Source organism: Panicum virgatum, chromosome 6K (assembly GCF_016808335.1).
Source record: "Panicum virgatum strain AP13 chromosome 6K, P.virgatum_v5, whole genome shotgun sequence".
In the NCBI taxonomy this organism is placed as follows: Eukaryota; Viridiplantae; Streptophyta; class Magnoliopsida; order Poales; family Poaceae; genus Panicum; species Panicum virgatum.
The window spans coordinates 25,255,570-25,327,417 of NC_053141.1; the positions used below are offsets into that span (position 1 = coordinate 25,255,570).

The window sequence follows — 71,848 nt, forward strand, 5'->3', positions numbered from 1 at the left end:
TATGCTTGGCGAGCGTGCTTTTGTCTTTCACCTTCGAGTCTGGTGATGGCCGATGGGATCTGTGCAAGGTCATGATCTGTAGTATCTATTGCCTGGTTTACTTTGCTAAGCTCCTGTAGAAGGTGGTCACGCTTGGCTTCCAGTTCGGCCTTGTTTCTTCGGATGGCAGCCTGAGTGTCATTCAGAGACTTGATTTCATCACAGGCTGATTCCACAAGAGCCTTTGATTTGTCTCTTTGATTGGCAATTTCCTCTTGCTGAAGGCAATCAGTGAGTTGCTTCTGAGCCTTGAGGACTTGCACGCGGTGGCTCTCAATAAAGGCTGCAGGAGTTAGCGCCTCTTCAATTGATTCCGAAAGCTTACCTTCCAGATCCTCCAGGATGGCACGAATCGGCTTGGCATTTTTAACTAGTTGGCCGATGTCTTGATGCAAGAATGGTAGTACTTCTTGAAGCTTGGCTTTAACATCATCCGATAATGCCACCGACTCAGCCGATGTTGCTTCTTCTTCTTCTTCTTCTTCTTCTTCTTCTTCTTCTTCTTCTTCTTCTTCTTCTTCTTCTTCTTCTTCTTCTTCTTCTTCTTCTTCTTCTTCTTCTTCTTCTTCTTCTTCTTCTTCTTCTTCTTCTTCTTCTTGAGGAGTAGCTCTGATCTGGAAGGAGAACATGTTGTCTGGAGATTCTTGAGCCTAGAAAGAGAACAAGAATTAGGGTAGCCGATAAAAGCAATATATGTTGTGAGATCGGCTGAGAAGAAGGATGTTTACTTGCTTTAGGTTTATTTCGTCAAAATTGGAGCCAGCAGGAGCAAGAGGCAGAGATGTGGAAGCCGGAATCGTGATGTTCGGCTGGTCAGATGATCCGGTTAATGCATGATCGGCAAGCTGGAAAGTAATTGTTAGTAATGTGCAAAATGCGTTTGTGGATGAATTCTGAAATCATACCTGGATCAATGGGGAGTCTGCTCTGGATTTCCTGGGAGCCTAAGGTGAGTGCAGCACCTGATGGAGTCAAAGAGGTGTCAGACTTGAGGTCATGAAAGGATTTAAGCATTTACTGAATGGGTTGATACCTGAATAATTGATGATTGGTGCAGAGGTGTGCTCTAGGGATCTTCTTCTTCTCCTTCAGATTGATCCTCGGGGATATCTCGACGACAAATTGGAAATATGTTCAGTATTCAGGTAAAATGAAATTACAAGGAAATTCAGGAAGATACCTTCTGAGGAAGAAGAAGAGGGATTTGCTAGGACATCTATCTGAGATGTTAATGCTGCTGTCGAAGATTGACCTGGGAATTTCTTCTTCTTGTGAGTGGTTGCCTTGGTAATAGGTAACTTGCGCTTTTTCTCAGTGGCCACATCTGTAAGAGGTGGAGCACCATGGCCGATATTGGGTTTATCGGCTAGCAGAGCGTAGTTGATCGGCTGGCCACTTCTGCTGATGGTTGGAGGATTGGTGCCATCATCCTGTTAAGATGGTTGTCAGTAAACACAGATGGAGAATGTTCTAATGCAGCATGAAAAGATGAGTTCAATTTCATACCTCACTATTGGTTGCCCGATAGTTCTCTTTCAAGGTGATGCAGTAAAGATCAGCAGATTTGCAGAATATATGCTCTTGCCATTCAGACCACCATTGAGTGAAAGGAATGGTGACAAAAGGTATAATCTGCCAATCGGCCAGAAGTGTCATATCGATATCAGGTTCCAAGTTCTTCTGCCGATCATAGGAGAGGGCATTGCTAATAGCCCCTCTGAATTGAACATTGCCTACAAAGAAAGGAAGAGGTGGCAGTTGGCCAAATCCTAATTGTCTGGCTGTTACTGACGGGTTCTAGAACTCAAAACTGGGAACATCATTGCCAGATGTGAAATTGGTTGGCAGGATTCTTGGGGAGATTATTTCCTTCATGATTTTTGTGGCATCTTCATCAGCTTTCTAAGAATCAAGCTGGAATTTGAAGGGGTTCTCATAACTGGCCTTTTCATCATGATATGCAAACCAAATGGCAGAGATTTCAGGAAAGCCATTGTAAAAGCACATGAAAAAATCAGTTATACCGAGGATCTTGGGATCATTGGCGATCATTATAGTAGCTTCGCCGAAGGACGTGCATCGGCGGGTGGTTGTTTCCTCTTCTTCAGAAAATTTTTCTGATAGAAACTTCATTTCTGACAAATCAACTACCATGGTTTTGGCATATACATATGCAGCCACAACTGAATGAACCACCAGGGGCCTCCAAGATTGGTAATCGGCTGATTGTTTCTAAGTCTGGTCGATACTTGATGAAGCAGATGATAAACTGATCCCAGGAGATGCTTACCAAGAGGGACATAATTTCCATTGGCCAAAGTTTCTGCCAGATTAAAATTATTGTTTGTTGGGCCAATAGCTTTGCCACAGAAAATGAATTTCTCAAGCCACATGTTGAGAAAGTCAGTGTGCTCTCTGACAGATACTGATCGGGTCTTCATATTTTTACCAATGTACCCTTTCCATCTACCAATGCTCTTTGTTTCGATCTTGAAGGAAGCTTTTTCTAGAAGGTGGAAGGGCCTATCGGAGGCATGAATATTCAGACCAGTAAGCATCATGACATCTAACAGAGTAGGTGTCATTGGTCCATGGCCAAACATAAATGCATTGAGAGCATCAGACCAAAAGAAAGAAGCCGATATGAGCATCGGCTCGTTTCTGATCATCTTGGACAAAGATAAGTTCAGGCACTGACTAATGTCGTATTGCTCCCAATTGGTTCTCTGAACATTGGCTATCCTACGGAACCAGTTCCTTCATCCAGGGGTGACATTCGGCAAAGACCTAAAGGCCTGAGACCAATCCAAACTCATGGTAGATGATTTGAGGGGTATTCTACTAGTCTCTAGATTGATCATGCAGCTGGGATCTGGATTGCCCATAGGACCTAGGCAAATCATGCTGGGTTGATTTTCCAAAGGAATGATTACGCTACTCCTAAGATTCCGGAAGCAGAGGCGGAAATAAGAGATGCGAATGAGGAAATCGAAGGGAAGATTGAAAGTAAAAGCGGGGGCGAAAGAGTTGAGTGTACCTCTGGGATCTCAGAGATGGACGCCATTGCTGGAGCAGGTGATTCTCGCACTTGAATCTTCAAACCCTAGGGGAGTGCTTCGGTTGCGCAGATGGCAGCGGAGCCGATTTGTTTGGAGCAAGAGAGGAGGCAAGAAGATGCTACAGGAAAAGTGCCGACTGGGAGGAATGCAGAGATATTTATAATCTTGGTTCGAAGGGCAGAATGAGAATTTGATGTACCATTTGTTTGGAGGACAGAGATCTATTCGAACGTAGGCTATCATGATTGAAGTTAATTTCGGAGTAACAAATAGATTACTCCGAAACTAGGGGGCATGTGTTGACACCGTTTTTGACACATGTTAAGGAGGGTGATTTGGTGAAGGAGAGGTTGCTGATTTGAAAGAAATCAAAAGGTGTACAGGATAAGTGCTGATCGATGGAGTGCAGCCGATGGGCCATAAGGATATTCCATGAAGATGCTGATCCGCGTAGTTTGGTGATCGGCCGATGAGAGTTGCCGATGAATCAGAAAAAAGGGAAAGGAACCCAGACTCTACGAGGATTCTGATGATTCGGTTGTAATTTTTAGTATAGTTTAAATTAGGAAGTTTTTATCTTTTAGGTCAAGTAATGTGTTCGCCGTAAACGGCTAGGACATGTTAGCGTAGACTATAAATATCAGTTGTACGGGACAGAAAAATATTGATACACATCCAATACAACAAACACTTTACAATTCATTTACACTTTTTCGGCAACTTCGCCACTTTTCTTTTCTTTTTCGGCGAGTTCTTTCAAGTTGATCAAGGACGTCTCACATTCGAGCGACTTGATTTGCTAGTGAGTTTTTGTTTTACCGAGTATATTTGAGTTTTAGCTACCGGGCGTATCGTTGTGGCTTCGTTCAAATCTATTCAAAAGTTATCGAGTTTATCTAGGCTTTGATCTCGGACGCATCGCTGTTTTCTCATCTAGATTTATTCACAAATTATCGATATCGGCTAGATCTGTAGGTTTTTCCTATGTTTTTTTGCCATTATCACATCTATCCGCTTAGAAGCATATTAGATCGGCTACAGAATTTGAAGTAACACTTTGTTATCTTAAAAGCCGGTTTAGATCCGTTTCGAGCTGCATCATCTGAGTTACACATTCGTAACTTAGATTTTGTTACATACTTGCAATCGGCTATTCTAAGCTACTTTTGTTGTTTTCCGCATTGGCTGAACCTGCCGACGCGCTCGTTTACTACGCACCCGTATTTAATATTTTTTTGTCGTTTTCTCTATCGGCAGAGCTTGCCGATACACCTGTGTGAGAGATATTCAGAATTACAGTCGATACGCTCTCGAATTTGACTTTGTTTTATCCCTTGCCAATTATAGGTGAAATTGACTGACACGCTTGGTTGACATTCTGGAGCTTGGCGAACACTTGCCCTCGGATTCCAGTGTGTTGATTTTAGCGTCAACAGCCTCCAATGGATCACGTTTTGGGATTGAAGAAGATGCTCCTCCACTAGACCCAAGAGATGAGAGTCGATACACTTACTCGACTTCCACCCATGGATTTTCGCTTCATCTCCGGCAGCTTCGCTCACCTTTCCCTTCACAACAGACCTCTTCGGCGCCATGGGAACGTGGAGACGAGGACTCTCTCTTGCTTCACGCTCAGGGACTAGCGGTGGCTAGTTTCTCGTGGCACTCAGAGGCGAAAGCAGATGAATCTGAGGCGGCAGAAGCAATCTAAGCCTGGAAATGTGCTAAACCTAGGTTTACTCGAGCAGTTAAATAAGCAGAGCCAGTGACAGTACGGTAAATAACAAGAAGCTCAAAGGTCGTGCACCAGTTTTCAGAGTTATTTCAGCCACCAATTTCGGGATTCACTTCAAAGGAAGCAGAATCAACGCAGAGACAAAAAATTTTATTCAAGAATTACATTCCAAATGGAGGAAAATAAATAGATCTGAGCAACTTCACTACTCGAAACCACTCGATCTCAACTACAAAGAAGTCAGTCCCAGGGCTGATACAGAGATACAAATCTTGTTACTCCCAAAGGGGAGTAACTCAGAAACGTTCAGGGAGGAAAGGCTTGTTAGCAAGAAGAGATGCATGATCAGAAACATCACAAATCCTCTTCTTGCATCTGCTCTTCTGTCTAATATGTTTTGCAACAAAAACAATACCATCTATCCAGAAGCCATCGAGGGGGGAACCACTGAAACTTCCACCCAGACAATGGCTCCAACAGACTGCAAACGCTTCTGACACGGCTTCCACCATCAGCCCACCAGGTACAAGACGGCCAGAGTGGATAAGCCTAGAGAAGCAAGGCCGGCGTCCATGGAGATAGCAAGTGTTTTTGCTGCTCGCAAATACTCTTCTACCACCTACCTAGACGAATCGACTATTTCCATCAGGAGGCTGAGTACTCTCCAGCGAAGAACTCCACTTGGAACCCATAACTACAACTGCAAGATTGAAGAAACAAGTGCCACAGACCCTGCTTAAATAGAAGAACCAGCGGAGTCGCAGTACAGCCCGTGACACCCGAGGACAGAAAAGGTCACGAGTGAAATAGAAATGATTCTACAAACAGTACTCGCCATGTGAACCCACGGGTACATAGTACACCGTAGAGTCACCTTTTTAGAAGATTCGCCGCAGTACTGCTGACTTCAGAAAGATTACAGAGGATATGATACGATCTCCTGGACCTTTAACCCTAAATCATGGATTTGAATTCAAGGCTCAGGGGTTGCGGGATACGTGTCATAAAAGGCAACTTTTTCGAAAATATTGCGAGATCCAAACAAAAAACTGGAGGACCTCAGGACTGAGTTGATCCTCAGCCCGATTTGTCAAATCAAACTAAAGCTCGGGTGCTACTCCAAATGGAGCGCGAGTAAGTCACGCACCATATATCAAGAAAAGATTCGGGGCTTGAGCACCTCATAGTCTCGATATAGCCGAAAAAAGCACTCAGAAGACTACTCGAAGCACTCGATGGACTCCAAAGATGGACAACCGGATCCAGAAGCACTCAAAGCACTCGTTGTTCGGAAGATGGATTCCAAAAGCCTTCGAAGCACTCGACAAACGCCTTCGGAAGCACTCGGCGCCTGTAGGACTCGACTATGAAGAGCTCGGGGGCTTGTCAGACCCGGGACGACGGGACTGCTCACAGGCGCGGAATATTCTGGAGTAGGGAGTAGCACATGGATATGCACTACCTCTGCTGTATCTACCCGAATAGGAGTAGAACTAGTCGATGTACACGGAAACTAGCCGAACTCCTCGAATTAGAGTCCAAACAGAAATCGACTAGGATTTTCCATGTAACCTTGTTCTCCCAGATTATATAAGGGCGAGCAGGGACCCCTCCAAAGGGGAGAGACACATCGAACAACACCTAAGAAAATACAAACCACCACACAGGACGTAGGGTATTACGGTCCGGTGGCCTGAACCTGTCTAAATCCTTGTGTTCTTTGCACCATCGCGTTCTGATTCCGGCGAGTCCCTACTCATAACCACTCTCCTCGGGATACCCCTCAGAGAACCCGACGGTAAAACACCAACAACCTCTACATGGACGCCGGCCTCGTCGCCGTGGTCACCGCGCTCTGGACCTGCGACGACTCCGGGCACCTCGCGCAAGTCCTGCTCCAGTTCCGCCTCTCCTACGTCTCCCCGGAGTCCCTCATTGTCGGCTGCGGCAAGTTCGTCTAGGACTGCCGCACTATAGCCGCGCACTACGCCCGCTCCGCCAAAGGGCCTTGTTCTTCTTGTGAACATAGAAGGGTACAACCGTCTTTTCCCATCTCCATTAACCACCGTTAGTGCTCATTTCATCCAAAAGGATACACGGGTAAACAAAACTTGGCGGCAGGACATACATGTGCGACTTAATTTTTTAGGGGTACAGAGGTCAAGTGCACTTTACATAAGGATATACAGGTTAAAGTCTCCAATGTTTTTAAGATTTCTCCTCCATTGAATAGCTTCAGGGCTTGTTCGGTTGCACACGGTTTCATTCCGGGCCGGAAATGATAGAAACAATAAGAAATATAATAAGAGGCCCAGATTTATTCCGGATCGGAAACTACTTGCAATAAAATAAACTCACAATACATACAACAAGAGACCCGGATTCATTCCATGTGGATTGATTTCGGGTCTCTTGTTGTATCTATTATGAGCTTATTTTGTTGCAAGTAGTTTCCGATCCGAAATAAATCCGAGTCTCTTGTTATATCTCTTATTGTTTCTATCATTCCGGGCCAAGAATAAAACCGTGTGCAACCGAACAAGCCCTCGTAGAGTGGATAATTCGGGGCTGTGTCCGTGGTGCTGATCTGCTTTCATCTATTTGGCAGGACTCCGGCTGCGTTTGGAGCCGCCTTTTAAGCCCTGCCAAAGAGGCTCTCCGTGTGAAGCGACTCGGGGAGCCGCCGAGAAGCGCTTCGTGTGAAGCGGCTCGAGGAGCCGCCCAAAAGCCCTTCCAACGAGGCGGGCCTTCGTGGGCCGCGGGATTGGTGGGGCAAACCTGGCATGTCGAAGGTCCCCACGGCAGGCGACACAGCGCGGCGTACTCTCACCAGGAGACATATCTGGTGCAATCACGGAACTGGTGAAATCACTGTGCAATCAAACTAAAAAGGTCTTCAAAAAATTCTGAAAAAAATCATGAATGTACATCTCGGTCTACCCCATCTACATATAAATTTCCACGATCAAATTCATCTTACACTTGCAGTTACAAAAAAGACAAATTTTCTGACAATCATTAACGTTCAAATGCAGCCCAAATTTGTCTTTTTTGTAACTGCAAGTGTAAAATTTGATCGTGGAAATTTATATGTAGATAGGGTAGACCGAGATGTACATTCATGATTTTTTTCAGAATTTTTTGAAGACTTTTTTAGTTTGATTGCATGCTGATTTCACCAGTTCCATGTTTGCACCAGAAGTCTTCACCAGTCACCGCCTTGCCCCGCGACTGCGACGGCGGCGAGCGAGCCACGGCAGGAAACTCCCCGCCCCGGCTTCTGTAGGGTGAGTTCGATCCCTGCGATTTCGACCTCGGATTAAGCTCGATCCCCCTCCGCGTGCTGTCCTCGCACCTCCTCATTACCTGGGGATTTTTGGTGGGTTTCGTTGCGCGTTTTGGGGCGGATAAACTTCGGTTTGTCGCTCCGGGAAATTCGGGCCCTCTGATAGTTGCTAGTTTCTTGCGGATTTCCTCGATTGATTTTGGTGACTGTGATTTCGCGTCGCACTCCGCTTGGCGGGTTGCTCCTGCCGAATTCCCCTTGTGTTCGAGGGAATTTATCCGAATCGCGGTTCGAGATCCAGTCTGCCATCTATCACCCCGTTCCTGCGCGCCTAATATTTCCCATTTCCAGATTGGGGAGGCCACGGCTGCGGCGGCGCCATGATGTCCTCGGACGACGACGACGTGGAGCCCCGGCTGAGGGCGGTGCAGAGCTACTACTTCGTCGACGACGACGACGCGCCCGTCTCCTTCGATGTGCTGCCGTTTCAGTTCGACGCGGCCGAGGAGGTCCCCTCCTTCAAGAAGGACGTGTACCTGCGCGGCCTGGCTGACGGCGGCCTCCAGAATGTCTACAAGCAGGTGGTGGCGTGGAAGCTCGGCCTCGATGGTGACTCGCCTATGATCACTGTGCTCTGCACGGAGGGCAGCTGGATTGCGCTGCTGAAGCCGAGGCCGAGCTATGAGGAGACTGTCCGCCCCGTGCTGGTCACTGTGGAGATGCTTCACTTTGTTCGGAGGAGCCCCACGGTCTCTGAGGAGAATATGTGGGGTCACCTTGGTCGAGTTTTCGAGTATGTGCTACTAGATCTTTTTTTTTTATTGTCATGGTGATTATGAAGCAGATTAAGATTCTGAGGGTGTTCCTTTTTGTGTCACAGTAAATATGATGTTAAACCCTCCGAGGATGACGTTAGGAATCATGTAAGGCTAATAAAACTATTTTTTGACAGAGACCCTGCTATAGCGAAATCACAGGTATGTAGTTCTTCTTTTTCTTGTTATATAATCTAGACTTCTAGTTCATTTTAGTGGGCTTGTCTTTAGCTTTCAGTTCTTGTAGTCCTTAATATTTACTGGTAAATTCTTGTGCACGTGTATAAAGGAAAATTCTGGTACAAATGCAAAGTACTGTCATCTTGAATAGTATGAATTTAATTTTGTGGGTCTGAGGCATTCTGTTGGATTTGTTTTCACCTTTCTTTACCATCATGAAGGTCTTATCTTGAGATCACTATCACCTCCACTTTGCACTCATTAGGCATGCTGTTGTATTTTATCACCTCCTTCCCTCCCCTCATGATTCACAAATCTGTTTTAGGTTACAATTGTGATACTAGAAAGCTAACTTTATTTTTGTGGATTAATGATTTAGTTGTTATATGAAAAGGAATAGTATCAGACATGATCTTAACTTCTGCTTATGATTAAAAAAAGGGCGTACCCAGTGCCGTAGGCTTCCCGCACTATGCGGGGTCTGGGGAAGGGTTGTTTTTAAGCCCCAAACCTTACCCACACAAATGTGCGGGGTCTGGGGAAGGGTTGTTTTTAACTTCTGCTTATGATTATCAAAGGTTAAATATTTGATTTTGTAAAAGGAGCATGTGTTGATTGCAACATTTACCAACTTATAACCTTAACATCATGTATGTCTTCGCTATCGGTATGATTACCTACTTTTGATTCCTACTGCTTACAATACGCCGACTTAAATTTTGATGAACTTTGGCAGACTTTGCAACTATTCATTAAAGAGGAATCTATGGAAAAGATTGATGAGGTAACCCAGATTATGTCCATATTGATAGTTCTAAGTATGGAGACCATGCATCTAAATCTAACCTTTGTTTCTTTTTCTTTGAATTTCATTTAGGCTGGTTCAAATGATCTAGACATTAAACAACCATTCATTGCTGATTATAAGGAAAGAGAGGAGGTGGTTGAAGATGACAATAAGCAAGAGTCTAGTAACGATGATGATGATGAAGAGGATGAAGATGATGGAGATTTATTTGATTCAGTTTGTGCTATCTGTGATAATGGAGGGGAGCTCTTATGGTAAGCACTTTCCTATTTTAGTAGAAGTATTTATATTCTCTAAAGAGAGAATTGTGTGGATGTTTGGGTTAATCAGGTGCTGACTGTTTCAAACATACTAGTTGAAAGTTCCAAGTTGTATTGGAAGCATCTTGTGTATAACTTTTAACAGCTCAATGCATTTCATGATCTTTGAGGCTTCTGTTAGAGGGACATAGGGTTGTTGCTCAAAGTTTATGTTTGCCTAGACACAATGCCTGCATAAATAAGCTATTTGATGTTTCTAGTCATATTCATTATTTTAGAACTTCATTGCTACTAGCAGTTTCTAATATTGCTCGGTTCTGCTTAGACCCAACATGAATGATTGTAACTAAATTCTCCATCGTGATCTAATAGTTCACAGTTTCCATAGACATTCAGATTCAAATGGGTTGTGTAGGAAGAGTCCTCCTATCTTATAAAGTGAAAAGGTTCAGTTTATCACTATCAAGTGGGCACTGCAAATTCATAGCATTAGCGTTATAGGTGACAAATAGGGCATCTACATTCTGTTCAGGATCTGTTATGATTAGTGGTAGAAAAAACTATATTAGAACATTGTCTATGGGTTTCTATGTTAAATTTATCCTGGGACTGTAGATATAACACTTCAAACAACGAGTTAAAACTTAAAAGGAATAAAGAAAAGCTTCTTTGTCTATTACCAAAACATGGTATTTTGTGGGAGCTACATAGAGACGAAGACCGTTATCAGCTATATGCTCATTTTAACTGAATAAGGTTGCGCCGTTGAGTTTATTTCATCTCTAGCATTTTCTGGCCTCCCAATTTGCGAATATCACATTTTAAAGAGTATTTTTTTAAAAAAAACCCCACTATTTTGACACATGTTGTAGAAAACCACAACTTTTGATGCCCATTGCACAAACCTACAGCTATTTTAACACTTACTCCACGAAACTACACTATTCACACTAAGCTACAGGTTGACATCACGGCCCTACCTTATGCATGCCATAGAGGCTGATGAGTTGGCCCATGTTGAGAAAGTCGTAGCTTTTTTTTATTATTGTTAACCAACATGCTGATTTTTTGGTTTCTCCTGATATTTTAATATGACTTTTCTTCTTTCTGTAGCAACCTTGCCTACATAATTGCATCTGTGTTCCTATTTAATGTTTATTTGCCCTATGCTTTGTATTGATCAGGATGCTCATGGGTTTTCAGTGATTCTGTCTTATGTTTGTGGTAGCACTGAATCCTCCATTGTACAGCACTTCTGGGTTTAGTACTCCTGGCGTTCTGTGTTGGCTATTCACATGCTTACCAGCAAGCTTTGATCTTCACCTCAGCTTCAATTATCTTCTACATCTTGATGGTGTTGTAGACTCATAGGAGAGTAGTTGTTTGTGTAATGGGTGTGTTACAGGCTCTCAATTCTGTAACACTGGGATCTCTTCCCCTTTTTTCTTAATATATTGATACGCAACTCTCCTGTGTATTTGAGAAAAAAAAAGAACTCACTGGAGCTGACCCACAAGAACTCACACACACCAACTTGATACATGCATGCACCCACATGTACTTTTGCCCTATCTTCTAACATAAGTACCGACTTGAACTAAAATGCATACTATTTATTGTAGTATCATAGTACTCATTCATGGCCATGATGTGATGCTGCTGTTTGTGTACCTGTGGCATCATTGAGCACAATCAGGTTCCCAGACATATTGTAGACATCTTGTACAGCTGGATCACCAAGGTCTCCTTTTCCTTTATTCACTAGTATTATAGCTGCACCTGGCTTGCCTCTTCTTACGGTACCTTTGATGATCCCATGCCAGCCTTTGTGGGCACCGCTGCTGCCTTGCTTGCCTAGCATCTTCGACACCAGTGTTGTCGATTTGTAACCTGGCGCGGCATCACTAATATGATCATGGCATGCTGCCAGTATTGCTGCTCCCGGACGTAGCACTATCCTCCCGATTGCATCATCTTCTGCATCTTGATTTACTCTGATGCCAACTTTTGGCTGTTAAACATGAGAACAAGAGAAGTAGAGAACACATGTTTGCTTTATGCTGTGATTGCTTAGTTCCATCTCCTTTTTGTCACGTTATATAGAACACGAGCTGTGTTGTTTCATTAAGAAGGGGAAGTGACCAAGCACAACCCCAACCCACCCAAAATACATTTGCAACATATATGCCACAGATAATCAAAAAGAGCCACCAAAAACACAAATGCACATTTGCTTATCTAAGCCAGACCCATCCTACTGTGCACACATGATGGACTCAGACTCCCAACATTTTCTAGCATGTGGACTCATGCAACATTTCAAGTATGAACCCATGACTAACAAAGTTAACATACTAAACAAAACAACTTGATATCTTACGGAACCACCGAACCAGTCATGTGAGGACTCCATACATGTAGCTCCTGCCACACTGGACACCTTACCATACTAGCTACAAATCCTTCTTGCATCGCACTGTTGGTTGATAGTGGTTGACTGTAGTTCATTTGATCCAGCTGTCGTGATATTTGATTGACATGACAATGGAATTTAAAAAGATAAATCTAAATGATGTGTGCGTATAAAATGTTATTTACGGGATTCTGTTCCGGTGGTACACATTGTCATGCAAAACATGAATTATTGTTTCTATGTATTTCACCAGTAACATGCAAATCACCTTTCTTGAGGGATAAACCATGCATACTTAACATACTTTTCCAATATTCTAATTACACCACGATTTTACTTGTTATAGCTGTGAAGGTTCATGCATGAGATCGTTTCATGCAAAACTAGGAGACGGTGAAGATTCTTACTGTGCAACATTGGGGTACACAAAGGCAGAAGTTAAGGTAATTTTTAACTTTGGCGGATAAAGAGCACTCGGATTCCATTGCTGCCCCCCACCCATTTTCAGATACTCAACTGTAATTGTTTGTAGGCTATAAAAAATTTCCTGTGCAAGAATTGTGAGTATAAGCAGCATCAGTGTTTTGTCTGTGGAGAGTTGGAGGCTTCAGATGGAACAAATGCGAAGGTATATGGCATAATGAAACAAAAGGCATTATAAGCGCACTACAATTATTTAAGCCTTGCTGAAACAGTGCATACATTGAGTCATCTTTTGGAAGCAAAATGGTTGTCATCGTAGAAGCAGGAATATAATGAGCTTGTTCGATCTTTTATGAAAGTTACTGCATCATTAAAAGGTTTATACTGTCATCAATCGTAGCACTTATTTTGAGCATTTCCATACCCTTAAATACGGTTATGGCCTGTGTCGTTTAGTTACATGTTCACATCCATAAGTCAGTTCGTCATAGCATCTATTGCTATTCACTACTCATCTTCTTGAACTCCTTCACTATCTGAATGGAAGCATATTCCCATCTGTTCTTTCCTTGCTCTAGTTTGCTGCAGTTTTAGGCATCTTGTGATGTGATGTGATCTATCTTCTTCCGGTCTGTTCACTGTTTGGACCAAATGTTTTCCTTGGTTCCTTTCTTGTTGTTTTGAAGCCTAAGAAGCAGAGAGATGGCTGTATCCCAGTACTGCTCAGGCTAAGTTGATATTGCATGGGCTGTGGCTCCTTGCTGTTCATAGTGTTAATATTTAGAGTCCAAATACCCTTTTGTAACACAACAATTTCTATCAGCAATCCAGCATTGCTTTTGATGGTGAGTCATGATCTCACCAGGCATTGTCTTGATGCTTCTGGCACCTGTTATCAGAGACAGGAGTGTATATGTCTATTTAGTAGTTATCTTTATCTTTACATTTATTGTGGATTTATTATCTAAGTGAACTAGGGCATTATACCTTTACATTACATTTTATAAAGTGAGGAGCACCTACTTGAAATTTTAGAAGTTTCACTTGCTAAAGTGTCACTTCCAGGAACTCTTCTAGCTTGTAGATGAATGTGCAAGCTGAAGAGATGCCAATATTTTTCTTGATAAATCCTTTATTCTTTGTATCTTCTTGTTTCAAATTCTTTTTAAAATCTTCTGACACTTCCATTATTCTTTAGGTGTTTCTTTGCAATAACGCAACATGTGGGCACTTTTACCACCCCAAGTGTGTTGCACAACTACTTCATCCTAACAGCAGGAATGAAGCCTTGGAATTGGAGAAAAATATTTTGGCTGGGATTTCATTCACATGCCCTGTGCATTGGTGCTTTCAATGTAAAGGCTTAGAAGACAGAACTCAAGAGCCGCTGCAATTTGCTGTTTGCAGACGTTGCCCAAAATCTTACCACAGAAAATGTTTGCCAAGGTGTAATTTATATTGTTTGTTCCCTGGACCAATTTATTCTTAACTTAATAGAAACATGAGATGATTTTATCCAACTGAACGTTGAAATTGTTTCATAGGGAAATTTCATTTGAAGATATTGATGCTGAGGGCATCATAACACGAGCTTGGGAACTTTCAAAGAGAATTCTGATCTACTGCTTGTATGTAAACATCCTTGTCGATTTTTCTGTCCCAATGCACATGAAAATTTCAGTCATAATTGATCATAACTAACATTATTTCTTCCTTTAACTTCTCGCCAAATATCTGCCACAATTTCTTATAAAACTCTACATATAATTTACTGCCACAGGGACCATGATATGGACCTTGATATTGGAACACCATCCAGAGATCATCTAAATTTTCCTCGTATTTCAAAGCCAGTGGATTCGGTCAAGAAGAAAGTTAAGGAACTAGCCAAGAAGAAAAGGAAGGTTTCGGACGACTATGTTAATGACCCTATGCAGAAATCTTCTAGAAGTGTTGGTATGAAGGGTTCATTTGAACAACCTGGTTTTGAACCTGAGAAGAAAAAAGCTAAAAATCTCAGAAGAATGATACATCCTGATGAACCTGCAGTCAAGCATGCTGCTCTTGTGAGTAGTCTAAAACATGTGAAGGGAGAGGAGCAAGAGTTGGAGAGTTTGTCTTCATTGGCCACAGGGAAAACACCCCAGAGCTCATTTCCTGTTATTGATAGTGATACTGAGAAGAGGTAACTTGGGTCCACCATTTCTTATAAAAAGAAACTATTATAGCAAGGCACTAGAAAATGTTTTGTTTTGCAAGAGCACATGTTGCCTAGATTTCTAGCTAGCAAAAACTCCTTTAGCTAGTTCATAATCCAACAATTCAAGCCTCCTTTCCTTCTGACTATCAGCAAAAGAGCCTTTGGATTTGTCCAGACTGTGAATTTGATCCAATAGGCTATGTATGTCTAGGCTGCCTCGCCTTAAGACCATGTACAAATGAGAGTATTCAGTGGCTCCAGGGTACGATGTTTCGACCCAGGCCCAGTCCTGACTGAACATGATAGTGTTAACCCTTTCAGTTTGTTTCAGGATGAGCCTGTATTGCTCAGGCTACTATGTAATCACTGTTTGATGAAAAATAATGAGAAGGCATCTATGATTTTTTTTTTGCATATTTCTGTCTTTCTTTTATGGTTCCCCAGGTATTGCTGATTCCAGTGTGCTTTTATGTTTTCTAGCTATACCATTTTTGTGAGTTAGCTCATTAACACCTCTAATCTAGGACCACCCAGATACAAGGGTATATTCATGAAATAAAGAGGAAAATGCTATCTTTTATAATGTGAAACCTGTTAATTCTCCTTATTCTTATGTATATTAAAATATAAGAAAGCTTTTTACCTTTATGATATCTGAATCTGTTGCTGTACTATTTAGAATTATGAGAATGAAGAGAATTTTGCGGTAGATTATTCAATACAAAATGTTTGGGATGTAACATGCTGAGAATCATTCTGAATTGAGGTATAGTATGGATAAAAACTATGACAAAGATGAAGATTCCTGTTGCCAGTTATGAATGATGATTCCTTTCTATTGTATCATAGGGTGCTAGCTTTGGTAGAAAAGGAGGTTTGTTCCTTGACATTGGACGATATCTCTCGACAGTGTGCCATTCCTTCAACTTATACATCCTCCGGCCGGCAGATTGACAAAATCATTGCACGGGGCAAGCTTGAGCGTTCTATTCAGGTACCCCAAAATTCAAGCTGTGAAAACCAGTATATCCAATGTTGGTCGATTCTTCATGTATGGATCTATGACTTTTGTAGGCGGCAAAAGATGCTTTACAGAAACTGGAACATGGGGGTACCATTGATGATGCTAAAGCAGTATGTGAAGCTGAAGTCTTGAGGCAATTAACAAGGTGGAATGTATGTAGATACTGGCACTTCATGTATCATTTGATGATGGTCATTCATAACCTGTTCCACTTTCTAAATCAGCCTTTTTTGTTAAGAAACAATGCATTTCCACCATTCAATAAATAACCTATGAAAGAGCAAACAGGCAATAGGTTGTGTTAAACCCTTTTCAGTTGCACAGCATAAGGATGGTCTCCATTTTCTTTATGGGTTTAGTCAAGCAAATATTAAGTTACTATTGCATTTATGCTGCACCAAACATTTCTAGTGGTTACTCCCCTGCTCACAAACCACTATCATCCAGCTGCATTGATGCCAGTTTCTCATAAATCATGTGGCTGAACTTATTTAGATCTCTGATTGAACTGGTTATGTAGAAATAATAAAATAGACTGGTCATATGAAATGATGCACAATTCTTCAACAACTATTTTGTGATAAGAATTTCGTTGGGTTATCTATAGATTTAGTAGTAGTTGGCCAGTGCAAGTCTCATGAGTTGCAACTTATTGTAACTGTAGCTACTTGTTGTACTGATAAACTATTCTAATACAATACCATCCTGTTACCAGAAAAAGCTAAGAGTGTACCTTGCACCATTCATTCATGGCATGCGCTACACTTCATTTGGTCGGCATTTCACAAAGAAGGAGAAGCTCAATGAGGTACATTTATATCCACTACTCAAAGCATTGCAATTGCATGATAAGTGGGAACCTTTAACTCTTGCATTCTCAAATATATCACGGTCTGTACTTTGATGAAATGAAAGTTCTTTTGTCAAATAGGACAATATTAGGTACTCAATTTAAGCAAAGATAGAAAAATGCAGTCCCTACATTGTGGTCTGTGCTAACTTGAGATGACTGTATGGCGGTGAACAATCGAATGGTTGACCACAAAAGAAAAGTTCACAAATGTCATTCAATATGAATGATGTGTGATTAAATGTGTGCATCCAATACAAGTACTTCACTACTTCTCGTATGTACATTTAAGCTTGTTCGACGCATCCATTTCAAAGACATTGAGTAATACATGTTTTTGTGAGCATTGCATTCGGTTGAAAGTCTGAAATTTTGTCTGTTTATTTAAATTTATGCAAATTCCATTTGGACATCGCATGCAAATGCTTCTATGCATGTTTAGTAACTGCTGCCTGGTGTATTCAACTATTTGGGCTCCAGTAGATTGACTAGATTCGTAGGTGTAACATCAGCTAGCTGTGATTTAACAATGATAACATCTCTCCTGAAAATAGCTTAAAGAAACCTCTTTTCAGTTATCATATAAACAAACATAATAATTTGTTCCTTCAGTATTTTCATTTTATGCTTTGTTAATGTTGTTTTGTTTTAATATGTTTCATACTCACTTTCTTGTTGCAGATTGTTGATAAACTTCAGTGGTATGTTCAACCTGGTGACACGGTTCGTTCACCTTGCGACCCCAAAGGCTCACATGCTTGCACTGACATTTTGTGAATCAACCAAAATTGGTAGCCTGTAAATCAGAGATGGGAAGTAGTGTAAAATTTGCAGGGCTCAATTTATTTATACTTAAACGCTTACAACTATTGTGATAAGTCATCTTTTGTTTCTTTTATTCAGTCAACTGAGAAACTGGCTTGTCAGATAAATGCTCCTGTTGTTGTTATTAATGTTATTAATTCAGTACTCTGCCATCATTTTTTGCAGATTGTGGATTTTTCTTGTGGTCTCAATGACTTCAGTCAGTTTATGAAAGAAAAGCTTGATAAGGTTGGCAAAAAATGCAACTTCAAGAATTATGATATTGTTCGACCAAAGGTAAACTTGGTAAACTGTACTCCATTTTATAAGATCATGCTTGAATGAATAACCCTTTGAAAACTTGTTTATACTCCCTCCGTTCGGAAATGATCTACATATTTTGACTAGAGAAAGTCATTCGAAGTAAAGTTTGACTTATTAATCACTCTTAGAATATAATGTCAATTACGAATAACTCAATGTCATCTCAAAACCTCTTTGAATACATATGTATTGACATAAATTTTATAAACTAATTATACATATAATTTAACTAATTATTAGTCAAAGTTTATAAAGTTTGACTTTCTCTAGTCAAAATATGTAGATCATTTCCGAACGGAGGGAGTATTTTACAATTACATTACAAGTATATTTGGTAGTATAGGAAATATCGTCGGGGAGGCATCTTTGACCCCCAGATCTTGTACCCCTACATATTCACCCCCGAATGCACTACAATCTACTATTTCCATGCAATCTATCCTTTGTGCTATCTCTATTGCTATCAAGGGGTGCCTCAGTAGAGGTTCAGAAAGTAGTGGCCCAGTAGCAATTTTCTTTTTGTGTTAACTTTTCATATGGTCTTCCTACTAAAAAAATGTTGGTCGAAAAATGAGTCAAATCCAGTAGTAACGTATATTCTGCTTAAATTGGAAGATAATTTGAGTCTGCAATTTTGTTATGTTGGAAAATGCAATTGATTGAACTGAGTGAGACTTGTTCTCTAAGGTTGATCGGTTGTTCATTTCAACTGAGTTGCATCACTCCTCATGCCCGCGATGATAGATGCAATGCATCAAGACTCATGACATCCTGGAACTTATTGTGTTACTTGTGAGTGTTGGAGTATATTGAGCCCATGTGTATAGAGGCCCATCTAGAGGCCCATGTATAGGTTCTATATATACCCATCCATCTAGGGTTGGAGGAATACACTAATTATTCCCGTCATTATGGTATCATTAGCCTAGGGTTAGGGCTTCTCTCCTTCCTCTCTCCCTCCCAACCTCCCAGCCGCAGCTCGCCGCTGCCGGCCATGGCCGGCCGCCGGCGCCGCCGGCCCCCTCCCTTCCCCTCTCCTCCTTCCCTCCCCTCCCTCCCTCCTCTGCTCCGGCCGCGGGGAATGCTGCGCCGGGCGTGCCTGGCGCCGCCGCCGCCGCCTGGTACCAAACCTCCTCTGCTGCAGCCGCGCTACGCGCGCGGGAAGGCCCGCGGCCGCCCTACGCCGCGGTCGCGATGGCCGCCGCCGCCGGCGCAGGCCCTCCCGGCGCGGGCGTCCCACCTCCTCCCGGCCCAGATCCCACCCTGCACACCCCTGCCGCCGCCACTGCGGGTGCGGGCGCAGGGGGTGCGGGGGGAGCTGCGGCCGTCGCCTCTGCCGCCCAGCGCGCCCCTGCTGCCGCGGACGCCGCCGCTGCTGGCGCTGGCACGGGGGGCGCGGGCGCAGGGGGCGCACAGGGGTCTGCAGGGGAGCCGTGGACGTCGCCTCTGCTGCCCAGCGCGCCCCTGCTGCCGCGAACGCCGCCACCGCTGGCGCTGGCACGGGGGGCGCGGGCGCAGGGGGCGTGGGGGGTGCTCCCGGCCCCCTGCAGCCCCTGCTGCAGCCGCTGGCCGGTGATGCGGCCGCCGCTGCTGCTGCGGCCCACCGCGCCGCGATCGCTGCAGGCAAGCAGGCCACCACCGCCGACACCGCCGGGCTCGATCCCGCGTGGTTGGGCCTCGGGATGTCCCCCGCGGATGCGCCGCTCTCCGCCGCCGCCTTCCGTGGGCAGCAGGCCGACGCCGCCCTCGCCGCGACCCTCCTCGCCGCCAAGTCGGAGGCTTCGGCGGCCCAGGAGCGGGTCCGTGTGGCAGCCCTCGCCTGGGAGCGCGAGCGCGCCACGGCCGACGCCCTCGCTCTCCGCGTCTCCTCCGGCATGCCCGTCGACCCCGAGCACGGAGCCTCTTCCTCCCACCAGGCCCTGCCCGCTGGTTCTGGACCCCGGTACGACCCGACCGACCCCATGGTCGCCCAGCTCCACCTCCAGGCCGCCGGCGTCCAGAACATCAGGGCCCTGGTCTCCGTCCTCCTCGACCCCGCGTCCTCCTCCTACGGCCGCTGGCGGGACCAGGTCCTCACCCTCCGCCGCTACGCCCTCGACGACCACGTCCTCGTCGACTCGCCGATCGAGGAGCGTGACGTGACGTGGCTGCGCCTCGACAGCGTCGCCCTGTCCTGGATCTTCGAGACCATCTCCCTGGATTTTCAGGACCTCGTCAGGACACACGGCGGCACCGCGCGGCAGGCCTGGGTGGCGCTCGAGGGGCAGTTCCTCGGCAACGCCGAGTACCGCGCCCTCCAGCTCGACGCCACCTTCCGCACCTTCGTGCAGGGGGACCTCTCCGTCGGTGAGTACTGCCGGCGGATGAAGAGCATGGCCGATGCTCTTCACGACCTCGGGGATCCGGTGTCCATTCGGGTCTTGGTGCTCAATGTTCTACGGGGACTGAGCAGCACCTACGACCACCTGAAGGGTTGGATCGCCCGCCAGAGGCCTTTCCCCACCTTCCTGCAGGTCCGGGACAACCTCGCCCTCGAGATCACCAGGGGTCTCGCGCCCGGATCGTCCTCGCCCACCCCCGCCGCGCTCGTTGCTACTCCACCGGCCTCCTCCGCTGCTCCTGCCACCTCCCTCCTTGGTGCTGCTCCCGTCGGGCAGACTGGAGGAGGGGGGGCGTGGACGTCGCCGACGACGAGGTGGTGGTGGTGGCACTGGTGGCCCTGCTTCTGGTAGCACCGGTGCGGGTGGGGGCCGTCGGGGCGCGTCGGCTCCCGCTCCGGCTCCTGCTCCGGCCCCTACCGCTGGAGGTACGCCCTGGCCATCCTTCAGCAACCCATGGTCAGGGCGCATCTCGATGTGGCCTTTCTAGGGTCCGAGAGGACCTCGTCCTCAGCTCCAGCCGGCGGCCATGTTCACTGGCGCTGCTCCACTCTTCGCGCCGTCCTGGACCCCGCCCTCTCAGCCCAGCCAGCAGCCGACCTGGCCTGGGGGGTGGGACCAGGCCGCTCTGGCGCAGTCCTTCAGCACCATGGGACTGACGCCGCCGACCAGCACCGAGTGGATCGCCGACTCGGGCGCCTCGTTCCACACCACTCCCGATGCTGGTATCCTCTGTTCTGTCCGACCCCCACACTCCTCTTGTCCTTCTTCTATCATGGTTGGTGATGGGTCTTGCCTTCCTGTCACCGCCGTGGGTTCTGCTCCTCGTATTCCTAATGTTCTTGTTGCTCCTCAAATGGTTCGCAACCTTCTTTCTATTCGCCAGTTTACTGCTGACAACTCTTGTTCTATCGAATTTGACTCCTCTGGTCTTACTGTGAAGGATTCGGCTTCCCGACGTCCGCTCCTCCGATGTGACAGCCCGGGGCCCCTTTACACTCTTCAGCTTCCTGCTTCCGCTGCCTCACCTTCGGCTTCTTCATCTTCTGCTTTTGCCGTGATGCCTTCTTCCACTACCTGGCACCGCCGGCTTGGTCACCCCGGCCGCGACGTTTTGGCTCAGCTCCGCCGTAGTACCGGTGTTCCATGTACTAGGGCTCCTGCTGAGCACCTCTGTCATGCGTGCCAGTTAGGTCGTCATGTTATACTTCCGTTTTCTGTTTCTTCTTCGCATGCTGCGCATGCTTTTAATCTCATTCACTGTGACCTGTGGACATCTCCTGTACTCAGCATGTCTGGCTATAGATATTATCTGGTCATTGTTGATGATTTTTCTCATTACTCTTGGACTTTCCCTTTGCGCGCCAAGTCTGAGACCTTCCCCACCCTCCTCCACTTCTTTGCCTGGGTGTCCACTCAGTTCGGCCTCACCGTTAAGGCCGTCCAGTGTGACAACGGGCGGGAGTTTGATAACTCCACCTCCCGGTCTTTTTTCCAGTCTCGGGGTGTTCAGCTGCGTATGTCTTGTCCGTATACCTCTCCTTAGAACGGCAAGGCTGAGCGGATGATTCGCACGACGAACGACGTCGTGCGCACCCTTCTGATCCAGGCTTCTCTCCCCCCGCGCTTCTGGGCTGAGAGCCTCCACACTGCCACCTACCTCCTCAACCGCCTTCCGTCCACTGCTTCTCCTGCTCCCACACCACACCACGCTCTTTTCGGTACCCCTCCTCGCTACGACCACCTTCGGGTCTTCGGGTGTGCGTGTTACCCTAACACCTCCGCCACCGCTTCTCACAGGCTGGCGCCCCGCTCGACTCGTGTGTTCCTCGGGTACTCCCCAGACCACAATGGGTACCGATGCTTTGACGTCACCTCGCGCCGCGTTATGATCTCCCGACACGTCGTCTTCGACGAGTCGGATTTCCTCTACTCCACCTCCACACCTTATTCTGATCCCGAGCTGGCGTCTCTGTTTCCGACTGACCCGGTGGTTCAGCCACCGTTACCTGTATGTCCTTTTCCTGCAGGTTTTTCCGGCGCACCGGCACCACTTCCGGTGATCCCTGCTGCGCCGAGCGCGGCCCCGGTGCCCGCGGTCGCACCACGCGCGGCCCCTGGACCTCCGGTCGTGCCGCGCACGGACCCGGTGTCTCCCGCTGCGCCACGCGCGGCCACGTTGCCTTTCCCTGCACCTGAGCGGTACGCTCAGCCGGTGCAGGTGTACCGGCGTCGCTCGGCGCCGAACCCGGCGAAACAGCGGTACGCTGAGCCGGTGCAGGTGTACCGGTGTCGTTCAGCGTCGACACCGGCGCCGCCTCCTGCTACGGAGGCTCCTGCGACGCCGCCACCGGAGCCGTCGCCGCTGCCGTCTCCTCCGGCTCCCGCTCGAGCCGAGCTGGAGGTGTACCACCCGCCGGTCATCCATCGGGATCCTCGGCATATCCATCCCATGGTGACTCGGCAGATGGCGTCCCAGGCCGCGACTCTCTCCGCCGCCGAGGGAGAGCCGCGGGTCTCTCCGGTACCCTCCTCTGTCCGCGACGCTTTGCTGGATCCTCACTGGCGTCGCGCGATGGAAGAGGAGTACGTGGCGCTTCTTGCCAACCAGACATGGGACCTCGTGCCGCGTCCGTCTGGTTGCAATGTGGTGACTGGCAAGTGGATCTGGACGCATAAGCGTCGGGCTGACGGCACACTGGAGCGCTACAAGGCTCGCTGGGTTCTTCGGGGATTCACTCAGCGGCCTGGTGTGGACTATGATGAGACCTTCAGCCCGGTCGTGAAGCCCGCTACGGTGCGCACGGTTCTCTCGCTTGCGCTCTCGCGCAATTGGCCTGTGCACCAGCTGGACGTGAAGAATGCGTTTCTTCACGGCACATTGTCAGAGACTGTTTACTGCTCTCAACCTGCGGGATTTGTGGACTCGAGTCGTCCGGATATGGTCTGCCGGCTCAACAAGTCTTTCTATGGGCTGAAGCAGGCTCTTCGGGCTGGGTACTCTCGGTTTGCCACGTTCATGATGACACTGGGGTTCACCGAGGCCGAGTCTGACACGGCTCTCTTCATCTACCGCCGTGGGGATGAGACTGCCTATCTGCTGCTATATGTCGACGACATTGTGCTCACAGCTTTCAGTCAGCAGTTACTTCAGAGTGTCATCTCTCTGCAGCAGGAGTTCGCTGTGAAGGATCTCGGTCAGCTCCACCACTTCTTGGGCGTCATTGTGGAGCCTCGCCCGTCTGGTCTTCTCCTTCACCAGTGGCAGTACGCCCTCGATATTCTGGAGCGAGCTGGGATGACTGATTGCAAGCCCTGCTCCACTCCGGTCGACACTCAGGCGAAGCTGTCTGCTAATCTGGGTGCTCTGGTGGATGATCCTACTGCCTACCGGAGTCTGGCCGGCGGTTTGCAGTACCTCACCTTCACCAGGCCGGATCTCACCTACGCTGTTCAGCAGGTCTGTCTCCATATGCATGATCCCCGGGAGTCACACCTTGCTGCGCTGAAGTGTTTCCTCCGGTACGTCCGTGGCACTGTGGACCTCGGCCTGATACTTCACCGCTCGTCCTCTGCTGAGCTGGTGGTTTACACAGACGCTGACTGGGCCGGCTGCCCGGACACTCGTCGCTCCACCTCCGGCTACGCCGTCTTCCTGGGCGGCAACCTGGTCTCCTGGTCGTCCAAGCGACAGCCGGTTGTCTCCCGCTCCAGTGCCGATGCGGAGTACCGGGCTGTCGCTAACGACGTGGCGGAGGCGTCCTGGCTACGGCAGCTCTTGGCGGAGCTCCACAGCCCGCTCGCCAAGAGCACGCTCGTCTACTGCGACAACGTCAGCGCCGTGTATCTCTCCACCAACCCCGTCCAGCATCAGCGAATGAAGCACGTGGAGATCGACCTACACTTCGTGCGCGACAGAGTCGCCATCGGCGATGTTCGGGTACTCCATGTCCCGACTACCTCCCAGTTTGCTGACATCTTCACCAAGGGGCTGCCCTCGTCGACCTTCTTCGAGTTTCGATCCAGCCTCAACGTAGCCGGTAGCTAGTTGTGGCTGCGGGGGGGTATTAGCCCTTTTGTGCACTACTTGTACTCTCATTTTGTCCAGTCCTGAACACCGCTGCATCGGTTGTTCAGACTGCGGGGGGTGTTAGCTTTCTTGTTGTCCAGTCTTGAACACCGCTGCGCCGGTAGTTCAGACTAGGGGGGTGTTGGAGTATATTGAGCCCATGTGTATAGAGGCCCATCTAGAGGCTCATGTATAGGTTCTATATATACCCACCCATCTAGGGTTGGAGGAATACACTAATTATTCCCGTCATTAGTGAGAAGTGCCATTACTTGACTTTTCTTATTATCCCCTTTCAAGATTTATTTTGCATGCTTACTCAAAGCAATTGTGTCTCACATTTATAATTGAATACATTTTCTACATGGGTCTGACATAGCAAGCGGCATTTTGCAGAATTCTTTCTGTTTCGAAAAGAGGGATTGGATGACTGTGCGTCCAAAGGAACTGCCCCATGGATCTAAACTAGTATGGATCTTTTCTCTGCACTTAAAGCTATTGAGAATTCCAATTTTGATTATTTGCAATGTTGCTCAGAATTATGATTCTAATCGACCATGACTGCCGAGTCCTAATAGACAACATTACTACATTATTCAGGTCCACTTACTAATAACAATAGAATAATATGACACCTCTTTTTGATTGCTGATGGTGATAATAAGCTGTTCGCCATGGACAATGTTGTTTTGATCTCAGAATCTTTTAAGCTCAATAAAAATAAAAATGAAGATGATTTATGTCCGGGATGAGTGTGCATACACTGGCAGTCAGGCCATCCAACTTACCACCTCCCATGCTGGATGGATTTTATGCTTATTGTAGATTAATGGATGCCTAAACAAAGTCTATAATCTGTTCGCTCTCAGATTCGGCTGTTGTTTTGATTGCTGCAAATTCTTTGTAAACTTTTGTATTTTATTAGTCATAAAACATGCATTTGTTATTGACCCTTGGGCAAAATAATTTCATACTTTTTGATTTGCACTTTTAGTTTGTTACCTTTTCTTTTCTTTTTGCTAATTTATCCCATTCCAGTGGCTTGTATTTTCAATGCAATTTTTACTGGTATTTTTGCAGAAAATTTTGTAAAACCAACACTGTTTTCATAACGGTCCACAAACTTATGACATTTTGAGTCAAACTTTTGTTCATTTATCACAAGCATAGCAGTCAAGAGTTTATAATGTTTGTTTATATTGTTTCTTTCTTCCCCTGATATCTTGGCTCATTCAATATTTCACTATTGCCAACAAAGCATTACACATGTGCTGGCAGCAGTGTGTGTTTCAAAAGACGCTGTGTTCTCCTGTGTATCTGAGAGAAAAGGAAGATGCTATGTGGTTGTCCAGCTTCTGCCTAGCACCTAGCACCTAGCACCTAGCTAGGTAAGCAGTGCCAGGTACTGCTTATGTAGCTGAGTGCCCTCCAGATGGCATGTTAAATGCACCAGATTTGAACAATCTTGTACCTAGTTGCGCATAGTAGCACATTGCTTACATATGCCAATTCCCTCACAGTCAGGGGGGCAAAGTCACCACCTGAACTTTTTTTAAATAGGCAATTATGCCCGTGCGTTGCTACGGACAAAGTTGGTATAAGTCTCGGATATGTTTTGGTGCCCTGCGTTAATTTGTAGGGATCTACATAATTGAGTCGTGGACGGAGGGGGTTGGTCCGACTCGAATATAGGATGGACTAAGGCCCACCTATCAATAATACGAGACGGACCAAACCAAAAATTTAGGTGGAAACCTTACTCGCTTTAGAAATAGGTATAGATATAGATATTGGCAACAGTAACTGATTGGTAATGTGATTATCATCTGCAGATAGGCCGTACTAGTAGAGAACTAGCAGCACAGGATCAATGCGTATATCTTTTGTAATGCTTCAATTTATCATGTTCTCTTGATTCTAGATGTGTGAATATAAAGTATTTTGATAGAACACCGAGAGCTTGATGACAGATGCTGTTGAATGATGGCGTTAATGTGTTCAGACTGTGGACTTTAGAATATGTTTAAAAAGGCTACATATTTTGATATTTATGTGGACCATCGGAAGGTGCTTTCTGTATTATCCTTTCGGAACATATAGACATATAGCGCTGCTGATTTATTTAAGAAACAATTATTCACTTCCAAGAATTGTATATCCCACAGATTCAACAAATTTTCATGAAACTTATATTCTGCAGATCATGGGCCTTAATCCTCCTTTTGGATTAAAAGCAATCCTTGCAAACAAATTCATTGACAAGGCACTGACTTTCAAGCCAAAGCTCATTATACTAATTGTTCCCAAGGAAACTGAGAGGTATAGAAATATTTCTTGGAAATTAGTGTAAGACATATTTATACTGACACTTATTTTCCCTTCATATTTCACCTGTATCCTTGACATTATCAGGTTGGATCAAAAGCAACCGCCTTATGATTTGGTGTGGGAGGATGCTGAAAGTCTTTCTGGGAAGGTACGAACTTAACCAATAAAACAACCACTCTCCTGCTTCATGTTTTAATTGACATATTCATGTGTTTCAGTCATTCTATTTACCCGGTTCGTTGGATGTGACTGACAAACAAATGGACCAATGGAATGTATCCCCACCCCCACTCTATTTATGGAGCCATCCCGATTGGACACAGAAGCACAGGAGAATAGCTGAGGAGCATGGTCACTCCACATTGAAGGTTGTTTCCCGCACCAATGGAGTGGATTGTCTTTCATGATATTCCTACATATAATAACTGTGAATTTCCTTTTGAGCAGAATGGCACGTATGGGACTAGGAATGAAACCTACATTGGTGAGGACACAAACTTTGTTGTTGAGAGAGAAGAACAATTAAATGGACTCCCTCCAGAAAAGCATGTAGAAGTTGCACGTGAGGGAAAAAAGTTTGCTTCGAGAAAAAGAAATCCATGTCAAGCAAATCAAAATGGTGTTCATCATGAAGCGAGAGACTCTCATTCTGGCTACAAAGTCCATTACAGTGAAAGAATAGAAGGAATGGCCTCACATACCTCCAGAAGGGTAACAGAATCGGAGGCAACAGGAGATGCTACGAAACCAGATTCAGACATGAGCATCTCACCCTCTGACTCTAGGAATACTCAGTATAAATCAAGGAGTGATTCTCCAATTTGTAGTGAATATCCCTCTCAGGGAATGGCACATCAGGACAATTATTTCGGTAATCCTGCCCAGGAGCCCAGCGCATCTCCCCTTGAGAGGGTACCCTATGAGGACTACATTAGAGATGTCGCCGAATATGGAGTTGCATCTGTAGAAAAGCACCTTGCTATTTCTGCTGATAATATTGGTGCTGGCTTGAGGATGCACAGTCCTCATCTCAAAGAACTGAATGGGGTCTATGATGGTGGTCCAAATAGTAATTTATGTCCAGCATCTGGTGGAACTGGTGGCAGCTTTTACAGCAACCAGAACTTAGAAAACTGTCCAATGGATTACAGCATGGAGAATACTGGCTTTGCTCAAAGGAATGCTGTTGCAGGAATGTATGATGGACGTATCAGGGACAAACATACCCTATCGGAGGTAACTGCCACTGATATTCGAGCACAGATAAGAATGTACGGTGGACAAACAGGAAGTGATCGCCCCCAGGCACCCATGAACCCTCCTGCCACTGATATTCGAGCACAAATAAGAATGTACGGCCGACAGGACACACAGACAAGTGGATACCCTGGATCTGCAGACACACAGTCGACTTTAACTTCCTCCTTGCATGGAGTTTCGTCTTTGGGTTCGTCCATGATGGACATGTATACTCCCTGCCCTCATCATGAAACAAACTATACAACAGGCCTGTACAGTGTTCCTGGCAATAGAAGCAATATGACACCAGATCCTTTCAACTTCACCTCTCGGCAGCAGTATCCATACCCACATCCTGGAGCTTTCGGTGACTGGCATGGCTAGTGACTAAACTTTTGAAATTTCCATAGGATGCTCTTAACTGGCATTTGTGTTTTGTATGTAATATAGCGTGAATATGAAAGAACCCCTAGGATGTTAAAATTAAAAGGTTACTATGTATAAATGGAGAAGTTGGTTAGTGGTTCCATTTTGCGCTTAGTTATAATCTTTGAGCTTCATCTATGGAGTAGGTGATTGTACATGGTTTTTTTTTCCTTCTATAATTTTGTTGTGGAGCAGGTGCGTGGGCTATATTTGGTTTGTACATGTACTCCGGTTGAATGTTTGAATCGTATTGAGTAAATTTCTGTCAATCCTGGTGGAATCCAAGTTGCTCAAGCGATTGTATAAAACTACCCAGATGCGATTCTGTCTAAAAAAGGTGAAGGTGGAGGCAGTCCAACCAGTACTTGTGGCCATCGGTCTCGTAGGTGGTGCTGGAGAAGAGCCGGTCGTGCTTGTCTGTCCTCCGAGTACAGATGTGCCTTCTCAGCTTTTTTTTTAGATCATGGAAAAGTTCCGGCCTTGATTGTTCACACGTGAATGACTGCAGCCAAAAAAGTTACAAGAGTTCTTAGATCCTAAACCTCAAATGAGGAGCATCACAACTACAAGATAGAAACCTATAAAATTAAGGAAGAAAATTAGAAGACTAGCTCCAATTTTCTTCTTCGTTTGTGTTAGTCGTAGAACTTGTCGCACACTGCCACCATGTCCTGCAGCAACTGCTCGGCCGGCATCATCGCCATCCTGTCCTCAATTCTGGTGATGTAAATTTAGGCCCTGTTAAGTTCCCGAAAATTTTTCTATAGTATCCATCACATCGAATGTTCGAACACATACATGAAGCATTAAATGTAGTTAAAAAAATAACTAATTACACAGTCTAACTGATTAGTATGAGATGAATCTTTTAAACCTAATTAGTCCATGATTGAACATTATTTATCAGGTAACAACGAAATGTGCTACAGTACCAAAACCAATAACTTTTCACCAACTAAACAGAGCCTTACTAACTGGGATTCTGACTCGTTGGCTCGCTGATATGCCGATGACGGGCAGGGACACGGCAGCGGAGGCGCGCCGCCGCCCTCGGAGGTGGTGGCCAGCCATGCTTAGAGAGAGGGGGTATGGAATGGAAAGGGAGAAGATAATGGAGGAAATGTGAGGTACAGCAGGAGTGGGTACGAGAAGGCACAAGGATTAGATATTTTCTAATATGTGTTAACTAGTCAGCGTCCGATCCATCAGACCTATGACTCCTAGCATTTCTCTAAAATAATCTATGCATGTCTTTCGGGCTAGCATATCCACAATAGGAATATTGACGTCAGACGTAGTGGTGTAGCACACAACATAGTAGTGCAGAGGCACTACCCATTCAACGGAGAAAAGTTAAGATGAAATGAATAATGCAAATCGGATTCTTCCACCTTAATTTAGATATCAAATCTGAATTTTCTATTTGAACCACTATGATTTAGATATCAATAAATACAACAATAGTTTTCTTAGAGCCTCTCTGGGAGGGTTCCACCTGCAGCGGCTTGAGCTCCTTATGTTGTACTGGAGGCTTGGTTTGCTGGGCTCCTCCCCTTGATGGGCATTATTTGACATTGAGCAATGAGCAGTGCGTGCGTGGCACAAGTGATTTTTATAGGAGGATCCACACGTCAGGGACTCACTGTAGACGATACATGTCCGAGGAAACCTCTCCCATAAAATCACTTACCTAGTTGGTATCAAGTAAAATTTGACTTAAAAGATATCTGAACAAAAGAGTTGACTTGAAGAGCTCCATTTCATATCTGCAGTATTTTACGAGCAAAGGAAATGCAGTAAGCACCATGCAGAGAAACACCCTTTCCTGTCAGAGTCGACAGAAAAAACATTTCAACATCAAATCTATACAGGTGGTTCCAATCATAGAGGAAAATTAACATCATCGCCCATATCTTTGAATATGAATGGCAGACACCAAGAACACACAAAAACACACAATATGAAGTCTGAACTCGTGTTAAACAAACCCACATTGAAGTTTTGCATCGTCTCCAACATTTTTGGGTGTCCATGATCTTCACTCACTGGAGCAAAGCGCTGTCTGACCAGGTGTCAAATACTGACTCACTGTGCCATTCACCTTTGCGAACCTACAAAGGCTACAAACTTTCACAAACTCATATTTTACACACTACCCATCCATCTTTAGTGAACTCAGCCGTCTTATTCTTTGATCAAGCTCGGCCATAACAACTGTCTCCTGCTTTTTCCTCTCCTTTGTGATTGTGTTTGTAGTCATTGAACCAATCTTGTCAAATGCAAACTGGAAAAGCAAGGGTAAATGATCTATCATCAACCAATGTCTGGCAAAAGAAATTATCAAGAACAACAGCTATGATAAAAAAAATCTGTGACAAGACATTTGCATAGACTAATAGACTAGTAAGCAATGTGCCACTTCCTATACCAAATTTGTTGGCACAGTAATACAAATGGATTACGAATACCCACAAAAGAAAAGGAATATGAAAATAACAGGGAAGAAGGAAGATTTACCGTGAGGAGTTCATCAGGGTCATATAGATGATGAGTGGTTGTTTGTAAAATATCAATCACATCACCTAATTGTCGGATGCATAGTAGATCATCTTCTCTCATCTGCAAATTTGGAGAACATAAGAAAACCAAGCTACTGTAATAGAAAAAGAAGGTATCCTTTAACTGATGTGGGCTGGGGATTTAAGCACAATATGGGAGGCTTCTTGAGCATATACCTTGAAAATTGCCAGAGCAACATGGAACAAAACCTTTGCTCCTTCATTGAATAAAACATCCCACACCCGTAGGGTTGTCTGCTAACAGCAATAAGTGTGAGAAGAACTTCAAATAAGTTTGGCAAATCATATAGGGACTACATAAACATCGATACTGTTTAAACTTTTGTCTAACCTCTGAAGGCAGGCTTTTTGAAAAGAGGCACAAGAACCATTCTGTAGCAACAAGTGAAACATCAAACCCCATTGCTTCAAGATGAGCAGCAATCCTACACCAATTGACCAATACAGTATTGTTAGCCATCATGGCATGATGGTTTCTGCTCTGACGTCATCAACATAAAGGGATAGAAAAACCTTGGACATTTCTTAGCCAGGAGATCTTTGAACACCCTCTGCTCAACATGGCATCCAGAAAGAGTGTCAGTATAGCAATCACTGACAAGTACATTCTCCAGGAGTACAGCAAGCATCCAAAATGCATCCTCCTCTGTCTTCATAACGAGCAACAAGAGTGCAGCTACATAATTTAGGCCCTGCAGTAGATGCATTAGTGATTCATGTGCTCATTGATATACAGTTATACACAAAGAACAAAGCCTTTTAGTCCCAAGAAAGTTGGGGAATACTAGATGTATTAATTGATACAGTCAGATTTTAACAACTTCAAATTATGCTAACTTGGCAATATCCAACTTCTGAATCACGGAATGAGTAACCTACAAGTACTCGTCGAAGAGATGCCTGGCCTTCCTCACTGTTCAACCATGGATGGCAAGGGAAAGTACGAGGAAGATCCTGTAAAATCCTCTTCACCATTATTAGTATTAATGCCTACACCATTTTGCCGAAATAGGCAAATGATATAATGAAACCACCCCATTGGTAACTAAGGCTGAATTATGCTAATGGGGTCTCTTTAGAATTTTTTGATAGAGTTAATTCTAATCAGAACAGAGTAAAATAGTGACAACATGTAAGATTTACAAACTCAAAATTAATGTATGAAAAAATAATATTTTTACATTAAATATTTAATGAATCCTGAGTATAAGATCAACTAATTGTGTACCTTTACTATAGAGTAACATTGATTCTATAAGGTGTAAGATAAGGCATCAATCTGCAGATAAAAAATCCATAACAGCTTCATAAAACTCACATGGTCGATTTGCCTTGTTGCTGGCGTGGTCTTCCCTTCTGTGGCCCGGATCAGCTCATCGTAGTATGTCTCTGGTACTGTTGACCTCTTCTTGGCTGCTCCTGACACAGATAACCACACCTTTGGCCTCAGCACTGGCGGCACACCCTTCCTGATCAACCTCCTCAATGTAATTGTATTTGTGAGCACTGACAGCTTGAGCGATGTGACACTGATCACCCCCTCATTCGAGGATATCTTCGGTTGTAGGTACCAATTTGCACCCTTGTTTGCCTCCAGAGCCCACCACACCCTCCCTTGTTCCGTGATCCTCTCCCGCACCTCGTTTAGCACATTGACATCATCCACATTGCCCTCCACCATAAACCCATACAGGTCCTCGAACTTGACAGACATGAAGCGGGCGTTGAATAGGCTCTTCTTGCCTGTGTTGTACCTGATAGTGTGGGTGGTGGCAGACATCGATACGGTGGGAGTGTTCCATAATGTCCGCCTCCTTCTGGGGTTGAAGTCATCTGCCACATCCCTGGTTTGGGTCCCAAACATGTTCTTCTCCACAAATTTCCCCTTCTTTTTTTTTTTTTTTGCCAAGGGTTCTTCTCCACGAATCTCTTTGCTAATTAACTTCCTCAAAAGAAAATCTATTTGTAATACCAATCTACACCCAAATCTCTCCTCTCCTCTTCCCTGATGCTCCTTGCGTTCTTGGTTTCCGTCCTAATTCTTGACCCCTGCAACCATTCAAAAACAAAAACCATGTAATTTACCGCATTTCGCATGAATCCGCGAGCAACGAGGACCAACTCCCGAGAAAGAACGCGACTAGTTGAAGAAAAAGCAAGTCACCTGCCAACTGCAAGAACACTCAAGGATCTTTCCTGCTGAGCTGATTTATTGACCAAGAACCAAGAAGAGGAGCGGATCGGCTCGGTCGGTGCTGCTCGCTCTGGTGGATTGGAGGCGAAGGCAACACCGACGGCCGCAGATTGGGAGCAGCGACGACGGCGACCAGCCGCGGCAACTGCTAAAAATGGGATGGCTCCTCGCTCCCTGCCCCTATTTGAACCCTATTTTGGGAGGCTTGATGGCTCTGATTAAAGCCGGATCCGGAGCTCCATTTCGAACGCCAGCGTGAAGGAATTGCGAAATATTTTATTGTATTTCGAGGTTCTTGCAATGGTGGCGGCGGATTTGTTGCAAATTTGGGTCAAGGGGGAGCTTGGGACACGGCTTTTATGGAGGATAGCTTCTTGTGACCGTGTCAGCTGCTCGTAATATCCATCTTTTTTAAGCGGAAAAGGATTGCTCTAATTATCTAAAGATGTGTTCACATTGAATAGGACAAATGGGCCCTTTTACATGCCCTACCCTACAATGACTCAATTTTAGAAGGACAATGCACCTAATTAGGTACATATCAACAAGTATCTCAAGCAAAAATATGTTTAAAAACTACAAGTTCATAAATGGACGCAAATATAGTCATATTAATTATAATGGCATGTTGCACTGTATCAAAACGAAGCCTCACTTCGTAGTAAGAAAAGAAAAAGAAAAAAAAGAAGAGTTTATTTAGACTCGAGCAAATCTAGCTTAGCCTCGCCGAAAATTGCATTAGGGTCAAGCGTGGAGTCGATTTTTGATAGCTTAGAAAAAATGGACTACTCAACACAATTATTTTATTTTATTTATTTAAACATGTGGAAAAAAATGGGTAATCCAACTCGACCCGAAACTTATAGCCTAAATGATAGCTGATGGGACAGGTTTAGACACATATTTTAGGTCTGAACATCTTGGACTTGTTGGTCCGTTTTTACGCAAGAATGGATGTATAATGTCAAGTTAAAAAAAACTGTGAAAAATACAATTTTTACATTGATATGTTTGTGTCTTTTTTGTTTTGCGACTGTCATAAAAGGCAAACCTATTGGATACATTTGCAAACTATCTTTAAACTTGAACATAAGTGCAAAATGTACAAAATAGGTTTGACTAAATAATAGGAATTAAGAAAAGTTGAAAGCTTGATGGTGATGGAGGCTTATGATTCAAGAGTGCGCAAGGATCCGCGATATATATCATGGGAGGAAAAGGTCAACATTTTATATCACATTCCCTTTCTCATAGCCACGTTCACAACAGATGTGTTTGGTGAATGGAAGTGTCGTATTAGTTTATGGGGGATTTAGTTTTCACGCAGGTTTCTTGGAAAATGCATTTAGGTTTGATTGGTGCATTCAACAAAAATGTATCTGATTTGTCATTATTCGTTTAGAAAAAATGCTTACCCTTCTTTGTACCACAAAAAATAAGCCACTAGCTTCAATGCCACCAGGATTGTGGTTCCCTACCCCGCCTCCACTTCCATATATAACCACAAGAGTTAAATATACCAGCGGCCCTCGAACTTGTCCTGAGGTGCCACTTAGGTCCACGAACTTGCAAAATCGAAATCTGACACCCTGAACTTGTAAAGTTGTGCCATTTAGGTCCATAACCCGTCAAGAGGTATGAATATATGCAAAAAAAAATCCCTTAAATTTTATCATCTTCTATATCTACATCCTCCTTGTCTCTTTCAACTATCTCTCACCGCCGGCGACCACTCCGGCCCTCGCGTCCACAGCTGTGCAGGTGTCCCTCGGCGAGCTCCACCAGCCGGCGCCGCCCCTCATCGTCGTGCCGCTCCCTTCCCTTCCCTCTCCCTTCCCTCTCGCGCGGGCGACGGCCGACGCGCGGCGGCCGGTGCGCGCCAGAGACCGCGGCGGCCTGTGCACCTCCTCCAATGGTGGCTGGCGGCGCCCTCCTCTTGCCTCCTCGCAGCGGCGGCCATGGCGGTGGGCATCCCCGCCGGCCGGATCTGCCACGCCAGCTCCTCAGGCCAAGCCCTTCCTCGGCCGCCCCATCCATCCTAACTCGCTTAGGGGTGAGGCGCGAAGCAGGGGCGGCCGGCGGGCATCGTCGCGGGCAGAGCCCCGCCATGGCCACAGCAGCGCCTTCGGCTGCGACGAGGATGAGGCGAGCAGGGCCCCGCCATGGCGACGGGCCTTCGGCTGCGTGTGCCAGGCCGAGGAGCGGTCGCGGCGGCCGGAGGCACAAGCACCGGCGTCTGCGCGGGTGGGCGCGGCGCGCAGCGTGGGCCGAGAGGGCGGGCGGACGCGGGTGGCGCACGGGCTCGCCGCCACGGCGGCGCCCCTGCTCCGGCTCGAGCTCGCCTCACCGCGGCCACCGCCCTCTTGCTTCGCACGCCAGCGCATCTCCTTGCCTCCTCCGCCAGCGCCTCCCTCCTCTCCGACGGCGAGCCCTCTTGCTCCGCACGCCAGCGCCTCTCCTTGCCTCCTCCGCCAGAGCCTCCCTCCTCTCCGGCGGTGAGCAGGGCCGCGCGCATGCTTCCCCACCCCCTGCACCCCGGCGTAAGTGCCTCCCCGATGGATCTCACGGCGGCGCCCCCCGCCCCTGCTCTCCCTCCTCCTACGGCGGGCGGGCAGCACCGGGACCGGCCTGCGTGCGGCGGGGGGGCTGCTCGGCCCAGGGCGGGGCGGGGCGGGGCGGGCCTGCGCGGCGGGGGCCGGGCTGCTCTGCTCGAGCGCCCTGCTCCCTCCATCACGCCTCCTCACTGGCTCCGGCGGCGGAGCCTCGCGCGGGCCGCCGTCCCGCATCTCGTCTTCCTTGACCCGGTGCGAGCTCCTTCCTTCGGCGTGCGCGGCGGCCAAGGTGGAGCAGTGGGAGCGGCGAGCCAGGGGCGGCATGCTGTGAAGGTCGCGAACTCTAGGTGGGGGCGGCGAGCGCGGAGTCCGCGAGCTCCAGGGGCGGCGGCCACAAGCTTCAGGGGGCCGCGGCGTCCGCGGCGTCCGCGGCGGCCGCGAGCTCCAGTGGAAGGCGAGGAGGCAGGGGGCGACGACGAGCTCCACCCACAGGCGGAATAAGCAGAGGAGGCGTGGGGAGAGAGAAAGAGACAGAATGGGAGGGAGGGGTGAAGGTAGAAGATAGCAACTTTGGAGGGTTTTTTTACATATATTTATGCCACGTGGCGCCATCTCAAGAGGTATGGACCTAAGTGGCACAACTTAACAAGTTCAGGGAGCAAGATTTCGATTTTCAAGTTCGTGGATCTAAGTGGCATCTCAGGACAAGTTTGAGGACCACTGGTGTATTTAACTCTAACCACAATTGGCAGCCGGTAATTCCTCACCGTCTTGTCGTGCCTCCTACCACATACCACAACAATTGCTCGAAGCAACCATCTTCTATGTTCGAACCTCTTTCTACTGTGAAGCCTCTGCCCTAGACCACATGTAGCTATCACTTAACTACAAGTTGTGTCTTGCCGCCACCACACCCATTATGTGTAGCCCGAAGCCTTTAAATGCTGCAATCCTAACCTAAACCCTCCTTCGTAGACCTCTTTGGCATGTCAAACCAGTATCGGTGGGGAGCGTGTAACATCCAAAATGAATAAAGGGAGAAATATGCTTTCAAAACAGGAATGCATAAAGTTGATGCCTAAAATTAACCCTTTTTATCCACTGTTCGAATGGATGGATGGACATTGTAGTTGCGTAGAGCTTATCGAGTACATTTCATCTGACTATTTATATGTCACGTTTAGAGTTTGGATAAAAAGTTATAATTTTTTAGGTTGCTAGGCAGGCAGGCCCGCACTACAGCACCTGCGCCGCCACCCCCTTTTGGCGTGCAGCAAAGAACAAACAGGGGAGAGGGAGAGGAACAGAACTGAAGAGAAGAGAAGAGAAGAGAAGAGAAGAGAAGGGAAATTAGAGCACGTCACAGTCAATCCTCGTAGTTCCTCTCCAAAAATTGGTTCCGATTTTTTTCTATTTCCATTTTCCCCCATCTCCATGTTTTTTCTCATTGTTCATGGTGGTGCCGTCTTGTCTGGTGCAGTGCAACGAGGTTGGATACAAGGAAAAAGGGGAAATAGAGCAGAATCGCCGTAGTTGTCATTGTCATCATCGCCGCCTTTGTTATTTTCAAGGGGAAACCGTAGGTGAGACATGCCCTTGCTGTAGAACATATTTTCCTCTAGTTTTAGAACATATTTTCCTCTGGTGAGATAGTTGCTCATGAGAGAAGCGGTATTAGTCGCCTTCTTGACTAGGGTTAAGTTTTTGCCCTAGAAGGTATTGTCTGCACGCCGTCAATCTGCGCAATTTCTATTCATTGCAGTTTTTCGTGATCTTAATGATCCCAAAAAATATTAAACTTTTAAATGAGTTGAAGAAGAATTAGAGATATTTCTATGGCTGCAAAGAACACCTCAATCGGGTTTAAGATGAGGGAGAAACTAATGTTGGAATCTGACTATTTTCAGTCTCGTAATTCGGTGCAGTATCCGTTAACATGACATTTAAGGAAACTTAATGGTATATTTGGACTTTTTGGTAGTTATAAGAATTGTCGATAATTTCACAATCTATCTAGATCAGAATTTTGGAGTTTCAGTTATGACTGTTTGCAGAATTTGTTAGATTATCAGGTTAAGGTTTACCTTGGAATTACCCAATGTTGATGATTTTTCCTCTACTTTTGGATAACTAAAAAATTGTAGGTTTTTCGGTTACCTTTTAGATGGAAAAATATGAGAACTTTTGTCCATCAGGATTAAAGGATACAAGAAACATAAATTGCAATGTTGTTGTCATGTCTAATGATTTGTTTTTTGTGTGAGGATGTTGGGTTCGGGCGTAGGAACACTTTAATTTAAGTTTATTTTTGATAGTATGACAGTATGTTTGTGTTGGTGCTGAGTTATGTTTGTAAACAAGCGGTACCTTGCTTAGCTCACATTCTCATCTTGGGTCAAAGCAAGTAAACATGGCATTATGGTCCACATGCTTTTGGCTTTATTGTTTGAATTGCGTCCACTAAATTTTTAGAATCGCATACTAGTCATATAATCTGAAATTGAAAGTTATTTGCTTTACTTTGCTCTAGTTTGAAGTATATGATGTGGACTGTTATTGAATTATGAAGTACATGAAGTACATACTCTTCCCGTTGATATGCATTTGAAGAAACCGCAACTGAGGCCCCGTTTGGCACGGCTCTTGGGAGGGCTTCACGAGCGGCTTCACGTGAAGCCCTCCCAAACGTTTGTTTCAGGACCGGCTTCACACGTGAAGCCGGTTCTGAAGCCGTCGGCGGCTTACACAGGCAAGGTGAAGCCATGAAATCGTGGCTTCACGCGGCTTACACATCAATCTAACAAGTGAAGCTGTTTTGCCAAACATTTTCTAAAACGGCTCCAACTCCACCAGAGAAGCCATTCCATCTGAGGAGCCAGAGCCGGAGCTGTTTTTGGAAGAGCCGAAGCCCTGCCAAACGGGGCCTGAATTGGTGTGATAAGTACCGGTACAGCAACGCACATTGATGAGCAATGTGGTTGCAGCCCTCACTCCCTCTCTTTGGGACGTGTGCGTAAAAGTGAAGTCATGCATTGCATTGCATCATTTGCAATTGCACTTTGAAGTATATTTATATGTTTATGTTGCAATTGATGTCTCTTTATTTCCATGTTATTTAAATTTGATGCTTATCAAACAGTGATTTACGTAACTCTGTTAAGGCAGTTTGCTTGTTGAGGTTTTCTATAAACCTCACGCGTTGATTTTCCTCTCACAAGGTGATGGGCGTAGTTGAATTGATCATTTTATCTTTATATGTTGGAGTATGGTTCAGTTTGTTTGAGATATATTAGTCTAGTAAGCTATAAAATTTTTAAAATCATTAATCTGTATCTTAGTTGCTTCCTCATTCTCTGGTATGTATTTGTGCTGCAGTGTGGTAATTCTCCAGAGGATTTTTGTATTTTCTTCTTGGGTGTTACAGGGTGTCATCGCACAGTTACAAAGACTCAGAACTTGGTAATTGTGCTAGAGGAGTGTCATCTTCCTCATCCCATGAAATTTCTCTCCTCTCTCGTCATAAATGACTCTACCATATCAGCAAATTTACTAATATGGCATGACATTTAATGCTCATGTCACTCTTATGACACTCATTAAGATCGGCCTCATAGCCTTGAGCATAGGTGGAAAAAGTCATGTGGGCCATTGAATTCATTACTCATTGTGTTAAAGAGTTTGACTTGCTTGTCTATGTCGGTAGCTTAATGAGACATATATAGCCCTAAAGAACATCTCATTTTCTTTTTTTTGCGAGAAATGAGAGATATATATTAATTACTCAGAAATCTAAATACACTCCTTTGCAATCAATGACTCCACACATTGGGAGCTTGCGTACGCCACACTGCTAAATGTATCGTACGTTTTGATATTTGCGCGAGTTCATGGGCGATCAAATTCTACTCCCTCCTCATAGCTTGGAATCTCATCTCTGGGAGTGACTTTGCTATAAGTTTTAGGTCATTTATAATAAACATCATATGCGATTTGTCAACACATAGTTTAGAAGTTGCAGCAATTTTTTTTGAAAAGTAAGAAGTTGCAGCAATAATTGTGGAACAATCTGATTCAAGCTAGACACACCCATGAAGAATAGTCTTGGAGGCACACAATTCAGTCTTATCTGAGTTATCACAGATCACAATGCCGATGCCCGCTTGACATGTTAACTCGTTGAACGCACAATCAACATTCACTTTCACTCATCCTTGTTCTGGAGGTTTCAACGTTCATGGGTTCACATTGTGCAGTGTTTTTTCTTATCTTTTCTTCTCAGTTCAGCTTTTGAGCAAATAGTTTGTTTACCTTTCCCGTCATCCTTTACCATATGTTTTCGAGTGAGTTGCAGATATTTAGCATAATTCATTAAAAAGCTGAAAGATGCAATTGCGGGCTTAAACTTTGCACCATGAGTTACATCATTTCGCACTGACCATGTTCTCCACACCATAAGTGCTATCAGTTCTGCCACCTCCTATAGCTAACACAACTTAGTAGTATGAGTAGCCAATCCGGCCCATTGTAGAGGAACTGCTTCTCATCTTGTAATGGACAATGTTTGCAGATTCCTCATATGATCATAGGAAACCCTCAGAGCCGAACGCAGATTCCTCATATGATCAGAGGAAACCACAACATGGAACTCCAATTTAGTTTCCAGCCCACACAACTCACATAGGTTTTCCTGTTCTAGGCAAGGCTTCCATTTATTTAATTAGTCTTGTGGCTAGGGCATTGTTCACAACTCGCTATAGAAAAACTTTAAGTTTCTTTGGAATTTTTAGCTTACATATTAAGTTCCATAAGGGTCTCTCCCCCATGGAGTTCAGGCTGGTGTTCCAAACACCCCAAGCTTGGTCGTCCCTTAGCTATACTGCGAGTCGATAAGCACCGCGGACCGTGAAAATACCTGATTTCTCACAGTGCCATGCAAGAATATCATCATATTTAGGGACTTGCAAGAAAATTTTTTACTGGAACTTTTGCATTGAAATGGTACTAGAGCATTGGCCCGACACAACATAAAGCACTAATACATGCTAAAGTTGCAATAATTCTTGCACGGCCGCAGCGATCTGTCTCTGTTTTGCCCATGGCAGGGATAAGATATTATTACAATGATCTGGTCAAGAAGGGAAGAGATTAAGAGAAGCAACATGTTGTTGCTGGTGTGTATTATCAGAGAGAGATAGATAAGTCCAACTATTAAAATCTAAGAATTTCAGATGCCTTCAGGATCGTACCAGTTAATAATCGAGATGATGGAAATTGAGAACCATATCACCCCTATCTCCAAATTGAAGGACTTACCATCACTACTAGAAAACGGGCCCTTAGTACCGGTTGAAAACCAGCTTTGGTCCCAATTTTCGAACCGGTACTAGGGAACCGAGACCAAAGGTGTCGGTCTAGGACACCAAGAGTTTTACCCGGTGCCTAAGGCCTCCTTCGTTACCGGTTGGAAACCAACCGGTGCCAAAAGAATTTTCTCATTTTTCCCAAATCCTATTTTACTTAATTTGTTTATTTCTATTTATTCTTACAGAATTGCTATGTTTACCCGAGCTCTACACTACTATACATCCATTCTTCGTGTTCATGTTAAAATAATGTATGCAAATAACTAAAAGTCACGGGCAATCATGCAATTAAGTTGTTTGGCTATAATATTATTTACAAATAGACAAATAATGCGACCTCAGGTTTACAAATGTTTAGAAATATGCAAGTCACGTTTACAATGTAAGTACTTGGTCCCTCGTGATGTCGATGTGGATAGTCTATTGATAATTTGATATGCCCATCGTGGTAGAACTCCCCTGTAGGATCGAGGATCTCCCTCAAAATGAATCCTACCAGCTGCTCTGATAAGGCATGTATCCTATCCTCATCGTAAACTTCCTCTCTGATTTGCATCATCTATCACTTTTGAAAAAAAAAGCTCCATATATTAATGCATCGCGTCAATATAATTAGGAAAACATAATCGTGAACGCTGTGTACATATCTTAGGTCCTCAATCGTAGTCCTCCCGCAATGGCTTAGATAGTGCATGAATTCGCATACCGTAATACCCACACCAATTATTTCCTAGTTTCAGTCTCGCACACTACAGGACAAATAAATTAGTTATACAATATGTTTTTATGCCTATACAAAACAAATAAGATAGAAAGACGTTTGTGACCCCACATACCTGATGAGGACATCGACATGCTGGACACGTTCATGCCATGGCCTTCCCCAAGTTACAAGTTGTCACCAACTCGGTCATCACGTTCGTCTCGGATTCAGCCGACACCCCTGCACGGTTTCGGCGATATCTCCTTCATACGACGTCCAAATGAGGTGATCTTGGATGCGTTGGAATCGGGACGACGAGACGCTTATTTTGGTTCTCGTCCCAACTCCAGAAACCTCGTGGATCATTCTGTGTGACCACGGAAAGGTGCTGTGTCACCTGTTTTGGGCCTTTTCAGGCTTTGTATCGTGTCGGGCCTTAAGCCCATGTTGTGATCGCCCCCAACCCTAGGACACCCTGGTTCTCTCTTAAACTCAATAGCCGCCGCCGTTTAGACTCGGGTTTTGTTTAGTCTTGAGTTTTCCTTCGAGGAACAGACATTGCATCGTTGTATCTGTGGTGACAAGTCCTTATACATTGATCTAGGGGCCCCGTTCTTGATCTCCTCCACTGTGTCGATTAGTCCTTTGGAATCGAGTTTTTGAACCCCTCTTTGATTCGCTTCATCCATATTTGCAATATCATATTCCATGTTTACATCTTCTTGCTTGTGTCCTTTGATTCACTTGCAGGGAAAAGCCTTCTCGGCGAGGTTAATCAAGTTGTGCTTGGTTGATAACCAACGGAGCAGCGGTGTAGCGGTTGCAGTGTTCGAATCTTGCTGATTTGAAGCCGGATTGTCAACATCGAGATCTCTCTTAATCGAACGTATCCTTACCTCTCAGAAGATCGGGCCTAGTCCTCATCAGGTGGTATCAGATTTCAGGTTTCCCGTGAAGTATTACCCTTCGTTTTCCCCTTAGATTCATTCGCCTTCATATACCTAGAGTCCACGAAAAACCTACAAAAAAAAATTCCGCTATCCTAGAACCTTTTTGGCTTTTGCAATTTCGTTTCAGATTCGCTTTGTGGAGTTTGTGTCCGTGGTCGAGTCTTGTTGCTGGTTTAGTGTGTTCGTAGTCATAGTTCAATCGCCCGTCGCTGTGTGTTTTGTTTCCGCCGCTGTCCCACTCCACCATTACCCAAACAACAAGTCAATCCACCCCATTACTCGACTTGCCCTCGCTAGCCGCCTTGTGTGACTTCCTGCAGCGCCAGCCCTAGATAGGTTGCAAGCCGCCTTGTGTTGTTTCGTCTTGCATCGCAACCCTTCTTGATTTCATCTGGCGATACCTATTGCTGCATATACCAGGGATACATTGCCCTAGCTGAGATGCTTTGCTCAGCCATTTTCGTGTGCCGTGGTTTAGGGAGGCTTTGCCCTAGCCGCCGCTGCCTTATCTGCCAAGTTGTGCCCTTTCATCTGCGTAACTCGAGTTACCTTCGGTAAAACAGGCATAACTTTTTGCTCGGTGCTCCGTTTTGGCTCAATTTTTTTATAGCAGAAAGAAGATGAAATTTTGCACATGCAATAAAATGGCATTGCCATTTGGGGCTGATCTCAGAATTTTGAACAAAAATCAGAAAGAGGTAGTTTTGGGGCTCCGAATTTGTTTTCCACTTTTTAGAAAACGTTCCTGATTTTCTGTAGGCCACATCCCACCTCTGTTTAAGGTGCAAATTTTTGTGGTTGGAGCTTGTGTTACATCTGTTTGGGGAAAATATAAAAAAGTAGTTGAAAAAATAAGAAATCTTGATTCCTACTAGTCTTGGAGGTTTTTCGGGTAAAAGATTAAAAACAAGTGTATAGAGTGCTGTTTTGCTTGTTCTTTGAGCTTTATCTACCGTTCCTTGTTCCAACTTGTTGTGCTACGCCTAGGACATGCCTTAGCCAGCAATTGTGACTTGTACTTTGGATACTTATTGAACTTTGCTACTCTGCATTCGTTATTTGCTACTCCTTGCTACATATTGTGCCTATCCCACAGCTCCACATGTACTTCGATCAATACAGGTTCATCTTGCAACTATTACACCCAGCTCGATGACAGATTGTACCGTCCTGTTTGGCTTTGGTAAGAACACTTGCAAGACGGTAGTAAGCCACTTGAGATTTTGCACTCCACTTTCACCACCACCCAGTACTTGTTAGTTGATAGGGATAATACCTTGGTGTTGTCTTTTGCTGTCTTCTAACCATGACAGGGTCAGACAAAGGAGGGGAGTCTCCTACGGACTTCAATGAATGCGTCTCTAAGGATGAGCTTAAGAAACTTGTTGATGACCAGCGCACCTACATCGACGGGAAGTTCAATGAGATGATGCGCAGTATCAATGGACTGGTCACCTGGCTTGAGCATGTTGAACAACATCCCCCTCAACAGCGACACCGACGCCACCCTCATGATGGTGATGAGGACGAGGATGAGGATGCCATCCTTGATGATGAGGAGGATCGTGATGCGTACCGTCTGCGGCGCAATCGTCAAGGCATGGGAGGTAATCATAATCGTGGTAACAATGATCCTTTTGCTAAAACTAAATTTACCATGATTTCTTTTGCTGGTACTGCTGTTCCTGAGGCTTACTTAGATTGGGAACTCGTTGTTGAACAAAAGTTTAATTCTCATTTGGTTCCTACTGAGCATAGAGTTAGACTTGCTACTAGTGAATTTACTAGCTTTGCTCTATTTTGGTGGAATGATCTTTGTAATGCTGATAATGCTGCTGCTGTGCCTCAAACTTGGCCTGTTTTGAAACAATGCATGAAGTCTCGTTTTGTTCCTTCTTATCACCAGCGTGATCTATGTTTAAAATTGCAAACTTTAAAACAAGGTGATAAAGGCATAGAGGAATATTATCAGGAATTGCTTATTGGTCTAGCACATTGTGGTATTCGTGAGGATGATGATGAAACTAGTGCTAGGTTCTTTGGTGGTTAAATCGTGATATAAAGGATATTCTTGATTACAAAGACTGGACTCGTTTTTCCCAATTGTATCATCTTGCTCTTAAGGCAGAACGGGAAGTACAAGGACGCCGCAAAGACCAACATTCTTTCAGGTCCAACACTGGGAGATCGTTTCCGCAGCGTTCTGATGTTGAGAAGCCCAAGGCGCCTATTGCTAAGCCACCACCAGCAACACCACCATCTCTTGCGCCCGCTTTTGAGGTAAGCAATGTGTCTACTGTGAAGAACCAATCACACAAGAAGCATACAACTTTGGAAAAGGGTTCGTCGAGTAGATCTGCAAACATCGTGTGCCACCGCTGTAAGGGAATGGGACATGTCATGAAGGATTGTCCAAATACTCACGCCTTCATCGCTACACCTGATGGTAATGGATATGTAAGTGCTAGTGATGTTGAGGATGATTTGGTTCTTGCAGCTAACATTGTTGCAGATTCGAAGGACGATGAGGGTGAGGCAATTGATTCCGTAGCTGCAACGGCGAATCTTCCTAGTCTTCTTGTGCAACATGTGCTGAGTTCTAAAGTGGAACATGAGGGTGAGGAGAAGATCCAACGCAAGAATTTGTTCCACATGTTTCTCAAAGTCAACGATCGTCATGTTCTCACCATTATTGATAACGGGAGTTGCAGCAACTTGGTGAGTTTAGATATGGTCAAGCAGTTTGGTTTGCCCACTCGTTCTATCCCCCATCCCTACCGCCTATAATGGTTCAACAATAGTGGTAAGACTAAGGTAACTAAATCAGCACGCATACACTTTTCTATTGGTTCTTATCATGACTATGCTGATTTTGATGTCGTACCTATGCAATCATCTTCATTGTTGTTAGGACGACCATGGGAAATTGATAATGATGTTACACACCTTGGTAGAGCTAATACATACACTTTCATGCATAAGGACAAGAATATTACTTTGCTTCCTTTATCTCCAGCTGATATTAGGAAACATTTTCATGAGCTTGCTGAAATTGAAAGAAATACACCACCTGAATCTTCTGATGCGAAACCTAAAGGAATTAAATTGAAAGAAGGTGTTTATCTTGCTAATAATTCTGTTGCTGTTGAGTTTTGTGATAACCATGATGCACCTTGCTATACTATGCTTTGTCGATATGTAACTTCCACACATGATCCTATGTCTTGTACCTTGCATCCTGTTGTCACTAACCTTTTGCTGGAGATTGATGATGGGATGGAGTCGAGGACGACTCCAATTCAAGAAGGGGAGGATGATGAGGACATCGACATGCTGGACACGTTCATGCCATGGCCTTCCCCAAGTTACAAGTCGTCACCAACTCGGTCATCACGTTCGTCTCGGATTCAGCCGACACCCCTGCACGGTTTCGGCGATATCTCCTTCATATGACATCCAAATGAGGTGATCTTGGATGCGTTGGAATCATGATGACGAGGCACTTCTTTTGGTTTTGGTCTCAGCTCCAGAAACCTCGTGGATCATTCTGTGTGACCATAGAAATGTGCTGCATCACCTGTTTTGGGCCTTTTCAGGCTTTGTATCGTGTCGGGCCTTAAGCCCATGTTGTGGTCGCCCCCAACCCTAGGACGCCATGGTTCTCTCCTAAACTTAGTAGCCGCCGCCATTTAGACTCAGGTTTTGTTTAGTCTTGAGTTTTCCTTCGAGGAACAGACATTGCATCGTTGTATCTGTGGCAACAAGTCCTTATACATTGATCCAGGGCCCCCGTTCTTGATCTCCTCCACTGTGTCAATTAGTCCTTTGGAATTGAGTTCTCAAACCCCTCTTTGATTCACTTCATCCATATTTGCAATATCAGATTGCGTGTTTACATCTTCTTACTTGTGTCCTTCGATTCGCTTGCAGGAAAAAGCCTTCTCGGCGAGGTCAATCAAGTTGTGCTTGGTTGATTACCAATGGAGCAGCGGTGTAGCAGTTGCAGGGTTCGAATCTTGCTAATTTGAAGCCGGATTGTCAACGTCGAGATCTCTACCAATCGAACGTATCCTTACCTCTCGGAAGATCGGGCCTAGTCCTCATCAATACCGGAAAACTCATTTTAACATCCAATTCCTCCTTCCATTGACCAGCTCCTTTGTTATTTTTGACAAATGTTTTCCACACCCTAAACTTGAAATTATGTTTGATGTTTAATTGATCAAAAAATAAAAAGGATTTGATTGTGCAAAACAAATTAACTTATCTATTCAATGGGTCTATGAAGTGTTGGATTGCGTCCTGTTTTTTCCTCATCGAGTAGATACTTACAGAACCCAAATGGTGAGGAAACAGACATCGAGGGCATATCGACGATATACTACATGGACCATTTTGAAGTCTGCCCAGAAGTCGTCCTCCCCATGGTAAAAATCTTGGTCACAATACTTAACTCCAAACATTGTCATTTATTCCTTTGACTTTATGATGCACCATTCATGAAAATTGTACATCTGCGTTCCTAGAGTGGTCTCTTCCTCCTCAGTGACAAAAGGTTCTCCACACTTGAATGCCGTAGAAACAACTTTAGCGACTGGGATATCATCTACTTTTCCCGCTACCTGCTCATGCGTCAAACCTGTTTCATGAATAAATTCTATCGGCTAGCCAACCGATATCGATTATGTCAGCAATCGGCTATCGTGTAGCCGATTCGAGGAGCAAGCTGTGTCTGAAGCGTTGTAGCTTGCGGGCAACAACTAGATCTAGATCCAATTGGCTGTGATCATGAGGTCACGAAGGGTATTTGGAGCTTCACCCCTCACTCTCAAGACACAGCATTTGGAGAAGAAGAAGAGTTCCATAATTCACTTCCTTAGTGTAGAATAGGGAGAGCGTGAGCTTTGGTGAAAACCAAGCTAAAGGAGTGGAGTCGAGTCTTTCGGCCTTACTCCATATTTTATATCCACCTCGGTGGAAATTATCTTTTGTGTAAGTTCCTTGTCTTAACTTCAGTATCTCTCTAGTTTTACTTTTTACTTTAGTTGCTTGTTTAGTTGCTTTTTTTGATCTGTGTGATCTTGAGTCTGCATAAGTAGCAAGTTCTACTTATTTTAGGATGTTTTCTGCTTAAGTACATGGTAGGAGTAAGTAGCTCAATAGTTATAGGCATGGTGCCTAACCTTGCTTGGCTATCTCAGGTTGTGTTCCACCCCACAGTACTGTTGTTGTAGGCAGTAGATGGTGACAGCCCTGTCCATCCTTTGTAGTCCACCACGTTCGGGTGTTTTCATAGCAGTAGTTGCAGGTTGCCATCGGACTCCCCTCTCACCCCTTTCTGAAGTCCTTTCTCTTCCAGCCGCCGAAGCACATGAAGTTAGTGAGTAGCAAGTTAGCCAGGTAAATCAATAGGCTATCTTAAGTTAGATCCTCTTTCCTCTTACCTCTTCTTTCCTGGTGGGTCCGATTGAGTAGTTCTAGGTCTAGTCGCACCTGACCGTTCCTTGGATTTGATATCCTAGGTATACTCTCTGGTGAAAGCTACAATCGGTCTCTGTGCTCTTGCGGAGTAATTCGTTTAGGCTAAGGAGGGCGAACAAGCTTTCTGGAACCATTGTCGTGGAACGGTAGCAACACTAGTTTCCAGAGCTATTTAGCTGTACACCTATACCATCCTACCACATGGATTTTTCTCCTAATTATCCGGTAGTTCCATCTCACGAGTATTTGGAACCGCCACCATCCTGCCACCCCATTTTATATGATGGTTACAAGATCTCTCCTAGTCTCATAGCCATGGTTCGCACACAGTCCTTCAATGGTAGAATGGACGAATGTTCCTATGCTCACCTGCAAGACATCGAAGAGAATTGTCCTCTTCTAATCATACCTGGTATGACCCAAAACAGTGGAAGCTATTCCCGTTCTCTCTGACGGGAGATGCCAGATCTGGTACAACCAAAAGGTAGGGAGAGTTGGAGGAGATTGGATAAAACTGAAGTATGAGTTCAATTTGTTCTTCTTTCCTGTCACCAAAGTGATTCCACATCAGATGCAACTGCTATCATTCACGCAGGGCAATGAATCACTTGGAGCAGCGTGAGCTTGATTTATGCATATGGTACACTTCGGGCCACCACACAATATCTAGGAGAAGATGCTTATGCAACACTTTGTTCATGGTCTCAAGCCAGAAAGTGCGCATTTCATGAATGTTGCCTCCGAGCGATCTGTCATGTACAAGACAATGACTAAAGTCAGGACTATTCGGGAGAAGGTCCTTGACATTACTTAGTACACGAGACTCTTTGACGATCCACCCGAGCCAATGGATCTATTGACACTGTTTTTTGACACGTGTCAAAATAGATGGTGATGTAAAGGAAGAATAGCCGATTTGGAAGAAACCAAGAATATACTATGAAGAGATCAGCCGATAGAATGGCAGCTGATGGGTCAGGTGAATATTCTTATTTGAAGGACACAGATGTGTGGAATTTGAGGGCCGGCCAATGGTGATATTGCCGATGAATCGTAAGGATATTCTGGATTTGGTCAGATTCTAAAGATTCGGCTGTGATTTAGTTTTATTTGTTTAGAAAGTCTTTTTACTTTTTAGTCAAGATATGTGTTTACCATAATCGGCTAGGACTTGTTAGCTTAGGCTATAAATATTAGTTGTATGGGACCGAAAAAGATTGATACATATCCAATACAACAACTCTTTACAATTTTCTCACAATTTACTTTCCTGTTGGCGACTTCGCTATTTTATCTTTTCGGCGAGTTCTTTCAAGCTGATCAAGGATGTCTCACATTCGAGCGACTTGATTTGATGGTAAGTGTTCGTTTTACCAAGTAAATCTGAGCTTTAGCTTCCGGGTGTTGCTTCGTTTAGATCTATTCAAAAGTTATCGAATTTGTCTAGGATTTGATCTCTGGCACATCACTGTTTTCTCGTCTAGATTTATTCACAATTTACCTATATTTGCTAGATTTTTAGGTTTTTCCTGTATTTTTAGCTTTTATCAGATTTATCTATCTCGAAACATGTGCAATCGGCTGTAACCTTGAATAATATCATAGTGTTATTATAAAGCTGATTTAGATCTGTTTCGAGTGTTATCAAGTAGCTTTATTCAAGTTATATGTTCATAGCTTTTATTTTGTTACACACGAGCAATCGGCTGCTTTTAGCCGATTTCATCGTTTTCCGTATCGGCTGGAGTTGCTGATATGCTCATTTATTTTGTACCTACAAACTATACTCTGTCATTTTCTACATCGACAAAGCCTGCCTATACGCTCGTGAGGGAGTTATTCGGAAATCCAACTGATATACTCTCAGATCTAACGTTTGCTGATCCCTTGTAAATTTACAGGTCAAATTGATTGGCACGCTTGGTCTACTTTCTGAAACTTGGCGAACAATGCCTTTAGATTCCAGTGTGTTGATTTTTGCGTCAATAGTATCAGCCCAAAGAGAAGCAGAAGATCTATGTCCTATCAGCTGCATCCTCTCCACCTCCACCATACATAGAGGAAATCGCCAAACCACCCAAGTTCCCAAATCATGAGCCACTCATTGAAGTTATGTCAATGCTCATACCCGATCTCTTCATGGAAGAAGAGTACATGAAACTCGGTAATGTTTTAGCCATGCCGAAGGAGCACAAGTGCATATGCTCAAGACTTAAGGCATTCATTCCTAAAGCTACATCGCAGATCGAGGGTCTTTCTGTAATCATGAGCAAGGAATGGACTGAGGAAGTGTAGTCCAGAGGTAGTGTCATCCAGATCTACCGCAACCCTAGAGTACTCCTCTGCACAATTGGGGACGCTGAACCCGTAGAGATATTTTACGTGAAAGTTAGGGTAAATATGATGTCCAAAACTTTGGAAAATCACATAGCACCAAAGGAACCCCTAACTTTCTCTTGTAAGCACTTGAAGTGGATCGACGACCAGATAGTGGGAAGTAAAGGAGTTCTTCGTGTTATGTCACTAAAGATGGGACGTAACAAGATTTTCTTGGATTTCCACGTCTTCTATGTCCCTAAAGGTGAAGAGTTGTCTTGATTGGGCATCCAACAAAGCCAGTTTTCAACCCAAATACAGACCGATCAACCCTCGATGTCAAGGTTGGCAAAGAGAAAATCCCGTTCAGTCTTGTCTGTTCATGCAACACCAAGCAAAAGCTAGACCGGAGCAAGATCCAGTGGACGAAGCAGTGAGTGTCAGTCACGAGGAGCAAACTCAGCCCACTCTTGAAGAAGATGCCACCCACTGTACCCACGAAACATATCCGGATAGCCAGAGTAAGCTCAATGAAGAGGAGAAACCACAACCTCCCATTCCCGAGCTGAAGATGCTACCTCATGGTTTGAAGTACGCATTCCTCCACAACAACAGTGCCACACTAGTTGTCATCCGTGGTAAGCTGACAGAGAGTGATACTCGGCGGCTTGTTGCAGTATTGGAGAAGTACTGATCCGTCATTGGGTACCCTCTACAAGACTTCAAGGTGATCAGCAAAGACTTCAAGGGGCTTGTTGCCAGTTTTTTGACACGTGTCAAGGATGGTGATGAAGCAAAGAAAGATTGGCCGATTTAAAAGAAACCAAAATACGCACAGGAACCAGGGTCAGTCGATAGAGTTGCAGCCGATGAGCCGAAGGAATATTCCAAAAGATGTTGATCCGCATGGTTTGGCAATCGGCCAATGACAACGTTGCCGATGAGTCAGAGGGAGTTTGGATTTGATCAGGATTCCGACGATTCGGTTATAATTTAGTATAGTTTATTTAGGAAAATGTCTTTACTTTTTAGTCAAGTAATGTGTTTGCCGTGATCGGCTAGGATTTGTTAGCGTAGGCTATATATATCAGTTGTACGGGACCGAAAAAAGTTGATACACATCCAATACAACAACTCCTTACAATTTCCTTGCACTTTACTTTTCTTGTCGGCGACTTCGCTATTTTCTTTTCGGCGAGTTCTTTCAAGTTGATCAAGGACGTCTCACATTTGAGCGACTTGATTTGATGGTAAGTGTTCGTTTTACCGAGTTCTTGGAAGATGACTTGTCAGCAACCATGGCCGATGGTTTATCAGCATCAAACATCGGCTCAGATAGGCGGCTATCAATATTATGCATCGGCTCCACAGCCGATAGCTTATCAGCAACCATGGTCGACGGTCCAGCAGCTGCAGCCGATGACTCATCAACAACAGCAGTTAGGTAGCTGTTGGCCGCAAGCATCAGTTCTTCAGCCCATGGAATGTCAGTTGCACGAGGTAGTTCAGCCACCCATGATCTGGCAGACAGTCATTCAGCCGATAATTCGTCATCAGGTTCAACGACTGTTAGGCAAGAAAAAATTCAATGGGAGGAGTTTGCACAGCTGATGAGGGTCAACGAAGATTTGTTTCCATCCTGCATGGTCAGAGTGGACAACGAAAATAAATGTGTCAAGTCTGAAGAGTTAAAATCTATTGATTCTGGGGTGCAATTGTTGGCTGAAGAACCAGGAAGACAAGCACGACATGAAGAAAAGCTAGATTATATTTTGAAAGGTCCTCTGCAAAATAATTGGCCATTACACAAAAATTAGCTAGAGTTGGGAATAAAGAAATTTATCCTGATTCGTTGGTTTTAGAAGAGCTGAACAAGACATACATTGATGAGCCAAGTGGTGATTATAGATATGAATATTTTTAGGGAAAAACAGCCGATATAATAAAGAATGTAGGCATAGTGGGAGTATGTATTGGCTTGTTGGAGAAAACTTGGGTAAATATATTATTTTGACTGGGAAGGTCAATATAGTAATCCTTACAAGAGTATTGGCCGTCATATTCACGGAGTATAATCGGGGGTTCTGCTTAAACTTATGGGATCCAGGTGGACGGAGCTGCAAATGTAGCAGTGATCATCAGCCGATAATTTTATTTCTCTTTCAGTTCATTGACTATCGGCTTGTTACGTATGCTTATTGACTACCTCGCAGTAACGCCAATGGATCAGCCGCCGGGAGAAGTGGTCGCGAGATGCAGAATCTTGACTTTGGAAATAAAAGAAAGAGAGGAATCAATAGTTGAAGAAAGGAGACCAATCGGCTGAGAGCCGATGCATGCCCATATTGTGCTAACCATAAGAAGGTGCTCATAGGCACGACATCTGAGCTATTTGAAATCAGTCGATTGGACATCTGGCTTGGCGTTTGGGACTTGCTCACTCATCGGTAAACGCATTCAGATTCTTGGAATATAGAAGGAAAAATACATCTGTCAAGGATAGTGGTTGATCAGATTCTAGGTGTCATCGGTTTGATTGGTCTTGCTTAGCATGTTCCACCTAGCTGACGTATTATGTTCAGCATCGGCACTGATCCATCCATCCTGTTTGCACTCATGATTGCCGAAGCGTCGGGAGGTCATAATATCAAAGCTGTGGTCAACATAACCGGAGACACTGACGATGAAAGCCGATGTAACATGTCCATCGGCTATATGTTATATAAGGGGGAACCGGCATGGATTAAAGGACGAGCTGAAAGCAAGGAAAAATTTCTCGGCGAGAATTTTCCGAGAAAATCGAAAATTCTATTTCTCGGCGGGGTCCGGTTTTTTTACTTATCGCCCGAAATTTTCGGCCCTTTTGAATCTCCGCCCAAATCAAATTGGTGCAGCCAAATATCAGGCCACCCCGCTGCCTCCTAACACTAAATCTTATTCATATTCCATTCCCCATCTCTCTCGGTCCCTCCACGACTTCATAGGAAGCCATGGCGATAGCGGTGGCCATATTAAACAGACTGTTTGTTGTGGCAAGAAAGTCATATTTATATGCATTGTTGTATCTTGTTTATACTATTAGATTGTTTGGAAATAATCTAGGTTACTTCCTGCATAAATTGAGAATTTTTTTCTAAATTTCATCCGAAATCAAAATGGCAAATTCGATAATTTTCCGAGAAATCCGATAAACGCATTTCTCGCTGACCTCCGGTTTTTTTTCCTTACCGATAAGGAAAACCTTGGCTGAAAGCCGATGAATGGGTATGAAAAATAACTAATGAGGAAAGTATAGCTGACATGAATTGGAGGCTGACGCCATAGTGAACCCCACACCCGATGACTCTTTGTTTTTCGGTTCATTGACTATTGGCTTGTTGTATGTACTTATCGGCTCCTGCTCTTAGACTGCCGATATAGTTCAATAAGCTATTACAAAGCCAATGGCTCTTGCCGTGATGAAGGAATACTCTAAAAGATGAAATTATACCTGGGGGCAAGACAACAGCGTACCTCCTCTGTGATACTGGAGAAGCCAATCTGCTCTGGAAAGACAATTGATGTGATACTGGAGTCATAGCACGCATGGCGAAGATGATGATGGGTGTCGCATATAGTGTGACCGGAAGACTGACACTGAAGATTGTTTCCCTCCTGCGAGAATTGACAATCGTCTGCTATTGCAACGGGTCGTCAATCGACAGTTCTACGTTGGTGGCGACGCGCTGCTCGGCTGCAGGGCAGGTTGATACATGCATGCATGGCACGCTAATACGACTTGGTGTACATGGTCAGCCGATAGATGTGTCCATCGGCTACATATATTATTCAGATCGGCAACATGCGCTTCGATTGTTGGCATATCGGCTACCACAGAAAACACAGCAAGCTGGTTGTTTGAGTTTGTGCTGCCGATAGCGAGAAAAGCCAATGAAGTTGTTGGACTAATTCATCAGCTGCCCTGTTTTTAGTTGTAGGGAATTGATGGTTAGGAAAAAAGAAGCATATTATATTATTCTCTGGCCGATGATATGCAGCTGATGGTCCAGTCTGAGAATTAGCCAATCTACACTTCCATTGGATACATCAAGATAATTACTTTTGGCTTGGCCGACTATTCCGGAATTCATTAGCCATTGATCGAGTTGGATCATCGAAGTTAACCCCCTCAATATATTACAGTAAGAAAAAGAAACAGGGCACCAATGGTGACATGATGTTTTTGAACATCAATATTATGCTATATATGGTATCTGCTTTTATCGGCTCATCCCATGCAGAAAACTCATAGCTGATAGATAGCAAAGAAAGGAGCCGATGTCCATGACTCTGGGTAGCCTGTTCTGAACGCGTATCCCAGGGGCAGCATCGGCGATCAATTTAGAAGTGATGAACTGATCGGAGCATTACAAGGCCGATAGAGAATTCGGCTATATGCAGATTAATTATCAAGCAACTCAGCGTGTGCTCGAGGGATCTCATCTCAGTATGCATGATCTGGATACGGTGCGAGGCCGATGAATATAACAATAATCGGCACAAGTTCTATGAAGAAGTATACGTCGGCGCAGACACAGCGAGCATGCTCACGGAAACTGTGATCACGGACCACAACACTGCGCGTCAGCTCGTCGGCACCATCACGCTGGGATCGGCGCGGTGTATAAATGCATGGTGCAGATCGGCATCGGCGAGACCACGCATCGGCGAGGCGACATATCGGCGCGCCGCTCGTGTTGGAGGCCAGCTCATGCGCCTCTAACTACTTCTTGACCGATGCGTTCAGGTACTCAGTTTCAAATATGAAGGTACTTTTTCCAATATGAATTGCAGCTGCGATCAATCGGCAAGCATGAATCCTCCTATACATGCAAGTCGATCAGCCAAGGCCGAGTGGATCCTTTCGGCCAGCAACAAGCCAACATGGGCTTATCAGCACCATTTGGTTCTTTCCACCCGGCGCAAGGGCCAATCAGCCGATGGAATTAAACATGCTAGCCGATAGTTCACACAATATGGAAAAGCATCGGCTAATGGAACTTTAAGAGAATTCAGAGGCATGTAATTCTTCATCAGCGATAAGGGAAGCCAACACATTCTTAATCGGCTGATGATTTCTCGAAGTTATCTGGGCAGACTTGCTGCTGTCGGCCGCATACAAATACGTGGGCCACAATTGGTTGCCTGAAAGGAAAAAGCCCAGGTATCGCCCTATCAGGAGGAGCCGATCGAACGTCTTTGCTGCTGCTCGGGTAAGCCGATGGGAATACTAGAAGGAAGAAGCCAATACAAGTCCCATAAGCGTGTGTTCTAGTTGATAAGAAGGGCCAAGGCCATGAATAAGATAAGCATACGACCGCATACCGAATATCTCTATCGGCTATTTCTTCTTTTGTATGTATCAGATGGCCAATCAGGAAGTCAGCTGCCAATTTGAGCCTACCCTGAAGATGCAGGAATTTGAAATGGCTCATCGGCTGTCAGTTTGTCCTGAATATTTGCACCCGGCAATCAACGACGCTGCAAGTTGCCGTAAGAGAAGGATGCTGGGCTGGACAACAAGATGGTGCTGTTACCGAGGTCGATGCCGCCACCATTGCTGGTTACCAAGAAGATGATGATGCCATCGGCTGGAAGCAATGTGACGTGACTACATTGGTGTCATGCCGTTGTGCGAACCTTACACACTGATGGCCACGCTCAACATGCAAGCAAGGAAAACTCCATCCGCCAGCATGCATACAAGAAGATTCATATGGCCATGCATGTACGCACATGTGGATTACCTAGAGGTGATCGGGAAGCTAGCAAGAAGATATCAGCTATATAGAATCTTTGTTACTGTGAAGACCCGGCGGCCGATAAATGTTCTATGCTGGCACAATCTCAACATTGGCGGACGGCTCGCCAATATATAGCTCTCTCGTCATTGGGTCCAGAATATTTCATCGATGATGATCGGCAGGGTCGACGGCAGAAATAAGATGACAGTTCAGTTTAATTGTACTAGAGCTAATGCCGAGATTAGCCGGTTCAGACTCTTTCGGGAGAGCCGATCATACAAAGAATCAGCTAGCAGTGACTCTCTCACACATGATGAGGTCACGGAAGCACATATTGGTGGACATCCAGACGGTGCCGCACGGGGAGAAATATGCACCACGTATGTATGAGCTCACGGGAGCACCAGGATCAGATGGTCAGCCGATGGTCCTGTTACAGTGAAGATGATGATCAGCCAATAGTCTAGTTATGATGCAGCCGATGATTATTGAACAGCAAGGACTGAAAGCCATAGGACTATGATGCTGCCGCCCACTGCCAATACTGGTATGATCAAATAAACCTTACTTCTTACTTCAAAATTACTTGAGAATTTTATTTTGCGAAAATAAAAATAGCTTAGCTCCTCAATGATACGATAGATTCCTACCAGAGCCATATGTTGATATATCTTTAAAAACCTTTTTACATATGCTACTTGTGGTTGCATTGAGTATTGTCAAATTGTTTGTGACCCTTGTGAGATTCGTGTCATGCTTTTAAGATCAAGATCACGAACACTCCACATACTTGTGCTGACTTCTACACTGGAAGTTGCACAAAAACATGCCTTTCATCCACACAAAAATACTCTTATCATTTTGACATGACTCTTCATATTGCAAATAGAATACGGGCTATGCGAAAGAAAAAAGAAAAAGTATCCGTGCCCAGAAGCATAGGAAAAGAAAAAAACGAAAAAAAGAAAAGATAGCCCATATCTCAAAATAAAAGATAGAGTCATATAGAAAGGGGTGCGAGTTCCATCCAGAAAATTCCACACACACACATCTTGATCTGATTGTATGACTTGTTTCTCTATTGGATCCGGTTTTTGACTTTGCAATATATGCAGTACAAGTATGCGTCCTCTTCATCCCCTACCCTGAGCTCCACCGACAAGCCTTATTAGAAATAGGGAGGAAAGAGGCGACCCAATGCTTTGGTAAGGAATCATACATATTGAGCGTTCTGAGAGAGTCATTTGAGGAGCAAAGTTTTATTCTGATTTAAAAAATCTTTCGAAAAACCCAAGTTATTTAGCAGGAAGAGTGGAGTTGACTTGATCCCTCAAGTTGGCTTTAAAATGCACATCATGAAGAAGATCATCGGCCATAAAAAAGCTAAATTCTGGTGAGTTTCTTGAAGGGAGACATCGGCTATGAAAGAGCAATATAGGAGAAGCCGAGGTCTCAAGTCCATGAAGTGATTGAGCAGGCTGAGGCGTTGGATTTACAGAGTTTCAAAGCATGAAGCTTCATACTCCGAAACTGGGGGGCATGTGTTGACACCAAATTTTGGCAAATCCGATATAATGGAATTATGAAGCAATCAGCTGGTTGTGTCAATATGAAAGCCGATGATCAAAGGTTGTTGTCGAAGAAGCTAGCAGGAGCTTACATGCAAGTATATGAGGTTAAGGCAGGAAGCTAATAATACTTGCATGCACATGTGTGGTTACATCACGTGGAGAGTATTCCTTAATCAAATATGGTTTGCACCTGGCCGGATTATTTTATTGTTGATTATGGAGGCAGGATACATCAAAGGAAGCGTACAAGAAGGCCAGGGGCAGCACGTACATGTCAGGATAATTGAATAAAGAAAGCAAGCTTCATGTGCGAGAGAGGCCGGAGAGTTCAAAGGGAAATACATGTGCATGCATTGGTAAACGAGAGGCAAAGCTCTCGCATGGTGGTTTCCATAATTGATTAATACGGGTGATGATTGATAAAGGAAAGAGAGGCTACGGTTTGGGTGAATGGCCCATGCGAGGAGTCTGGTTAGGCACGCATGTGAGATTGCCTTATCTCCAACAGCCTCTTTATCCCATCTTCTATCTGTAAAAAAAGAGAAGGAGATGGAAAATGGGACAAAAACTCCTTTCCAACGGCTTCTCCATCCGCCCCCCTTCTCTATCTCGTTTTGCATATGGGCGTCGCCATCCTCCAAAGATGGAGGACTGCTCCCGTTCGGCAAATGCCCGACAATCGCGAATCCTCTCCCCCCGCGCACGACTCCAGGCCTCCTCCACTGCGCCGCCGGGCTCCTCCCCGCCGGGCTGCCGCCGAGGCTCCTCCCCACCGCTGAGCTCCTCCCCGCCGGGCCGCCGCCGAGCTCCTCCCCGCCGGGCCGCCGCCGAAGCACCTCCCCACCGCCGAGCTCCTCCCTGCTAGGCCGCCGCCGAAGCACCTCCCCGCCGGGCCGTGCGTGAAGCTGCTCCCCGCTGCTCCCGCTCGGACCCCTCAGCCGCCCCCTCCGTGCGGCACCAAAGCAAGGGAGGCGGCGGGCTGCGTGGAGGCGCAGGACGTTGGGTGGCTGGGAGGCAGGGCGCAGGGCGGCGGGGACGCGGCGGCGCCGGCGCCGGCGGGCTTCGTCCTCCATGGTCGTGGCTCCGGTATGGAGATGGTGACGGAGCGGGCCCACTTGTCAGTGGGTCAGCGGGAGGAGGGGATGGAATGGAGGAGTGGGGGATGGATAAGCTGTTGGAATTGACTTCAATTTGAAGGGTGAATCTTGGCTAAATGGTTATGTAAATGTGATTATAGAGGATGGAATTTACATAAACTGTTGGAGATGCTTATCGTGGACGGGTCGCCGAGACAAGTAAGGAGCTTCATCGACGAGGATTCTTAGAAAGGAAATCAGAGTCCATGTATCTTAATATTAGTTTGTTTAGATATTTCTTCTATTGCAAGTGTTTGGTGTGCTGTAACCGGTTAAGTTAGTTCATGTTATAAATTTGTACCCCCTAGCTTCTGTAAAAGGTTATCACACGATCAACAAAACAAATCTACTTTTTACTTGCAATTTACTTTTCGGCGACTTCGCCACTTTTCTTTTCTTTTCGACGGGTTCTTTCGAGTTGATCAAGGACGCCTCACATTCGAGCGACTTGATCTGCTGGTAAGTGTTTGTTTACCGATAAATCTGAGCTTTAGCTACCGGGCGCATCGCTGTGGCTTCATTCATATCTATTCAAAAGTTATCGAATTATATTTAGGCTTTGACTTCCGGGCGTATCGCTGTCGTCTCGTCTAGATTAATTCACAATTTATCGATATCTACTAGCTCTATAGATTTTACCAGTTGTTTTAGCTTTTATTGATATCTATTCAGCTTGGAATACGTTTGATCGGCTGCTTATTGTGTTATTTTATTTAAAACATCATTAGCCGATTAGATCTGTTCTACGTGATTGCTTGATAGCATTGTTTAGGTTACACATTCGTAGCCTTTACACTGCTCCTCGCGCACATCGGCTGATCTAGCCGATCGTCTATTTCAAAATCGGCTGTCCGAGCTGATTTTGTCGCTTTCTGTATCGGCAGCGCCTGCCGATACGGTCTGTGAGGGATATTCGGAACTCCAGCCGATATTCCCTCAAATTTAACGTTTACCCTGTCTCCTTGTCAATCAACAGGTCAGATTGATTGGCACGCTTGGTTTACTTTCCGAAGCTTGGCGGACACTTGCCCTCGGATTCCATTGTGTTGATTTTTGCGTCAACAGCAGAGAGGTGCTACAGGAAAAGTGTCGGTGGAGAAGAAGACAGAGATATTTATAGTCTTTGTCTAAGGGGTAAAATGGGGATTTGAAGCGCCGTCTGCGCAAAGAACGAAGACCTATTTGAACGTTGGTCTGAAGGAAGCAATCATGATTTGAGCTAATTTCGGAGCAAAAGAATATATATTACTCCGAAACTAGGGGCATGTTTTGACACCATTTTTTGACACGTGTCAAGTATGGTGATGAAGCAAAGAAAGATTGGCCGATTTGAAAGTAACCAAAATACGAACAGGAATCAGGGTCAGTGGATAGAGTTGCATACGAGCCAAAGGAATATTCCAAAAGATGCTGATCCGCATGGTTTGGCAATCGGCCAATGACAACGTTGCCGATGAGTCGGAGGGAGAGAAAGAGTTTGGATTTGATCAGGATTTTGATGATTTGGTTATAATTTAGTATAGTATATTTAGGAAAATGTATTTACTTTTTAGTCAAGTAATGTGTTTGCCATGATCGGCTAGGACTTTTTAGCATAGGCTATACATATCAGTCGTACGGGACTAGAAAAAGTTGATACACATCTAATACAACAACTCTTTACAATTTCCTTGTACTTTACTTTTCTTGTCGGTGACTTCGCTATTTTCTTTTCGGCGATTTCTTCCAAGTTGATGTGGCAGTACCGCCCAAATTAATCCGGCTCAAGTGCGCTAATCATCACCCTAAAGGTAATCCCGGCTAACACGCACTTCAAACGGAGTAATCCGGCAGTGCTGTCGGGTAAAGTCCCGAAGAATCCATCTGAGCGTCGATCGAACCCAAAGCTTACATGCAACTCACACGAAGGTGAGTCCCGAGAGTACAACATTTCACAAATTCTTACATCACAGAGTCTTAACTTAAATATTACAAACCGAGTTTGAAATCTTAAAAAGGTACTTGAAATTCGAATTGAAAGTAGTTCAGAGTTTACCTGCAGCGGAAATAAGCGAGTTCTAAATGACGATACGAGATGTCATGATGAAGCCCGTACATGACATCACTCGGCATTGTCATCGCCGGCCGGAGTCGAATCCCATTCCACCGACCAACCAGGGGGTAAAGTACAAGGCCAAGTCAAGCTAGCTACCTGATCTTCAAACGTATCACTTGAAAACAAAGTTGAGCCACAAGCAAGGCTGAATATACTAATACTCAGCAAGGCTTACCCGACTAAGGGTATACTTAGCCCATTACCTAGACATGCAAGGCTTTTGGCTGGAGGGGTTTGTTTCGCCGAAAGCAACTAAGAGTGAATCCTTAATTTCAAATTTTAGCTTCAAAATTCTAGTTCCATTGGCCATTCTAAGTGAGCATCTATCCAATAGCATACATGATGGAAAAAAAATTATCTTTCATCAACCAAACAACCATATTCATCATCAACATCTTTCACTTCTTACTCTATGTGGCAAAAGGGTTAAGCAGTCCCAAACCGTGAGAAGCGGACGATTCGAATCGAATTTGTTAACCTGGCCAGGCAGACCTAAACACACGCATGGGAACAGAGTCACCCACGCAACAGTTCCCTTCAATTCCTGCTTCACGGAACAGGCCCACCGCCCTCAAGTACAGCAGTACGACGACTCTGTACTCGCCATTAGCTAGATGTGAATGATTTCAAGACGGTGGGGAGTATGTTCCGGCCGCGGTTCAATCCAGTACTTAAGCTTACCGATTACCATATTCTCGGCATGTGGTTAGTACGTTCAAAAGCTTAACCACCACTACCACACACTGCGGCCTTATCCATTTTCACTAAACAGACGGGGTATCACAAGTACCACAACCCCGCCCGTGAACCTTATAGTTGCAGTATGTAGTGGACATTCAATTCCTATAATTCTCGCGGGTGACAGGAAATCACTCGACTTCTACCGAACCATTAGACTAGCCAACTAGCGACCTAAACCCACTAGTGTTCAAGCATAGGTACCTAGGATCATGCAACTAAGGTTTCAATCAACTCCTCGTAAATGCACAAGTATATAGAAATATAAGCAGTTGCATAAATCTACAATAGATAGGACATGCTCCGGGGCTTGCCTTGCTAAGCAAAGTTAGCCTTGGGCTCTTCCGAACTTTGGTTCGGGTCTTCGGCGACTTCAGTTAGATTCACTTGAGCTTCACGCTGCTCACTCTCAGACTCGGGCACCAGCTCATACGTACCGTCGGCGAGAGTAGTCGAATCTACACGAGATGCATATGCATGAGTTTACGTGATGATCTCAATTCATGATTTAATTCACTACAAAGTTGTAAACCAACACAACTCCAGTTAAGTTGGAGATTATGTTCTCTTTATTGGGCAATCATTTATAGAGTACTATCTAACACGATTTGATTCATAAAAGGACTAGGAGTTTGTTGTCTTTCATTTTCTTGACATGTAGAAATGGTATTTTTCTTAATTAACACTATACTAACCTGTAACACCATAACTAGGGTTACATATACTTTCTGGTACTGAAATTTTTATGCAAGGTATATATCTGAGTAACATGCCTACTGTGAAATTTTTAGCTAATTTCATTGAGCATATTAATTATTAAAAAGACATTAAACAGCTACTACTAGGAGAAAGATTCATTTATACAGAACAAACCACACAAGTAAAGATGCTACAATTTTTACTGAGGCTTCCTACTCTTGTGTGTCGTCTACTGTTAATTTTTCAGATTTTATGGAGCAGTAAACAGAGCATGAAAAATAGAGAAACATATAGCTGTATGGATCAAAACTAATTTCCATAGGCTGTCACACTAATTTATAGAGGCTCAAAATTTACCAGAAGTATTTAGTACTCTAATAGAAGCTCTAGTAAAAATATGAGATTTTTATATACAGAGAAACTATTTGTCTTTATTTAGTACATTTCTTTCTACCATAAATTATTTGGATCAGTTTGACTTAATTAAAAATTTCCAAAGTTTTTCTGAGGAATACATGAATCACAATAGAGCAACTGTAAAAGTTTCAGCTCAATAATCATATCAGAACAAACTGGATAAATAGAACTATTTAACCTAGGCATAAAGCAAGATCTATTAAAACCTATAGCTATGATTCTCCTATGGTCATGAAAATTTTACACAGAGTCATACTATTTGGTAATACAACACTGTCCAAAACTCAGAACCAGAACATGCATATAACCTGAGATGCCATAAAAGCTACCTATTCTTTGTATTTTACATAGAGCAACAACTAATGAGCAAAAGAAAAAGTGCATGTAACAGAAGTTGTAGATCTCTTTGCAAAGATTCCATAACAGTTTAGTTTGCATTTTTCTGATTTTTCTACGATTTTTAAACGAATTTACAATTTTGCTATTTGAAACTGAAACTGAAAACCGAGATTTGCAAACAGGCCCTTGACTTTAGCGCAAAACCCCCCTGGGAGATCTTTCCTTCTCGCAGAAATGCCCTTGGTCGGAATAGAGGAAACAGAGGAGGCGGCGGCGGCCGAAATCCGGTGAGGCTCGTCGCCGGCGGCGAGGGGGAAGTGGGGGAGGAGCTAGAGGACATCGAGTGCTACCCAAGGGTGGTCTTGGATGGCGTCGGGGGTGACCGGACGGAGCTCGCCGCGGTAGCAGTAGGGCGGCGGCGGGAGTCAACGGCGGCGGCGGCACTCCGGTGGGGGATGGGCGGCGTGGGAAGGTCGAGAAGCTTCAGGGAGAGGTGGGGGAGGGGGCTGTGCGCTCGGTTTGGGCTGCGGAGGGGTGGAGGGAGGAGCTCCACGGGAGCAGGCGGCGGTAGTTGCAGTGGGCGGCGGCAATGGCGTGGGCGGCGGCGCTCCAGGGCGCAGGGAGGGGATTGGGGGCTTGGAGTGGGGTGTAATGGAGAGGGGAGGAGCGGGAACACGAGGTGGCGAAGTAAATGGGGAGGGGAGAGCTGCAGAGGGGAGCTCACGGCGAGGTTGGGCACGGCGGCGGCAATGGCGGGCACCAGTGGTGGCGCTCGTGTTTTGGCTCGGTGGGGCAGGGAGCGGGCGGTTTAGTGGCCCTGGGAGGTGGGGTGGGTGGGGGTGAAGCCGCTCCGGGGTGGGCAGGGGTGGAGACCGAGCGGAGGGGGCAGCTTGACAGCGCGGTCGAGCGGCGGCACGGCAATGGCGGTGGCTGTGGCTCGTGGGCGCGCGAGCAGGGGCTTGCCTCGGTTTTTATGGGTGAGCAGGGTGAAGGAGGAGGGGATGGGCGCGGGCAGGGAGGCCGGGCAGCTCGGGCACGGCGCTCGGCCGGACGCGGCTGTCGCCGAGCGTGGCGTGCGCGGCGGAGCGGGGGGTCAGCGAGGGCGGCGTGCGCGCTCGAGTGGGGGTGATGGCGCGGCGCAGCGAGGCAGCAACGCGGCGGCGGCACAGCAGCGTGGGCGTGAGTGCTCTGCGCGGCGCGGCGAGGCAGCAGCACAGAGTAAAGGGAGGGAGAAGAGAGAGAGGAAGAGAGAGAAAGAGAGAGAAGTCAGAGAGTTGACCTGAAATTTTCTCAAAATTTTCAATGGAAGCTCGAAAAAGTTTGAATACGAAAGTTGCTCAAAATTCAAAATCCTACAACTTTCCTTTCAGGCACATTTTCATTTGAGGTTTGGTTTGAAAGTTACAAATTCAAATTTAAATGCAAAAGAAATTACCCTAAACACATCGTTTTTCGAATTTTTCTCCCAATTTTGTGTGCTAACTTGAAAAACTTTGAACATGAAAGTTGTTTGTTATATGAAACTCTACAACTTTTGTTTTGGGCAAAAAAAAATTAATTTAAGTTGTGGTTTGCACTTTGTATTTTCGGATCTTTTCAGCATTTTCTGAAATTGATTATGGGAGAAAATGTAATGTGGATCGACTTATCATTTCATGTGCAAAAACTCACTTTCTTCCCATGGCTTCAACTAAACTTTGGTTTATTATAATTTTAGTGAGGTACCTATGAAATTTCATAAGCAAACTTGCATCAGTTTTAAAAACTATTTAAAGTTTTCGACCTGTGCACATATACACTTAAACACACATACATACACATCTATTTCAACGTTTCTTGGTTAAGGATGCATGATTCGGTGCTAATGACTCTGGTTCATCTAATTAAACACCTGAGGTGTCATAGTTGATCAAGGACGTCTCACATTCGAGCGACTTGATTTGCTGGTAAGTGTTCGTTTTACCGAGCATATCTAAGCTTTAGCTTCCGGGCGTATCGTTGTGGCTTCGTTCAGATCTATTCAAAAGTTATCGAATTTATTTAGGCTTTGATATTAGGCGCATCGTTGTTTTCTCGTCTAGATTTATTCACATTTTATCAATATCGGCTAGATTTATAGGTTTTTTCTATATTTTTAGCTTTTATTAGATCTATCTACCTCGAAATATGTACAAATCAGCTAGAAGCTTTGTGATATCATCATAATATTGTAAAAGCCGATTTAGATCTGTTTCGAGTGTCATCGAGTAGCTTTATTTAAGTTACACATTCGTAGCTTACATATTGCCACACACGTGCAATCGGCTGCTCCGAGCCGATCTTGTCGTTTTCTGTATCGGCTGATATGTCGACACAGCTATTTATCTCGTGCTCGCATTAAAAATCCTTTTTGTCGTTTTCTCTATCGGTAGGACTTGCTGATACGCCTGTACGAGAGATATTCGGAATTCCAACCGATACTCTCTTAGATCTAACATTTATACACTCCTTGTCAATTGCAGGTCAAATTGACTGGCACGCTTGGTTTACTTTCTGAAGCTTGGCGAACAGTTGCCTTCGGATTCTAGTGTGTTGATTATTGCGTCAACAAGCCCCAACTTAAGCACCCATCGCATTCCTATGGAGCCGGATCATAAGCTGTCAAGAGAACATTAGTGAAGACTTAATGATGCGATGAGGGAGGTAGTAAAGAAAGAGGTTATGAAGCTACTGCACTCGGGCATCATCTACCATGTGAGTGGGTCAGCCTAGTTCAAGTAGTCCCAAAGAAGGGACACATGACAGTTGTCCAGAATGAGAGGAACGAGCTCATACCTTAGAGGACAGTCACCAGTTGGTGGATGTGTATCGATTACCGGATGCTCAACAATGCGACCCGAAAAGATCACTTCCCTCTCCCCTTCATCGATGAGATGCTTGGCAAAGCACTCATTCTTCTGTTACCTCGATGGATACTCTAGTTATCATTAAATTCCTATTCATCCAGATGACCAAAGTAAGACTACCTTCACCTGCCCTTACGACACGTTCACCTACAAGCGAATGTCGCAGCTTCATTTAAGTGGTGCATGATGGCGATCTTCTCAGACCTAATCGAGAACATCATGGAAGTTTTCATGGATGATTTCTCAGTCTAGGGAATGAATTTCAACGAATGCCTTGAGAATCTAGACAAGGTCCTCAAGAGGTGCCAAGGGACGCACTTAGTCTTTAACTAGAAGAAGTGACATTTCATGGTTACAAAAGGAATTGCCATCAGACATAGAGTGTTCGAAAGAGAGATAGAAGTGGATCGGGAAAAATCGATGTTATTGAACAATTGCCGCCCCGACAAATGTCAAGGAGTCTGAAGTTTTTTAGCCCATCCTGGCTTTTATAAGACACTACGTGGTTTTACCCCTATAGCCACGAAAATGTTTAGGCATCACCACTAATTTGGGTGCAATAGGGGGGGGGGGTTCTATGGCACCGAAACAGAGATTCAATTGTAATATGCGTGCCTATTACTACACATAAATTGTGTTGTGATATTTATTTTTTGTGTTGCAACAGGGTGACGCTAATGCAGCCATTTTTAGGTTTTGTGTTGCAATTGGTTGGGAATTCTGCTACATCATTTTTGAGTTGCATTAGCATGTCGTGTGTTGCAATAGAAAGGTGCTATGGCGACCATACTAGCATTGGTTGCTTCTGAACGGCAATATAGCAACGTCTGATTTGGGTTGCAAATTTCTTGGTGCGTTGTTGCAATAAATGGGGGGCTATTGCTTCCTTTCTTGCCTCAAGATGCAATATCATGTACATATTGCCACAAAATTTTGTGGTTGCACTAGTTGTCATAGTCGTTGGAATTGTTCCAGACTTATTGCAACGAGGTCTTCCTTGGTTGCACTTAAATTTGTCTATCACCACGCTTTTTGTTCCTACAGGAGAGCAACGATCAGATCGGGACTCGTCCTTGATCAAGACCCGATCTAATTCCAAGTCTGATACAATTGCATAGAGATGTCATATATAATAATTGTATAGACTCATCGGGTGGCAGCGCAGGTCCTCCATGCCGCTGCCGGATCATTTCGGCGCTATGGGACTTGGCACCGTTGGCGGTTGGTGTGCCGACGCCCGTGCATCACCAGGGCGAACATCAGTGTGTGGGAGGCGGCTGTGGCAAGCATGCAGGATGGTATGCTTGGTACTCGTGGCGCAGGTTCTGCAGCGAGGAGTGTCGGATCCGCAACGAGTATGATTGGTTCTTCTACACAGTCATGGAAACGTTGAATGAAAAAAACTTTGCCAGGTAAAAATCCTCTTGACTCTACCAAATGCAAAAGACCAACTTCCCAGTGTCGTAACTTCTCCTATCTTAAGCTACAGCTGAATAGACCAAATTTTATGTGTACTAGTGTGGTATGAGGCACAAAAAATTGTACTATTTTTGTTGATGATAGAATCGTATGAAGTTTAATTTCTTTAGTTTTTTCCATTGTGTTAAACGAGTGCTGTTTGGTGAATACTTAAATTTGAAGTGCTTTTTTTTGGACTCTAATCTGAATTCCCCACTTCCATCTTCGCCTCCGTATATTCCCATCTAGTTAATGCGGTGGGTCCCACAAGTCGACGCCACTGCTACTGTTCCTCGCATCCAATCGATCAGCATTCCCTCCTCACAACCTCCTAGCGCGCGCCCTCTGCATCCCTCGTCTTCCTCACATCTGATGGAGAATCTCCCGACTGAGATTGCAGTTGAGATTGCCGCCCGCCTCGCCGAGTCTTCAGACTTTGCGGTGGCCGAGGTCGGCTCCCTGAGGGCGACCTGCAAGAAAACGCGGCAGGTTTGCCGCATGCCGGGGGTCGGGCGGCGCCTGGCAGTGCATCCCTTGCTACCGATTGGGTCGTGGAATTTGTACTACGACAACGGCTTCCGCCAGAACCTCATCATCAATCTGTCCAAGGTCGGCAACCCGGTGGCGTGCTTCTTCACGGGGATGCACGTGGTCTTGGTGGAGCGGCAATCTCCGGCCTAGCCTCGACATGCTCGAGTGCGCCGCCAAGGCCGGGCATCAAGTCGCCATGAACGTCCTCGCCGTGTACAAGTACGGGCCCAACAGCGGCGCGGAAGAAGATGCCAGTGCCATGGAGCTGTTCAGGAAGATCGAGGGCGACGATGTAGGGGCGGGAGCACCAGCGACATGGGCGAACATGGCTTGCGCGCGGTTACACTAGCAGCCCCTGCTGGTGTCGGCGGACGTGGTGCCCCTAACTCGTAGGGTTCCCGTGTAGAAGCCGGTGTCTCGCGTTCACAGCGACCATCGGTGCGCCAGCCGGCCCATGTGTGGTTCGGACGCCGCCTGGGAAGGACGCCAACTCTTTTGCAGCGAGGAGTGTAGGATTAGATCAGAGAGCGCAGCTTACTTCAATTCAGTATGGCTTTGATTATTGTAGCTAAGGTAGAAATGCAGGTTGGTTATCTGTGTGTGGTGATATATTTTGCTGAAGATCTTGCAGACTAGATGCACCAGAAAAGGCATTCAGTAATTTAGTTAATATGTTTGCTTTATAAAGTTGCAAATGGCATTGCAGACAACACTTTAGTTGGACTTGTACTATCTTAGTTTATGCAACTTTGTGATTGGTTATGTATTTTGCGGAATATCTTGCAGACTAGATGCACCAGAAAGACATTCAGGATTATATTTTAGTTAACATGTTTGCTTTCTTTCTTAACTGCTACTCATCAGGAATTCAGTTAACATCAGGAATTCAATTGTTCTGACAGTTCAGTTGACTACTTTCTTTCTTTCATTTAACAAGATTTCAGTTAATATCAGGAAATCAATGAGGAGAGGGATAATGAAGACAAGAGGTTCTTAGATCGTATCAGGTGATGGTCCTTCACTTGAAGTGGTTCGGCGTGATCTCGGGCGGAACTTCAAGAAGTTCATCAAATAAACTTGAAGCATGTCTCTGAAGTTGTGTCTTTGGTCGATGTGTCTTTGAACTTGTGTCAGTGTGGATCATGTTTGTGATCCTTGTTGACACACACTAACGATCATTTCCAGGCGTCAACTTGATCAGAAAATCATTAGAGTTTACATTTCTTACACACATCCTTATCCAATAAAGTCCCTAAACCACACTTTACCTTTTAGAATATGCAAGTTGTGTTTACAAGCTAATATGCAGGTTACAAGCACACTTTGGCCCGACATAAAATCACAGAAATTATCAGAGCACCGATTTAGGCTCAGATGGACCAAAAGTGATGCAAGAACCCAATTCAAACAAGTCAAGACAGGCCAACCCCAGCATGGATCAGACAAAGAGGCCCAAGACAGCCCACCAGAAAAAGTTGGGGTCGGTCGGTGGCCCGGGCAGGCCGACCGACCAACCTGGTCGGGCGACCTGGCCCGTGGGCCCCACCGCCTCAACCAGGGCACGTGGCGCTTCCCCATTGGTCCCCTACGTCGGTTGTGCTTGCTTCACCCTGTGGCTCCCTACTATAAATACAAGGGGGGTGGAGAATAGGACACACACACACACACCACACACCACTCACCTCTCCTCTATTACATTCCTTGCATAGTCTTTAGGCTTAGTGGAGTTTAGGAGAAGTCTAGGAGTCATTGAGTCGCCGGTGTTGCTCGAGAGTCTGGTATGAGTTCATCTCTAGCTCTCTCTTGTAATATTTGGTTATTTGTAATAGAATTAGACTATGTTTACCGATATCTGCTTGAAGTATGTTCTGAGTAATCGGATATATGCTTCTTGATATGGTTGCGTTATCATTCCATGCTTGCATTGTATGATCGCCCTGTGCTAGAGATGGTTAGTCTTTTGTTCTTAGAACTCTATCAACTGCTCCAGTATTCGTATGATTGCTCTAGTGTGATGTCTGTCCATCTGAAGGGTGGGGGCTCCGTGCGGGACACTAGAGTATCCCTTACTAGTGTAGACATGGTGTCTAGATTAGCTAAGTGTTGCTGGATGTCAACTATACCCACGGTTTGTAGAGCTAGCCGGCAGGTGGTGACAGCCCTATCCAAGCCTTTTAGTAATCCTCCACGTTCGGTATGGGGGGTAGGAGGTACATAAAGTCGCCGGGGTGTACGGGCTCCTCCCGTCGCTTCGATAGCAATCTCCCCGTTGTTTAGTTTAATCTCTGACGAGCTAACCAATGAGAAAGTGTAGATATAGCTAGCCTAGCACAGCTGACTCGAGCTCTGACTTTTACCTTACTCCCGGCCTAAAGCACCTTTTGTCTTTCTTTTATCTTTCTTTTATTCATTTATCCAAGAGGGTAGTTTGTGTGTGTGTCACACTACCTCCTACCATGTTATTATCTTACCCCTGTTTAGGCATGAGAATATCCAATCTAGATAGAGTTCACCCACTAATCTATATATTCTCTCACTCACCGCCTTCCCTGCGGAAATATAAATGACACCCCGGTATACTCCCGGGTAAAATGATACAACGGTATTCCGTGCGCTTGCAGATTTATTCGTGGTTCATGAAATACTGCCACCCCAAATTGGCGTCTGCGGGCGTCATCACTGGTGAAATTGGTAGGTGCCAAGAAGCATTTTTGGCGCCGTTGCCGGAGAAGGCACAGAGTGAAATATATATATAAAAGTTGTGAACAAAATCGAAATTGGTATTCGCTTGCTAAACAGGCTAACTTGGCTTTGTTTTCTTGTCTTTGTTGATATGAAAATAGGGTAGTGTATGACTGGTTTCGATCTGCCGCAAAACTTTCATTCTGATCCAGAGTCACTTTTGAGGAGGACGCGAGCTCATCTCGTATCGCCTCGGAGATCACTCTCGGCAGTCGATCCAGTCATCGCATCGTCGTCAGCTCCTAGAGCTATGGCCCAGAAGACACTCCGTGATTACTCTGCTCCGTCTGCTAACCAGGTCCCTACTAGGCCCGAGGTTAACACCGGAGGAAAAAATTTCGAGATCAAGACAGGTCTCATTACGATGGTGCAGGCCAGCCCATTCTGTGGCAAGGCCAATGCGGATGCCAGCGCTCATTTCCAGCAGTTCATGGAGCTCTGCAGTACTTTTGTTATCAAGGGTGTATCGCAAGATGCTATCCGACTCCGTCTGTTCCCGTTCTCTCTCTTGGGGAGAGCAAACCAATGGTTTTATGCTAACAAGGCTGCTGTGGATACTTGGGACAAATGTGCCGGCGTTCATCTCGAAGTTCTTCCCGACGGGCAAAACCAATGCTCTTCATGGTCGGATTTCGTACTTCCAGCAGGCATCAAAT

General features: G+C 45.1%; 2 protein-coding genes and 1 long non-coding RNA gene across 5 annotated transcripts; 1 reads left to right on the forward strand and 2 right to left on the reverse strand.

The window, feature by feature from the left end:
* Window positions 1–8,013: 8,013 nt before the first annotated feature.
* LOC120712096 (protein ENHANCED DOWNY MILDEW 2-like) lies at window positions 8,014–28,794 on the forward strand. The gene is made up of 20 exons (XM_039997813.1): window positions 8,014–8,120; window positions 8,471–8,912; window positions 9,000–9,096; window positions 9,851–9,898; window positions 9,992–10,176; window positions 12,942–13,038; window positions 13,128–13,223; window positions 14,217–14,464; window positions 14,563–14,646; window positions 14,799–15,203; window positions 16,068–16,212; window positions 16,293–16,394; window positions 16,958–17,050; window positions 17,774–17,815; window positions 18,083–18,193; window positions 25,064–25,135; window positions 26,868–26,986; window positions 27,080–27,143; window positions 27,214–27,363; window positions 27,443–28,794. Exons 2-20 carry the CDS (start codon window positions 8,500–8,502, stop codon window positions 28,616–28,618), a joined length of 3,747 nt encoding a protein of 1,248 aa, XP_039853747.1. The 5' UTR covers window positions 8,014–8,120; window positions 8,471–8,499; the 3' UTR covers window positions 28,619–28,794.
* A 350-nt stretch (window positions 28,795–29,144) lies between these two features.
* Window positions 29,145–29,856, reverse strand: LOC120712097. Its single transcript, XR_005690686.1, has 2 exons — window positions 29,632–29,856; window positions 29,145–29,377 (listed from the first exon to the last, which is right to left on the reverse strand). It is a non-coding gene; the product is annotated as an uncharacterized LOC120712097 (long non-coding RNA).
* Window positions 29,857–30,466: 610 nt separating this feature from the next.
* On the reverse strand, window positions 30,467–33,835 carry LOC120712098 (growth hormone-regulated TBC protein 1-like). 3 transcript variants are annotated; one of them, XM_039997816.1, is made up of 8 exons: window positions 33,404–33,835; window positions 32,558–33,288; window positions 32,119–32,193; window positions 31,753–31,931; window positions 31,571–31,664; window positions 31,396–31,473; window positions 31,178–31,279; window positions 30,467–30,944 (listed from the first exon to the last, which is right to left on the reverse strand). In XM_039997816.1, exons 2-8 carry the CDS (start codon window positions 33,101–33,103, stop codon window positions 30,813–30,815), a joined length of 1,206 nt encoding a protein of 401 aa, XP_039853750.1. In that variant the 5' UTR covers window positions 33,104–33,288; window positions 33,404–33,835; the 3' UTR covers window positions 30,467–30,812. The 3 variants fall into 3 exon arrangements, with proteins under 3 accessions (XP_039853750.1, XP_039853748.1, XP_039853751.1); XM_039997814.1 differs by having other exon boundaries at window positions 32,077–32,193; XM_039997817.1 differs by lacking the exon at window positions 32,119–32,193.
* Window positions 33,836–71,848: the final 38,013 nt, after the last annotated feature.

Bases quoted from the DNA above. Each gene is read 5' to 3' on its own strand.
- LOC120712096 (XM_039997813.1), top strand. From the start codon at position 8,500: ATGATGTCCTCGGACGACGACGACGTGGAGCCCCGGCTGAGGGCGGTG. The intron at 10,177-12,941 runs GTAAGCACTTTC...TACTTGTTATAG, and splicing joins AATGGAGGGGAGCTCTTATG to CTGTGAAGGTTCATGCATGA. The intron at 18,194-25,063 runs GTAAACTTGGTA...GGCATTTTGCAG, and splicing joins ATGATATTGTTCGACCAAAG to AATTCTTTCTGTTTCGAAAA.
- LOC120712098 (XM_039997814.1), bottom strand. From the start codon at position 33,103: ATGTTTGGGACCCAAACCAGGGATGTGGCAGATGACTTCAACCCCAGA. The intron at 31,932-32,076 runs GTTAGCATAATT...CATCTACTGCAG, and splicing joins CAGAAGTTGGATATTGCCAA to GGCCTAAATTATGTAGCTGC. The intron at 31,474-31,570 runs GTTAGACAAAAG...TGCTGTTAGCAG, and splicing joins CAAAAAGCCTGCCTTCAGAG to ACAACCCTACGGGTGTGGGA.